The sequence below is a fragment of the Phalangium opilio genome, unplaced genomic scaffold (assembly GCF_054372755.1).
Source record: "Phalangium opilio isolate 3A_F unplaced genomic scaffold, DU_Popi_V2 ptg001388l_1, whole genome shotgun sequence".
Classification (NCBI taxonomy): domain Eukaryota; kingdom Metazoa; phylum Arthropoda; class Arachnida; order Opiliones; family Phalangiidae; genus Phalangium; species Phalangium opilio.
This window is the reverse complement of record NW_028324257.1, coordinates 474,468-546,556: the sequence shown is the minus strand read 5'-3', so window position 1 is coordinate 546,556 and position 72,089 is coordinate 474,468. Positions and strand designations below refer to the sequence as shown.

The 72,089-nt window shown below is 38.0% G+C and overlaps 2 protein-coding genes and 1 long non-coding RNA gene across 3 annotated transcripts; 2 read left to right on the top strand and 1 right to left on the bottom strand.

Annotated features, from left to right (window-relative positions):
- Nucleotides 1-38,607: 38,607 nt before the first annotated feature.
- On the bottom strand, nucleotides 38,608-39,097 carry LOC149583927 (uncharacterized). Its single transcript, XR_016380412.1, has 2 exons — nucleotides 39,062-39,097; nucleotides 38,608-39,008 (listed from the first exon to the last, which is right to left on the bottom strand). It is a non-coding gene; the product is annotated as an uncharacterized LOC149583927 (long non-coding RNA).
- A 6,338-nt stretch (nucleotides 39,098-45,435) lies between these two features.
- LOC149583926 (uncharacterized) lies at nucleotides 45,436-48,366 on the top strand. Its single transcript, XM_089863995.1, has 2 exons — nucleotides 45,436-47,216; nucleotides 47,298-48,366. Exons 1-2 carry the CDS (start codon nucleotides 45,436-45,438, stop codon nucleotides 48,364-48,366), a joined length of 2,850 nt encoding a protein of 949 aa, XP_089720121.1.
- Nucleotides 48,367-57,184: 8,818 nt separating this feature from the next.
- Nucleotides 57,185-58,477, top strand: LOC149583925 (uncharacterized protein F54H12.2-like). Its single transcript, XM_089863994.1, has one exon. It carries the CDS (start codon nucleotides 57,185-57,187, stop codon nucleotides 58,475-58,477), a length of 1,293 nt encoding a protein of 430 aa, XP_089720120.1.
- Nucleotides 58,478-72,089: the final 13,612 nt, after the last annotated feature.

Genomic DNA, 72,089 nt, shown 5'->3' with positions numbered 1-72,089 from the left:
TAATAGGAGTTAAAGGGATAAGAAAATGTTTTTATGAAATATATTTGTAACTTCAAACGGGTCATCCATTTTTTAGATAACTGGAAAACTAAATGGTTTTGAATCAAAAAGAAGAGAATAAGGAAGGAAAAGTTAGTTTATTTTTTCAAAAGATAACAAAATGGTTGGGAAATCATTTCCTATGTTCAAGGGGTAATGAAATGACTGGTAAACCTTTTCTTCAGTTAAAGGGATAATATTTATTAAAATGGATTAATTAGAACGAACATTCATTTATTAAAATGGATCAAAAAGAATGGAATAATGATGGGAAAGTTAATTGAATTTTTTAAAAAATAACAACATGGCTGGGAAAATGAGTCTTCAATTCAAGGGATAAAGAAATAACTGGAAAACGTTTTCTTAAGTTCAAGGGATAAAGAAATCACTGGGAAACATTTTCTTAAGTTCAAGGGAGAAAATTTATTAAAATGGATTAATTAGAACGGTCCTTTAATTTATTAAATAGATGAATATTGATGAAAAAAATTATTTGGTTCAAGAGATAACCATTTTTAAGTCAAGGAATAACGTAATTGCGGGTCAAAAGTGTCTTAAGTTTAAGATATTACAAAATGGCTGGGAAACCATTTCTCCCGTTCAAAGCATAAACAAATGATTGGGGTAACCATTTATTATTTTAAAGGAAATGAAAATTTTCTAAAATGGATTAATAAGAATGGAATATTAGTCCATTAAAATGAATTAAAAAGAATGCAATAATTTTGGATGAAATTAATTTATTTGGTTAAATGCTTAAATATTAATAAATGTTTTGACAAAAAATTCAATGAAAATTAATATGGTGATGATGCTACAAAAAATATAAGAATAAATATATTAATTATTTTCTTGAAACTCAAGAAAAGAATTGAGAATGCAAAAATATTTAAAACTTAGGCTTTCAAGATATTAATGAAAAAAACCCAATAGTAACTTCTTTTCCCCGTGCCCCAATATAATAAAAGTGTTAACTTTTTTAAATGTGGTTTAATACTTACAAAATATTTACAGTGAGGTTTCCATATTGTTGGTTGGGATGGTGGTGGTTGTGGTTGTGGTGGTGCTTGGGGTGGTGGTGGTAGTGGTAGTGGTAGTTGTGGTGGTGGTGGTGGTGGTGGTTGCATTGACCAGCAACGGGTCGTCTATCATGTAACCGTATATAAGACAACTATATATATGCTTGAGCCTTTAACACCTTTGGCTGGTTTGTGTGCGATATATTTTTTTATAATTCATTTTGGTCTTACATGCAGAGTTTCTCAGTCCTACAATTTCAGTTTAATATCCCATTTTCTTTAGATACTTTTATACCATAGAATATCTTTCTACCCCATTGCCAATATTAGAACAAAGTTACGCTATGAAAGCCATGGCGATAAAGGGCTCTAACTAAGATTGCTTGCATTAGGGCTACCTAGGGATAGCAGGGATCTTCACTGTCTTTTTTAAATTCACTAGGGAGCTTTCAGATGGGATAGTAGTACGTCACACCCACCCAAGTCTTCTGGGAGCCATATTGGGTGGTCTCGGCTTCATTCCTGCTTTAAACCCACCAATATGGCGGGGTAAATTATGTCTCGAGACACAGCTCCAACTGAAAGCTCTCTATAACCCTTTATTAAATTTAAAACTCTTCCCTAAATGAAAACAATTTTGCAGAAAATCAAACGTGTCTATACCACCAGATGGAGACAAAATAGTGGTGAGAATAGTTCCGTTCCTAGGACACACTGCTTACTGCGCTGATAGCGAAGAGTGTCAAAGTCATTTGCGTGCTTTCGCTGAACTGGCTCCTCACTATTCGGGAATTAGAACTATTCTGAATAATATTTATCACATCAAAGCGTTACTCAACGCGTTAACTAAAATCTCAACTGAAATTGAAAGTGATGATTACGAGTCTGTGACGAATGTCATGGCGGAATTAAGGAAAACCCTTGCTACACGTGGGAAAAATTTAAATAAGGAACAAAACGATGCTCCTGAAGGAAGCGTTAACGCTCCTCGGCCGAGTCTCGATGAAAGTGAAATCTTGAGTCTTTACGAGAATCTATTCGCTCGGGCAATGCTAAACACCAACGAGTTTCACGACACGCCCCGCGACTGCTGTTTAAGATTATTGAAACAATCTGATTTAAGAGCAGTAGAAAAATTGGTAAACAGTGCTGTTTTTGAGAATGAGGCCTATCTGATTTTAAGAGCTGGCTGGATAATGAATAATTCCGACACAAGAGAAGCAGACATGGTTTAAGATTATTGAAACAATCTGATTTAAGAGCAGTAGAAAAATTGGTAAACAGTGCTGTTTTTGAACACGAGGCCTATCTGATTTTAAGAGCTGGCTGGATAATGAATAATTCCGACACAAGAGAAGCAGACATGGTTCTATGTCGTTATTGCGCTACGGATTGGGAAAGGGTAAAGTTCCCATCAGAAGTTTTCTGAACAACTTGGCGGTTGACAATCCTCCACCAGATGTCACCAATTTAAACATGTTTGAAAAAGTTTTAATTCAGCTTTCAGGCACGAAAACCAATTCCAACATGCAGTTTGGCACAGTTAAAGCTTTAAAGGGAAGAGTAATTTATCTTCCAATTTGCGTGGAGAAAAATTTGAAGATGATTCCCAAGACATTGCCCAAAAATCACGAACTGCATATCTTGGTGAATGGCGTTCCCACAGCGGACAAAAATGTTAGACAACAGGTTGTTTGCCTCGAAAAAGTGTTGAAAGCATTCAGTGTGCTAAAAAGATAAACCCTTTTTACAAAGACATTGATATGTCGACAATGAATGAGGAATATATTTGTGGCACGCAAGAAATTGATGGAAATGGAAATTCTTTGACTCCCGAAGAATTACTGAGCCTAACAGATCCACTTGCGTTAATTAATGATGAATCTGATGCGTTGACACGCGCTTCCGCTGCGCTACAAACAGAAAGGCCAGCGGATAGTAGTCACGACGTCCAAGGTGACCAAAACGCTTCGAACATACAGGAGCAGGATGAAAATCAGTCTAGGCTTGCACCAGGCAACGCCTACAAAATTTTAACACTTAGGATCTTATCCATTGCTAATTCAAAATTATAATTTTCTGAATCAAAAATTTTATCATTATTGGCGGTGCTACGCCATTCTTCTTTTTTATCACTAATCCACATACCATTTTTGTTCATATTTTTATTTACCAATTCCACCCATATTATTCATCAACCTCCCCATCCGTTACCGATCCGTGGTTTCCAAATACTAACCATTACCATTTCCAATTAAGAAACGTTATTGCAGTTCCAACCATTACCGAAATGAACAATAGCTCAAAACCATTTCCCTACCATAGTGTTCGAAAGAATATATAACCCTTGACCGTCTTGGTTTGGCCCAAAATTTCCACTGCAATACGGGTTCTTCATCCGGAATTTTAGTACACATTAGTAGGCTGAACAACTGTAGAAAAATTTGACTTGACTGAGGGACTCTTGTTCGCCCGTCGCCAAGTAGCATGAGTCACTTCCCAAAGTATCTATTCCGAGAATTTGGCGCAAAAACTTACAATGGACCGATTGACAGCTATAATAGCGGTGAATCTTGTGTGCTAAAGTAATAGGAGGATGAGCTAGAAGACGGTACTGTGAGCTTAGCTAGCTAGTAACTAGGCGACAACAAGCTAAGTGAGATGAGTAGTAGTGGCCCCTATGCCTTATATCGTCTAATAGAGTCAAAGGCAGATAGCTGCCATTACTCAGTTGCAAAACCCTTATAATTTCTTTTCAGAATTTTAGGATCTTCCATAGAAAATAGATTTTATCCTTTTACCAACTAAAATGTGTATCAATTTAACCTATTCCATTCCATATTGGTTTTTTACGTCCATTCCCGATCCGAATATGTGATATTAATAGGAAAACCATCCATTCCCACGGTTTTCAATGGTTACCGTGCATGGTATATGGAAATTTACCGTTTCTAGTTTCTTGGGTTGAAATGTTTTCCAGGTTGAAAAAATAAAGCGAGATTTAAGCGTGAGTAGGTGTCTTTGTCAAAAAGTACTTGCGTTAGTGGCCTTGGTTGAGAAGTGTTTCATGTTTAGCAGAATACAGTCAGATACAAATGTACTCCGTTTAGTGCAGCGCCCGGAACCTTTTACTTTATTTTTCCCAAAAACATGAAGTAGTTACGCCTAATGTGACTATTTTGAAAGGAAAATAGAAAAGCACGCGTCATTTTTCTCGCACCAAACTTGAAAGACCTTAATGTACGTTTTCATTCACGTTGTCTGTCAATACTTAGTTCTGTACCGGAAAATAAATACCTCGGTAATGAAATTGCGGTTGGTTCTTCATGCATTGTAACAGATGTATATAATACTTCTCTTCGAGAGAAGTGTACCACAAAGCGTCTGTACCGGAAAATAAATACCTCGGTAATGAAATTGCGGTTGGTTCTTCATGTATTGTAAAAGATGTATATAATACTTCTCTTCGAGAGAAGTGTACCACAAAGCGTCGTAAGTGTAACATGATTCTTCTCAATATCAGAATATTTGGAGCAAGGTTACCAAACCTAATCACGTACGCGATATAAAGTTCACTCATCAATATTCTATTAGGGCTTAACTATTTGAAAAGCCACGCTTGTGGATTTTTGTCCTGCGTCAAGACGAGGCTTCTGAGGTGATTGCTAAGGACTTAGTGTTCGCTTATGGAATGCACTGGATCCATTATTAATAAGTCAAACCTCATTTAAAACATTTAAAATTATTTAAAACATATTTACAAAAGGCTGCATAAATTTTAATAACATAACTCAGCGGACTTGTACATCGCGTACTGCATGAAGCTATTTAACTTTAACCGTATTGAATTACTTAACACTAGTGAATTGAACTAAAAGGACTCTTATGACAACCAGATGCATAGCTGATGAGAATAGCCACGTGACTAAAGCTTTATTATTATTGTTGTGGCACCGATATTTACAAGTAAACCTAAGTGTGTTTAAATACTTGTCAGTTTCTGAAAGTAGAGCTACACACCGCGTCTGTAACGTTCGTCCTACGCATAGACTTCCGTTGACACTCTTTGGATCTCTTGTGTTAATCAAATTCTAAGACTGAAGGTTTAAAATGATATTGAGAGGCTGAATCTAGGTAAAACAAGTTGGGAAAACCAAAATATTACCTCTCCGTGTCGAGAAGATTATATAACCTTAAGTTTCCAATGAAAACGTCGACCTTTTTGCCCTCATCCTTTCCCGCGCTTTACGCTTCCGCATTTCATCCTTACTCTCAACATTATCTTCCTCCATTTTACATACAAAAATCAAATACTCACAAAAAGAAGCGGCAAAAACCTGCTGGCTCTTTTCAACCACTTAATTTGACTTAATTTCCAATTTCCAACAACAATAATACACCGGTAGTTTAATTGACAACCTACTAGCATCGAAATTCTCATTAAGAATGGCTCCCGCGGATAAAAAAGGGCAATTTTCAACTAGGTGGGCGTTATCTCATTAGATTTGAAAAATATCATTTGTCTTTTTTACCAATGCCTAGCCGTTTGGATTTTTTTAAAGCAATCTTAGCACCAAAAAATATTTTTTGATACAAAATAAATGTTTTATATTCTTATTAAGAATAAAACAAGAGGATAAAAAAGATCTGTCCTCTCGTAATTGTTTAAACTTTTATCATGATTACTCTATACAACAGTAACAAGGAGTATAAACCCATTAGTGGAAGCAGTATTTTTTTTCCGAAACAATCTCGCTTATGTTTATCCTGTCTAGACTTCGCTAAAAACGTATTACTCCTACGTAAAATATTAATGGACAGGCAAGGATTCATACCATTAAAGAAGGAGCGCAATATTGTTGCAGTATGTTGTGGGTATAAGTCGCGGACTTTAATAATAATTCCGAGTTTTAACTTAAATAAATATCACATTTATTGATCGTCAGTTCTTTACATCAAGATACACACTTTATTCCCGTGAAATCCACGACTCGACTCCCCGATAATCTTCCCCCCTTCGTCAAAAGTAAACATCCCCTTATCTAATCTCTTATCACATTATATCACATGACTTGGGGGCAGGGGGCAGAGGGCGTTCGACTGAACTTCATAAAATACATAATGGCTTAAAAATACTATTTACATATTAAGATCTAAAAACCACTGTAACAATCCCGGCCATCCTTCCAATTCGAATGTCCTCATTCGGACTTAAAATTAACACCTCAATTCAAATAGTACTTAAAATTACCCAAAAAAAGTTAAGGCTTAAGATCACTATAACAACAAAAACAGTCTATACCCTAGCTAGTAAGACGGAAAACACACTGGGTTACCATATCGTGCTATTGGCTTAGGAATGCGGCGAGGGCGGCTAACGGAGTGTACTTGGTCCGGTATAGTGATTATGGTGGTTTCAGGGCCCGTTACTACGGCGTTCGGATCGTAAATGATAGTATCGTCCGAGCTACTAGCGCTATCACTGTCCTCGTCTGTCCATTCACCATTTTCTAAATCTTCATCGTCTTCGTAATTGTGATTTCGAAACGGCTTTACGTGGTCGGCATGCACGGTAAGAATATGGTGACGTTTACTTGTGCGCATATACGGTGGATCTTCTACCTTATAACTGACCGGACCTGTTCTTTTCGCTACCTGGTACGGGCCACGGTATCTTGGAAGCAGCTTAGAGGTTCTCCCCTTTTTCCGTGCAAAATTTCGTACTAACACCAGATCTCCAATGTCATGTGATTGTGCTCCTCGCCGTCCTTTGTCATATCTGGTTTTTTGTTTTATTTGACTCTCCCGAATTCGTTTATGTGCCGCTTCTCTGTCTCTCCGAACCTGTTGGATTCGTACTTCTTCATCTATAGGGGTGACTTCGGGGGGAACAATGTTTGCTTTGCCTGGGAGTACTGGGATCCTCCCATAAAGCAGTTCGAATGGTGTACGCTTCGTGGTTGCTTGGGCCGAAGAATTACTCGCGAAGACGGACGATTGGAGGTGTTCGTCCCAGTCCGTGTGTTCAGGATTTACGTAATTGTAAAGGATTTTGGCCATGGTCTGATTGGCCCGCTCTACCAACCCGTTCGTCTGAGGCCGATAACTGGAACTCGCGGCCGACTTTATTCCCCATTTGGTAAGTTCTTGCTCAGTCTCCCTAGAGAGAAAAGCGGTCCCACGGTCGCTAATAAGTAGCCGGGGGCTCCCGTGTCGCAGGACAATTTGATTCCTTATAAAGTCGGTAACGTGGACAGATTCGGTACTTGGAACTGCTCGGGCTTCTATCCACTTGGTCAGATAGTCTACAGCGATGAGAATATATTTATTTCCGTGAGAGGACTTCAAGAACGGACCGCAGTGGTCAATACCGACCACCTCAAAAGGCTCAGAAGGTGGTGGGATCGGGTGCAGTAGAGCGTCTGACTGTCCAGGTGGTATCTTCCGAAACTGACAAGGGGCGCATGACTCTACATAACGACGTACCATCTTCCTTAATTTAGGCCACCAATACCTTTCTTGTACTTTTGCTAATGTTTTGTCAAATCCCATGTGTCCACCTGTTTCGGAATCGTGAGCTAATTCTAGAATTGTCCGCCGCAATGATGGTGGCACAACCAATAGCTTCTTTCTACCGCTAGCATGCGGATTGTCCCGAAAAAGAACTCCATTTTTCAATGTGTATTCAGCTATTCGTGCCTCTCCGATCGTGGTCCGTTCCAAATCTTGCAACTTGACCATTAGGACCTTCAATTTTGGGAGGCTCTGCTGTGCCAGTGCTAACTCTTCAAGAGGAATAGGTTCAAAATGTACGGCACATGTCGGTATTTCGTCAGCTAAACTCCCGGGATCATATGGGCAAACTGGGGCCCTAGATAGAGCATCGGCGTTTTGATGGCTCTTTCCGCTTCTATGGATAGGTGTGTAGAGGTACTCTTCTAAGCAGATAGCCCAGCGAGCGAACTTAGAACTGTTATTCTTTTTCTTTTGTAACCAGAGAAGAGCGCTATTGTCAGTCACCACATCGAAAGGTCGACCGTGGAGATAGGGACGGAAATAATCGACGGCAGAGACAACGGCCATCACTTCCAATTCACTCGAATGTAGTTTTTCTTCTGCTTCGCTCAACCTCCTGCTATAATAGGCTATTACCCGCTCGCGCCCGTTCTTGTCATATTGGACAAGAACGGCTCCAAGCCCGTGCCCTGACGCATCTGTATGTAATGCAGTCTTGTCATTTTCGACGAAATGACCCAGTATCGGCGCGTTTTGTAGGGCATCTTTTAGGTCCTGAAAGGCTAATTGTTGCGCCACACCCCAGCACCAAATGCTACCTTTCTTTAGCAAGTTCGTAAGCGCGTGAGAACGTTCTCCGTAGTTCCGAATAAACTTGCGGTAGTACGAAGTAAGCCCCAAAAATCCCCGAACTTCGCGTATAGTCTGGGGCGTTGGGAAATCCCTGACAGCTCTAAGATTGTTCTCATTTGCCCTGACTCCGTTTTCGCTGACAATGTGTCCTAGGTAGTTAATTTGTTGTGATGCGAAGACGCATTTCGACGGCTGAAGCGTTAGCCCTGCAGTGGTAATAGCGTTAAGAACCTGTCGTAGATGGTCCAGGTGCTCAGACAATGTTTTTGAAAATACGATTATGTCATCTAAATATACCAGAGCCATGGTCCACTTTGACCGACCGAGGACCCGGTCCATAAGTCTCTGAAAACTCGCTGGTGCGTTACATAAGCCGAATGGTAGTCTTGTGAATTCGTACAAGCCTTGATAGGTAGCAAAGGCAGTCTTTTCCATGTCCTCCCTCGCCACACCCATCTCCCAATAGCCACTACGTAAATCCAATGAACTGAAGTACTTATTCCCACTCAATTGGTCTAAAGTATCATCAATACGGGGTAACGGGTAAACGTCTTTTTTTGTTACATTATTTAGAAGTCTATAATCTATACAAAAACGCCAAGTCTTATTCTTTTTTTTAACTAAAACGACAGGGCTAGACCATGGACTAAACGATTCTCTTATTACTCCCGCATCGAGCATTTCTTTAATTTGGTCAGAGATAATTTGTTTCTCTGCTGGTGAAACTCTACGGGGGTATTGTTTGATGGGACGATGGTTCCCAGTGTCTATCGTATGTTCTGCCATAGTGGTTTTTCCTAACTCTTTACTGTCAAACGCGAAAGACTTCCTATATTCACTCAAAAGGAGACGGACTTCCCGTCGCTGTTCCTCAGTTAAGTTTGCGCCTAGCTCTAGGTCCCTAATTTCTGTCAAAATTTCTACATTATTAACCATATTTGGTTCCCTATTTCCCATCTCTTCCCCTTCCAATTGGACGGAACAACAACGAAAAGGCTCGTCCTCCTTCTGAGATGTGTTCGATAATTCACTCGCGCTACAAATTTTTTCTCCCTTCTTAAAGGAAATCATTTCATTACTTGGGTTTAGAATAAATATTTGGGTCATTCCTTGTTTCATCTTTACAATACTAGCGGGGACACTGAAAATTTTACGCGGGTTGCTACTATTGTGAACATGTACTAACATATCTCTACATAAAAACTTAAGAGTCATTACACTGAATGCACGCGTTAACAAAAGTACCAGACCGAGAGGGAACAGTCACTGTCTCGACGGCCATTACATAAAATTTCTGTTCTTTTACCTCGATTGTAATACAAGTTTCCTCCGGAAGGATAGACTCACTGGACTGTCCGTTGTCTTGAATTCTCGGTTCCTCTGACGACGATTGAGACACGCCAATGGTAGCAGTAACGGGATGGAGGTATCGAAGCTTTTTGTTGCGATCCATGGACACTAAATGGAACCGCCCTTCGTCAAAAACGATCCCCGCTTCCAGGGCAGTAAACCAATCAACCCCTAGTACCAAGGGTAGGATGGAATTGGATACTACAAAACATTCTACCCGAACTGTGTCAAAACCGTCAACCGTCACCGCCACGTTTATAACTCCTTTTGGAGTTGCGATCCGTTTATCGAAACCGATAACCGGGGGTTCTTCCCACGGCTTTATATCTCCTATCAAGTTATTGCTAACCACTAAAGATTCGTCTATGACGGACTTTCGCGCTCCAGTATCCAATAGGACTCGAGTTACACCGATTTTTCCGACCAACGCGTTCACAACCGGTACTACGGCACGTTTCAAAGTTTGCGGGGGATCAGGAGTAATATTTAACAGCTCAGACACCCCCGTTATTGAGCTGCTCTCGCGTTTCCCGACCCGTTAGCGGAAATGTCGTTGCGCACTCTAGAGACACGGCTATCATTACGAGGGTCCGTACAGTCGCGTGCTAGATGACCATATTTACCACAACTGTAGCATCCGGATCCTCGAGGAAACGAACTTTGCCGATAATTCCTGGAGTATTGGTAACCGCCGCGCGAATGTCTAGGCTCAGGTCTTTCTTGCCGTTCTTCCATCCTCCCAAGTGCAGTTTCTAGCTTAGCTATCTTCTCCGACAACGCTCTATACTTGGGGTCTTCATCCTGGGTAGCTTTTGTGAGATGGGAACTGGTATTGTTCTGACGGTTCGTGGTCGACAATTCTTGGGAGTAATCAATGGGTGCCGCCGTATGATACTGCTGAGTGTGGGCACCAAGATACGGACTCGGAACAGCGTGAAACCCGTATGCGGTAGAAGCGTGGGGCGTATATGTGATCGACGCCTGACCGGGTAGCGACGCGAACTGAACCGGCACGGACGCGATTGGGGTTGGAGGAGCTAGAAAGCCGACCTGATGGAAATGGTCGGATTTTTGCAAGGCTTTCGCTTGCGTTAGTATGTCGCCCGCAGTTGCCAATGTCATCGAGCTAATTACGGCCGCGTGATTTCTATTGGCAATGCCCGTTAGTAGATGTGTCCGCGTTTCGGCGTCTGTTGGCGAAAGACAACTTCTTTTGCACAAATCGAGTTTGTTGAAAAAATATGACTCGAAGTTTTCATTCGGCTGTTGAGTACGGGCTCTCATTTGAAGTTTCCATTCTTCCTTCGAAAAACGATCTGGAAATGCTGCCAGGAAAGTCGTTTTCCACTCATCAAAATCCGCCGCGCTCTCACCGATTACTCTATGCCAATTGTAGGCTGTGCTATTGGGGAACAGGTAGCCAGGTGCGGAACTTAGTTTGATCGCGGCGCTCCATTTCAATTGTACTGCCATCCTCTCGAACTGAATTAGCCATTCTTCGGCCGATTCACCGTAATTTCCTGAGAAATATCCAATCTGCAAACCAGGGTTCGACTGACATGCCATTTCTATTGTTTTGCTCTTTTGAATGTCCAAGTAGTAGATAGGTATAGTCCACGCGCTTTATGTTCTTTAACAGACGTAGCAAAGCATCTGTGAAGCACCCCACTTCTGACACCAAAAATGTTGCAGTATGTTGTGGGTATAAGTCGCGGACTTTAATAATAATTCCGAGTTTTAACTTAAATAAATATCACATTTATTGATCGTCAGTTCTTTACATCAAGATACACACTTTATTCCCGTGAAATCCACGACTCGACTCCCCGATAATCTTCCCCCCTTCGTCAAAAGTAAACATCCCCTTATCTAATCTCTTATCACATTATATCACATGACTTTGGGGCAGGGGGCAGAGGGCGTTCGACTGAACTTCATAAAATACATAAAGCTTAAAAATACTATTTACATATTAAGATCTAAAAACCACTGTAACAATATTATCCATATTTTCATTTCATATACAGAGAAAAGAAAATATTATGTTTCTGAGAGGAGCTTCCCATTTTTGTTGTTGTTTTGAAAAATATATCGCAATGCACGGGCCTTGATAGATATAGGAGGCAATGAATGAAATATATCACAATGCACGCGCCTTGATAGATATAGGAGGCAATGAATGAAATATATCACAATGCACGGGCCTTGATAGATATAGGAGGCAATGAAGGAAATATATCGCATGCACGGGCCTTGGTAGATATAGGAGGCAATGATAATCTCTCTCTTTGCACGAGAGGTTTATCTTTAATATTTAAATAAATATAATTATTTTTAATTATTTTAATCTTCAATAATTAACATTAATAATAGTTTATACCTATTATCATCTCAAACTTTGCTAGTATTGACGTTTAAAGTGAAGGGTACCCCTCTTGCCCGCTTTCTTCAAATTTTGGGGTGTTTATACGATTCGTTTCCATTATAATAGTAAGGAAAAAGCGCAATTGCGAAAACCTTTGGTGGCGATCCCACCTTAGGGAGGCTAGACGTTTCTCGTAACCCTAGCTGATCGCCGCGTATATCCTAAAACCAAACGATGATAATGGAGTAGAAGCCAATGATACAGATTGGTGTCTGTGTGGAATGGACGGAAGACCAGTGGATGGTGGTGTTAGAAGCCAGTGTAAGTGCAGACTGGTGTCAATGTGGGATTGACAAAGAACAGAAGATGGTGTGATTGGAAGCCAGTATGTACAGACTGGTGTCCAAGTCGAATGGACGAAGACCAGAAGATGGTGGTGATTAGAAGCCAGTAAGAACAGACTGGTGTCCGTGTGGGATGGACAAAGACCAGAAGATGGTGATGTGAGAACTCAAGTAGAGGAGCCATTTCCGTAACTGTGAAAGCAGTTCGGAAATGGCGAACACGTTTGTTCCGATACGCAAACTGCGAACGCGGTCACGTGGGTGTAACAACGGACAGACAGACAGACAGACACACACACAGACAGACACGGCCGTTACAGAACCTCTCCTGGACTACGTCACACGGAGAGGTAAAAATCCAAAGAAATAAAATCTAGCCCTGAAAAGTCCATGGTAAAAAATCCAAAGAAATAAAATCCAGAAACTAAAAAAGTTAGGGAAAAAAATCCAAATTTTTTATTGTTCCATACTATTTTATCGAAACCTAATATTATTAGTCAAAAATGTCTTTATTAGAATCAAGACTTAGAAAAGTATCGATAAGACTGAGGTTATCACTTGACTTAAGGTTCAGATATTAATTTTTCTTTTTAATTGAAACTTAAAGGCATGCTTAAGAAAAAAACAACGTTCCATTACCGTTTTACGTTGAAACAACTTATTTTACAGGTAATCAATTTCAAAAATTTACTTATCTCGGGTTTTCGGGCACAATTCCATTCCCCCAAAACATTTTATCATTACATTAATTACTTTTGAGAGAGTACGTGTATGACTTTGAGTTTTAAAAGGTTCCCCCATTTGTGCCCAACATGCTTCGCAGTGGAACAGTTGAAAACAATGGCGGAAAATTAAGTAGGGACAGTTGGATTTTTACTCGTGGTTATGCAAAATGATGTAATGTCTAGTGTACTTCAGTTAACAGTCATACTGTTCATTCTCATAGCTCAGGACATGATTAATGCTACTCAACTATTTCTCTCTCTAGTTTCAAACAATGTTTAGAGACTATTCAGTGCCGCTTGTCGCACATGATGATATTTCAACTACAGTTTACCTCAATTCTCCGTGGTCGTACTATTAGCGGGTTAAGCACTAATTTGTTCTGCACTGGACATGTCTCGAAAGGGTGCTTGTTGCAACTTTTTAAAGCAGCAGTTGCCAATGTGTGGGTAATTTCTCACATCGTGGGAAATTTAGGTTTGATGTTAGGCTCTGTGGGGAAAAAGTAATATTTTTCCGAAATCGATCAAATGTCGGAATTTTCCTGTTAAAGGGTTAATAGTGCAGACTGTGCAATTGAAATTAGTGGATTTTCGAAAATTTTGTCCGGTTTAATAATTTCAAGCGACATTTTGAAATAAATTCGGTGATTTTAAGTTTGCCACTGAAAAAGAAAGAACGCATATTTTGAGAATTTTTAAGCTTTATAGCATTTTGGAGCATTTGTACATATTGTCAAAGCCATGCGGAGTGATATTCCATATTAAGCTTAGTAGGATAAAATAGTCCAGATAAATATGACTGTAAAAAAAGGGGGTGCGGGAAATGAGTGAAATTTTAAAATGGAAGAGGGAAAATCCACTTTCTAACATTGGCAACACTGATTTGAAAGATTTGGTCATGGCTAAACAGACCGCTCATTCAGTTTTCTTTTGTTTTAAAGTTTATTTTGACACGTTATCTCTCAAAAGTAATTAATGTAATGATAAAATGTTTTGGGGGAATGGAATTGTGCCCGAAAACCCGAAATAAGTAAATTTTTGAAATTGATTACCTGTAAAATAAGTTGTTTCAACGTAAAACGGTAATGGAACGGTTTTTTTTCTTAAGCATGCCTTTAAGTTTCAATTAATAAGAAAAATTAATATCTGAACCTTAAGTCAAGTGATAACCTCAGTCTTATCGATACTTTTTTAAGTCTTGATTCTAATCAAGACATTTTTGACTAATATCTGCAACTTCAGTCTTAATTGTTTATTAATTTATTTTAATGTTGAAACCGGGGTTGATTTTAGCCATTATTTCATCGCGTATTCCCTCATACCATAGAATCGGCATTATTAATTAATTCCCGATGGGGGTTGACCAGAAATATACCAGATGTTCCCACGCAGATCATTCTTAAAGACTGTTTTAATGCCATTGTTCCAACAACATTTAAATACAGATATTGCTCTTAACTTTCACGTTCAACATAAATGACTTTAAAGTATGTCTTTCTCTGGCAGTTGGTGAAATAGGCAAATTGTGGTAAACGCGACTATAAATAAACTAACTACCAATAATTTGGGAAAGGTAGCAATATTTTGGTAGAAAAACATCCAATTTAGTATTATCGTTCTAAATGGGGCAATTTGATAATAATTTGAAAGCAATAATCGGCGCAAATTTAGTGCAACATCGCTCCTTTGGTACTGTTAGAGATTTTCTCCTCTGTGTATTTTTGAAAAAGCTGGCATAAGCTGCTTTAAGGTCCGCCCTCGTGTTGACTTCTAGTTGGTTTCTGACTTTGGTATTGAAAAATTGTAGGGTAGAATATTAGGCACCGTGTTAGGGCAGGCAATGGAACTGTTTAGCTTTACCATTAAGCATTGGAAATAACTATTTATTTATACTTATGAAATGAATCGTGAAATTACGTGTTGTCAGCTATTTAGGTCTTGAGTACAGTAATTTAATAACTATAAAAATTATGGTCAATAATTTTATTCAAGAAAAGAGTTCTTTAATGAATAATTATAACATTATCTGGAATTTTGAAGTTATATAATTTCTCGTGAATCATTAAAGAATTAAATAACATTATGAATATTTAGTTTTTTGAGCATTTTTAAAGCTTTAAACACGTATGATGATGTTCTGTTAATCCACAAAAGATTTATTTTATGTACACATTTGGTTTGGTATAGCTGCATTTATTTACAGCCTTTAATTTGGGCTTAAATTACCATGGTTGATTTGTTATTATAAATTGTACTATAAAAATTTTTTTTAGTAATATTTTTGGTTTTCCATGTTTAAGCTAATAGTTGCGTATTTTATAAGGTTTTATTCGTAGCTTCCGAAGGAAAATTTAATTTTTGTCTCCAGAATGGTTTTTAAAACAATTAGAGATTTGTTCTCGTAAAATTTTCAATTCAGTGGTAAATGTAAGTTTCACTATGGAATCATTGAAGAGATTAATGAAATTTTCAAAGACAATCATACGTGATGGATGGACTTAAAAGTCCAACATTAATGTTGAATGCCTATAATAATTTTGATAATCTCTCAAGTGAAAGATTCTATTTTTAAAAAGTGTTTATTTACATTTAATCCTAGGACTCACAAATTGGGAATTAATAATAGCCTAGTTGTCAGGAAAACAGTAATTTTTTTGTCTCCTATAATGGGGGGAGGGGTGTCTTTGTTAAGATGCTTTTTAAAAGCGTACTGATATATTGATGTAAAATATGAGTTGTTCAGATGCCCTTTAATTGTTAGTGATAATTCTAATTCATTTCACAAACATTTTTCGTATTCATTATTATTGCATGATAGCGTTAGTGGTTAATGAGTGAGTGTCATTAATTGACATCTTTAATTACCGATTTCATCGAGGTTCTTTTGTTTGTCAAACCTTCATTGCGATGGTTTTAATTAGGAAGTTTCAATGCAAATTGAATTGCGAAGATTTTGATTGCGAAGCTTTAACGCAAATTGAATTGCGATGGTTTTAATTATGAAGTTTCAATGCAAATTGAATTGTGATGGTTTGAATTACGAAGTTTCAATGCAAATTGAATTGATAGTCCACGGTGATGAAAGATTAACGAGTGAAGTAATTGAGATTTAATCGGGTGGTGAAGGAGGGGGATTTGGGGTGTTTCACCACCCTCGGACACGGGGTAGTCAGTAGGGTAGGCATTCTGACAAGTCCCTTATTCCCTCAAAACTTTGTCGCCCAGAAGCTAGGCTTACAGAAGTGAGCTAAACTTCCGACAGTACATATACAGCCGTTATTAGGCAACCTTTGCTTGAAGAAGTTATTTTGCGAATCCTTTTACGAGCTTCTATTTTGTTTGTGGACCAATTGCCAAGTCGTAAAGGAGTTATGTAGCGAAGTTGAAGCATTGGGATATATTTTTTTGGAATTGGTATAGTTGAAGCCAACACAAAGGTTGTTTCTTTGTACAGGTTGTTTCTTTGTACATCTTTGTTGTTCTTAATCCAAAGTCACTTTCACTCTTTGAACGTGCCAATCCAAAGCGTCTGAATATCAGTAGAGAAATTGAATATGGATATTTCTTGATATGTCGTCTCTGGTCGTATGTCTTGTTGGTTTTTTTTTTCCAAAATGATAGTTCGGGAAGTTCTATTGGTCATCGTATTTTTCAACTGTACATTTTAAGTATTTTATATTACTCGTGTTGGCTATGATGAAATATCTTTCTGTTGGCGCATGTTGATACGATAGGAAATTACTGATTTGTCGAAAGAATGTTGTACTTGGTTATATTAGTTGTGTAAATGGCGGGGGGCGGGTTGAAGTAAAACTTTACCATTTACTTGCTATTATATGTTCATTTAAATATAAAATTTTAGGCTATGTATTTAAAATTTTGCACGCAACTATTAGCTTAAACTTTTAAAGAACACTGCTGTTTTATAATCATTATTTTGTGCATGGTTTACCAAAAAGACAATGAAATGGTTATTAAACTTTAAATGTATTTTAAAAATTTTCCAGAAAATTTTTGCAAATTCTACCCCGGTTGATTTATAGGAAACGTCACCTGTCACGCAGATAGATAACCGTAGCTGTTTAGAAACACTAAGAGAATATGCAAAACTTCCTGGAATATTTTGATTGAAAAGAATAGTTTACTTATTTTTTTTATGGGGGCAATGTCTATATTTTTTTGGTGACGACAATAGTGAAAAGTTCTATTACACTTTAAAATCAATTTCTACACAAAGTGTAGTGTTAGTTAATCAGACAATTAAATTAGTTCATATATTTCTTAGCCAAAATACTATTACTGGTATATTATACAAAAACTATACAAGGAAAAGGATATAATAAAATATATTATTGAAATATAAAATTTAAGCTATTTGGGTGTTCTGGTTGTAATTACTTAAAATTAGTTTAGATTTTTTAACTTTTTAAAATGAGTAATGTATAAATTTAAAGAGTGTCTTAACGTTAAAAAATGTAGAGCGTTGGTAATGAAGTTGTGAAACTGATATTTAGTGAACCCTTTGAAAAAATAAATTGGAATTGATATTGGTTTAAAATTTGGATACTGGTGTCTAAATTTCAGTTCAACAAGTCTGTTCAGTTTTAAGTAGCCTTTTTACGAGCTTATTTAGAAATTAAATTTCATTGCAACGCTTTACTAACAGGGGTTACGCTTTTAGTTTTTTTACCTCTTGGAAATTCTATAATTAAAGCAAGATTCGTGGTTTTTTTTCTCTCGTAGCAATAGCTAGGCCCTACAACCCTCCCTCCGCTCCCTTTTAACAGATATTGCCAAGACAACTCCGAAATGAACCTTGAACCAACGTAAAACCTTAAACTTTCTTGAGGGCCGATAATTTTACATAGTCATGAACTACTCTAAGGTAATACGAAACTATTCGTACATCTCTGGCAGGATGTATCGTAAAGATATCCAATATAACGGTTCACACAGAACACTTTGGAATCACAAAGATATCCAATATAACGGTTCACACAGAACACTTTGGAATCACAAAGATATCCAATTAAGTGGTTCACACAGAACACTTTGGAATCACAAAGATATCCAAGAGAGTGATACTCACAGAACACTTTGGAATCACAAAGATATCCAATTAAGTGGTTCACACAGAACACTTTGGAATCACAAAGATATCCAAGAGAGTGATACTCACAGAACACTTTGGAATCACAAAGATATCCAAGAGAGTGATACTCACAGAACACTTTGGAATCACAAAGATATCCGATAGAGTGGTTCACAAAGAACACTTAAGATTCAAAATAAATGGGTACACGCTTCACACCCAGAACTGTGAATCCAAAGTACACTCAGATTTAGATGATGTACTATAAAACTTGAAAAAAAATTACGTTTTAATTTCGAGGCGAACGATAATCTTTCTTAAAAAAAGTAACATTTTTATCTTTTCTTCTGTATAACACTGGCCCAACAACCCTCCCTCCGCTCCCTTTTCACAGCTATTGCCAAGACAACTCCGAAATGAACCTTGAACCAACGTAAACCTTAAACTTTCTCGAGGGCCGATAATTTTACCTAGTCATGAATTAATCTTAAGGTAATATGAAACTATTCATATTACTCTATTCATATATCTCTGTCAGGACGTGAAACCATCTGATACGTAACATTAATTTTAGGGTTTACTACGGGTTCATTTTTTTAGGAATCCGGGCGCTTAACATTCCCTTTAAAATGTCTATACTCTTTTCAAAAGCAGAACAGTGACGTCAGTCAAGTTACTGACGAATCTCTCCCTTTTTCTAATCATAGTATCGCTGACCTCGTACCAGCCGTTGTCTTTTCTCACAAAGTTCACATAATATCCCTCGGCTAACGATTCACCTTTATGAATAATCACCCCTTTAGTTTTGAAAAGCATCTTGTTCATTGTGACTTTTTGATTTTCGAAACTCGATATTTTGGTCGAAATCTTAATTGGTCGACCATCTTTGTAATCGCCACGTAGAAGACACAGAAATATGTACTATCCGCTGGATATCAATACATCACGCTCTTGTATTGTAGGATTATCACAAAATACGCATCGCATTTCTGTTAATCTCATCCTTTTTTCTAAAGATTTCCAATCAATTTTATCTCGATTTTCTAGTGGAAGATTGAAAATGTTGCTTTGAACAATGTTTTCCGAATTTTGTTCAACTTGACATTTGGGGCATTTGGTAACGTTTCGAGACTTTGACCAAAAAAGATCTTTTAGAGCCTTAGAGTAATCGGCTTCCATTTCTTGGCTTAGTGTCGTCAAGAGCACCATCAAAAATTCACTGGCGTCTTGTTGCTCATTTAGCGAAAAGTGATTACCAACAGCTATTCTCAGTTCCAACCCTTTACGGCTAAAACTGCCTTGAGAACTCTCGATGTCGTTTATTGCGTTACTGAGGCAGCGTAAAACTGGTTTTTCTACGAATGATCCGTTGTAAGATTTGACCAATTCTCTTAACTCGGGCACTAATAACAGTAGTTGCAAAACGCTATTTGAATAGCATGTTACTTGATCATCGTTATTTAAACCTTTCACGGGAAAACTATCCAAACTCAATAGAGGCAGATCTGGCCTATATTTTTTGCGAAGCCTGTTATATTCCACAATGGCTCGTCCATCCGCCTTAATTTTAGTCGGATCGAACTGTAATAGATGGAGTCACTCTTGATAAAGCAACGTACGCCATGCCGGTTCCGAATAAATTCGGACCTAAATCCATAATGGCGCATTTTAAACTCATGCCTTGGCTTTTGTGTATCGTAATAGCGTACGCAAGGATGACGGGAAACTGGGACCGCTTAATGTAAATTTTTGCCATGAGCAAAAATTTAACGCTAATTTTCTCAACTAAAAAATCGGAGATATCGTCGTCGTTATTCGGTTAGCGATCTACTCTGAGAAAAATACCAGTAACGTTTCCTTGTTCGTCCTTCTTGAATCCAGTTACGAAACCCATCGTACCATTTACAACGCCTTTTTCAAAACTGATATTCCTTCTGACCATTATTCGGCAGCCAACGCAAAGAAGTAACTTGCTCTCCAAACCGCCCGTTTTGGACGGTTCGTTTTGTAGCCTTTGCAGCCTCCCGAGAATGTTTTTATTCATTTTTTTGTCACAGTCTGCCATTCTATCTTGACAAGGAATGCTTTCAACTTTCTCGCCGCTTTTTCGCAGCATTTCAAAGTTGAATTTTTCGCACATGGCTAATTTAGGCATCAAACAAACTGGTTGAAACCCTTCATTGGACAGCTTAATGAAAAGCTCCATAGCCACCTCGATGTTTTTTCCTCCCTCAACCAATCTAGATTGTAAGGTTGCAACATCAGCTTCGGAAATATTGCCAATTCTAACTCTGCTAAGAATGTCGCCGTAACTTTGGTCGATGGCTTGTCTAACATTTTGCGTTAGTTCATCGTATTTAAAAAACTTACAAAGATCACTTCCTCCGATGCAATTGAATCTGAGTCTGGCTTCTTCGGAAGTGATTTTGATAAACGCGGGATTTCCTTGAACCGGAGGCAATTGGAAAAAGTCTCCCAAAACAAGGATAAATACAACTCCACCAAATGGTTGGTTCATTTCCCAAAATTCGTTCAGTCTCAAGTGAACGTGAGTCAGTAACACCGACGAGACAATAGAAATTTCATCAATAATTAACAGTTTTAAATTTCCCAAAGTTTCTTTCATAATGCTCATATTGTCAGAACTCAGGGAATGGCATTCGGCGATACGCCCATGATCTACTGGCAACATTAGTAATCTGTGTAATGTTACGCCATTAACATTCAATGCTGCCAAACCCGTTGGCGCGGCAATTGCCACGCTAGCAGGATTTTCAAAGCGTCGCCTTACGGCGTTGGCGAGAGTGTCTATAAGAAACGATTTTCCAGTGCCACCAGGTCCCGACACAAAAAGGCACTTGTTTCCAGATTTTTCTCCCTCTTGGGAGAAGTGATCCATGATGTGATCATAAATTCTCCTTTGATCCGAGTTTAGTAACGCCACATTGTCAACAACAGTCTCGAAATTCATTTCCATGGCAGTTTCCACATCAGCCATCGCATGTTCGGTTTCGATAACGATTTCCTTCCCTTGCAGTGCATTTTCATCGTCGTCACTTTCAATCTCCGACACTATGGTTTCTGGCTCTTGCGCCTTTTTAGAAGCCTTCCGTTTCTTTTGAACTTCTTTGGAAACCGAGAGTTTCTCGTGATATTCTCTCATGTCTTTCAACACTGAAAGCGAGTTTTCGAAAGCATCCGCGAAGGTTTCAAACTCGCCCAATAGCTCATTTTCGTCACGCCACGGTTTGAAGAGGATCAGTAGAGCGTGACAATACTTTTCTTTCTCCTCTATCGGGTCGTGAATGTAGTGCTCTACTATGTAGGGCTTAATTCTCTTTCTCATGAAACCCAGATTGTTTTTCAACTCGATTACATTCGCATTTTTCTCGACACCATCAGAGTGCTTCGCATAATCGTAAAACCGTCCAAATTCCCGCAAACTAAGATTTTCTAAGCTGTCGGGACGATTTGGATACTTGTCGTCGCCGAACCCTTTTAGGCAAGTGTCCTTGCTTTCGGGGTCAGTTTCCCTCAAACGTTCGAGTTCCTTGCAACCTTTCAAAATTCTCGATCGGTTTTCTTTCAAGTTAGTGTTTATAAATTTAGTGCTGTCGGATTTGTTGTAAAGATCTTGGCCCAACATAAGATCCATAGCTTCGTATATGCCTACTGACTTAGAAGTCGGTGATTTCAATCTATAGGCAAATAATCTTTTGGACAAACTTTCGTGCCCTAACTCGGCAAAAGTTTGGTCCATGTCAGCCCGGTCTCCCTTTGTTACGTACGCCGTGACATAGTTTGCCACTATTTCCGATTTGTCAGTGACAAATTGCAAATCCATGTTGGCTTTGGAAGCCAAAAGTAGCGGGGGATTGTAATCATTGATTAAAACTTCGTGCTGTTTTCTCGGCAAGTCGTACAGTCGTTTCTGCACCTTTTTCATTTTACGGTGACGAGTAACTGATCTAACGGAATTCATAGTGGCAACGTTTGTTACGTTTCGAGGGAAACCGTAACGACACACTTTCAATCCCTTTTTAGAATTTTTCACCTTCTTATAACAACTGGAGGTGCATTTGTGTGTTTGGAATTTTTTTACCAGCCGGTGCAGTTCCGGACTTACCGATGCGCTTGGCATCAAACACGTGACGCGTTTTTGCACGTAATCCAAAATAGTTTCGGTCGAAGAAGTTCCGATCTTTGGAGCGTCCTTGGCCCACAATAGCATGTGGTAGTGAGGTAAACCTCGTGATTGGTATTCAACCCGCCAAAAATGATGTTCTATCATGCCAAGAACTGGATTTTGTTTACACAAAACAAAGTTGTTTAGAAGCGTACGAACTTTGTTGTGAAAGTGCAAATTGACGCTAAGTGGGTCGAAATTCAACAATTCAGCCACCGTCATCGATTCTACTCCTGGAACGTCTGAATTAATTTTTCTCAAGTGATCGTGCAGTTCCAAATCATCGTATTCGGCCGGATTAAAAGTCAAGAGCCACGTGGGAGGACCAAATTCCCGAATCATCGCTAAAACGTTTCTAAGAACTTTATACCAGTAGTCCTTCGTTCCTCGAATATGGCCCAAGAAAGTGGCTAAATTACTCTCAAGTTCTTTATCGCCAGATTCAACGCGACTGAGCAAGTTTTCAACCCCAATTGCCATGGGTTTTTTAACACGAAGAACGTAGTTCAAACTGCTAGAGATCGCCTTCATTTCGCATTCTTGATAAGAATGAAACATGTAGGCGTAATCTCTTCTGAAAATTGCACTTTTGTTCAAAAGACGAGATAAACGATACTCTGTTTCAGTTAATTTCCCAAATGGTCTATCATCGTGCTTGCCGTAGCGACCCTTGGGGAACAAATGAACGAAGCTCAAGTACTCCAAGTTTTTGTCCCAAGTATTAATCGGCGCGGCATCGACGCGCTTCATTTGGTAAGCGGCCAATAAATCTTTCGGTGGTTGGACGTTCACCGGATGAATAGAGTAGTGATCGTATAGATCATTGGCTCCTCCCTCAGAAAGTTTTCGCAACAAAGCCTCGGGCTGTGTTAAAATTTTGTAGACGTTGCCTGGTGCAAGGCTAGACTTATTTTCATCCTGCTCCTGCATGTTAGAAGCGTTTTGGTTACCTTCACCGTCGTGAGGACTATCCGGTGGTCCTTCTGTTGGAAGCGCAGCGGAAGCGCGTGTCACCGCATCAGATCCATCGTTAATCAACGCAAGTGGATCTGTTACGCTCAGTAATTCATGTGGAGTCAATGAATTTTCATTCCCATCAATTTCTTGCGTTCCACAAATATATTCCTCGTTCATTGCCGAAATACCAATGTCTTTATACAAAGGATTAATATTTTTCAGCACAGTGAACGCTTTCAACACTTTTTCGAGGCAAACAACCTGTTGCCAAACCTTTTTTTCCGCAGTGGGAACGCCATTAACCAAGATATGCAGTTCGTGATTTTTGGGCAATGTCTTGGGAATCATCTTCAAATTACTCTCCACGGGTATTGGAAGATAAATTTCTCTTCCCTTTAACGCTTTAACCGTACCAAACTGCATGTTGGAATTGGTTTTAGTACCTAACCGCACCACAGTGTGGAAGGGCTTCACAAGCTGAATTAAAACTTTCTCAAACATGTTTAAATCAGTGACATCTGTCGGAGGATTGTCAACCAACAAGTTGTTCAGGAAGCATCTGATGGGAACTTTTCCCTTTCGTAAATCCGTAGAGCAGTAACGACATAGAAGCTTGTCTGCCTCTCTTGTTTCTGAATTGTTTATTATCCAGCCAGCTCTTAAAATCAGATAGGCCTCGTTATCGAAAACAGCACTGTCTACCATTTTTTCTATTGATCTCAAATCCGATTTTTTGTACAATCTTAAGCAGCAGTCACAGGGAGTGTCATGAAATTCTTTATTATTTACCGCCGCTCGAACGAATTGACTTTCGTAAAGGCTCAAGATTTCACCTTCATCGAGACTCGGTCTTGGAGCGTTTTCGCTCCCTGTGGACGCGTTGTTTTGGTCGTTATTTAAATTTTTTCCTCGTGAGGCAAGGATTTTTCTCAATTCCCCCATGATTTTGGTGAGAGAATCGTAATCACCACTTTCAATTTCATTCGACATCTTTGTTAACGCGTTAAGCAACGCCTTCACGTGATAAATATTATTCAAAATATTTCTAATTGCCGAATAATGAGGAGCCAGTTCAGCAAAAGAACGTAAATAGCTTTGGCAATCTTCACTATCAGCGCAATAAGCCGTGTGTCCCAGGAAAGGAACTATTCTCACCACGATCTCAGCACCATCTGGTGTTATAGACACGTTGGATTTAGAGCAAAAATTTATTTCTAAAATCGCAAAGGTCCAAACCCGACTCAAAAATTTGAGTCACTGATTTTTCATTCGCATTTGCAACCGTGTTTATGAAAGTTAGCACTTTCGCAATGGCTCGAACTCGAACATTACAAATATCACTGCACTCCCAATAAACGGTTTTGGGTTTAGTTTCAATAAGACCACTTTCATTGATCACGAAATTTCTTTTCGGATTCTTCTCCTCAGTTTCAACAATGTTGAAAAGATTCGTAACCACTCCTGAATTATTTACTTGAAAGACTCTCTCAACATCATCAGGTTTGTTGTTATTTTTAATGTCAACGAAATTGCCCATATCGTCAACGAACAATTCTTTATTGCCATTGATAACGCGGTCTCTCAGCACTTTACGTACATGACCATCAGCATCCAATTGGATAACTTTGGCATAGCGTAATTCGTGGTCATTTTTCAATATTTTTCCATTATTTCCAATTGGGTAATAGGTGGTTTCATGGAAATAGGCTTCTTTGAGACTACTGTGAAGCCTTTTACCACCCACAACATCCGTTAAATTGTCTTGATTAACAGACCCAATTTCTTGGACTTTCTCGGCAATATCTTTAAATTCACTAATAGTCCTTGTAAGATGGTAATTATATGCCGAATATAAATGCCTTTTCAAATGCAAAATTCTACCCGCTAACAATTGGCATTTTAGGTTTCGAGAGAGTAACTTTGAATTCAACTCTCTAGTCAAGCTGTCCAAAGATTTTGTCGCAGACAATCTTTCAGTGAGCCTTGTCACTAAAAATCGTTTGAAACTTTCAGCTATGAATTTCTTGTTTCTCGTCTTAAAAATTCCTTTATTTAGTTTTTTGTCGCGAAACCTTTTTTACCCACTGGAAAATGTTTCTTACTAGTCTTTTTGTTTTTTGTCAAACCACTAGTGGCGCCACCTGGTGGCATAGATCTCTTATTTTTCTTTGCTCTCTCAACCGGAGATTTGTGGGTTGCATACCTTTTTGAATTTCTTTTCTGATAATACTCCTTGCTTTTCAAATAGTATTTCATATCCACGAGTTGTTTAGCTTGCTTTTCTTTCAAAGCTTTACTCTGTTTTAACCAACGTTGTTGGTTTTTTTGTCTCTTAGCTGTTTCTCGAGAAACCATTGTAAATAATATTGAAACCAATTAAATGGGTCACACAAGAGACTTTGGTATCGTAATGATCCAATTAAGTTGTTCTCACAGAAGACTTTGGTATCGTAAAGATATCCAATATAGTGGTTCACACAGAACACTTTGAAATCACAAAAATATTCAATAGATTGATTCACGCAGAACACTTTGGTATCACAAAGATATTCAAAAGAGTGGTTCACGCAGAACACTTTGGAATCACAAAGATATTCAAAAGAGTGGTTCACGCAGAACACTTTGGAATCACAAAGATATTCAAAAGAGTGGTTCACGCAGAACACTTTGGAATCACAAAGATATTAGATAGAATGGTTCACGCAGAACACTTTAAAATCACAAAGATATCCTATTCACACAGAACACTTTGTATCTGCAAAAGATACGAAATAATTGGAAACACGATTCACACGCAGAACTGCGAATCCAAAGTACATCCAGATTTATTTGATATACAAAAATAAATAAAAATCACGTCTTAATATTGTAATACTCTGAATGAAATATACATAAAAATATGTTAAATAATACAAAAAATGAGAAATACTCGAACGATATGAAAAAATACCTTTATGAAAATGAAAGTTATTAGTACAGTTTATGTACAAAAAAAGGATAACAAAAAACTAATAATACTTTATCTACCACAGAAGGCCAAGGCCTGTAAAGTGAGAAGCCTAAATAAAAGCCTAAATACGGCTTAAAAGTTTAATCAAGATTGTTAAAACTTCCTTGAAGATTACCTTTAACCAACGCAAAGTCCTTGACTGGACAAGAAACATACGGACGAAAATAAGGGTTAAATCAGAAGTAAATAGGGTTCTTCTGGTCAAATTTTATAAGTGAAACGTGACCATGAATCCACGAGGTGAATTCTGGCCCAATCTTGCCTCGCGGTAATTTTTCTGCAATGTTTGGCTCACCTCGGTTCATTCAGTCCTACGGTCCTTGACTAGGATTTGGTTACGAATGGTAAAAATCTGAACTGAACTACTTCTCTAAAGAACCTCTATTGACTATCGACCAGGGTTGGAAATAAGACAGGTTTACAAGTCCAAAACCAGTTTATTAATTGCTCGGACCAGTTTATTTATTCCAAAATCTGTGGTCAGTGGTCCCAGGGACCACTTTATTAATTATCGTTTTTGGAAAAAATAGACGGTGGGACCAGTTTATAAATTCGGGGTTACTTATTAGAATTTTTCTAGCTCAACATATTTTCTACCAAATCTACTCCTAGGTAGTTAGTACTCCTTGGCTACAACTTCCCTACAAAAGTTTTGTAGTCTATTGACTATTGATCTTGTCTAGCGTCTATACTCTAGAATGAGTCTCTTGTAGTCGACAGTCTAGACCATAGCCAGTACTAGTTGTCAGTAGTCGTATTAGGCAGTAGTGTATGGTCGTATTACCTAGGAGGATGGAACTCGGTATTACAGGATTTTGATCTGCCTAGCGAGAGAAGATATTGCCACCGAAATTATGTAAAATCAGTAGAAAAATATTTTCTTCTGGTAAAATGCAATAAGGAATAAGAATAGTTCAGAAAAGGATTAAGAACTTTAAATATCATTAGACATGTTGATTTGATACGCTACTTTTTCCTACAGTAAATAATTCAAAATCAATTAGAATTTTCAGCTTCTTTACTTTTGTGTCTTTACGTGCTTTTTATTCTCACCATTTTAGAAATTTAATTTATAGTGGGACCGGTAAAATAACAATTAATGCAAGGGTCACTGGTCCTAAGGACCAGTTTAATAATTCCAACATGAGGGGTCGCTGGTCCCGAGGACCACTAACAAAATTCACCTTATTTCCAACCCTGCTATCGACACTGTAGGGTTTTCAAAATGGCCTCTTTAACGGAGTACGATTTGTTTATCAATAACAATAATAGCGCAATTTTAAGAATAAAGTATTTAAAATGTTGACAAGTTTAAGATATCATTGTCTGGATTTTATAAATACGCGTATTACAACGAAGGAGATCGAAAACGATGTCTAATGGAAGGTCAGGAGAATATTTTATAAATAAATAAAAAGTGCAAGCACGTCATATTATGCAGCATACAAAGTAGAGACGACCGAGGCTTAACAATCCTGGAGAGCTATGGTTTAAACTTGGATTAAATACAACTACGTAGTTGTATTTAATCCAAGGTTTAAAAAACAAAGTTATTTTCAGGGGCTCAGCCTCATAAAAATAATCTCTCAATTGAAAGGTGAAGATGAATAATAATAATAATGGCCGCACTAAGCATGTGGCTTGTTTACAGGTGGGTGCCTTTACAATGAGTAAAGAGGTGCAGCGCATATACTATAGGGACTGGGCAGTTCTACGTCATGCAACGTCAGGCTACCTTCCACTAGTGTTAAAAAAACATACCAGGAGGAGGGGCTTATGTAGCTTTCATTTTGTTAAACAAACATACCATAATGGCGCTGGGAGCGGAGTTAAGCCCGAATTGCCAAGTCCCTATTGCCGTTAACCTCTGCAACTTCTGATGGAAAGGAGAATTCACTATTGCGTCTTCTTGTGCTGCAGGATTAAGCAGAAAATGTAAACACTGCTTAGCTGTTTTACTACTTAAAAATAATGGTGTAGAATCTCTTGAGGATGTAACTAAAATCATTAATTAATCACCTATAAGGACTTTGTTCATTTAATTCTTAATATTTGTTTACTATTCTCATGTTAAAACCATTCCGTCCGTACCTCAAAAGCCTAAGGCTTGCTTGTACGTTTCTAGTCCAAATAAATAAATAAATAAACTGATTTGGGATAAACTAATATTGAATAGTAAAAAACTCATACTATTTCAAGAGTTTTGCCATTTTAAAGAAGTCAAGCCTGTGCATAAGCAACCAACAGAGAAACATTTAGTCAGAGCTTCATGTTCTGCTATGGCTCTTCATAACAAAGATAGGCCGCATTGCTAACCTTCAGCTGGCCACTATAAACTGAAAAGCTTTTAAAAAGTTATATTTTTAGGGGCACCAAAATACTCAATTAGGAAATGACACGACATCAGTAAAGCTACTTTGTTATTGGAAATAGTGTCCCACTAAATGAGCCACCATTTCAGTCCCTAAGTTAATTGAACCAAAGGAGATTCCATATTTAAAAACGGGAGGAGAAAAATAAGAAATTAATTTTTTAAGAAAAAACAAAGGTTATTAATGGACGGATTCAGTTGGGGATAGCACTTTAAAATTTGGAACAATGTCACATGGTCACTTACGAAAACATACTAGTCACTGTGGTAAAAAAGACATTTTTTTTTTGGAATTGGTTAAAATGTTTTTTCTACATAAATTAATGTGATAAAATTGTAAAACTGAGTCAATTAAATTTTTTTAAAAACCAAATATCCATTTTATTAAAATCTAACTTCATCTAATTTACATTGGTGATGACATATTTACAATACCAGCTGCAATTAAAAACAAAGGGTTAATGAAATACGTCATCTCCAAATCCAGGTTTTCATTAAAGATTGAAGAAAGTTTTTATCTTTCTATCGCTCTCTCTGCGTGCACCCTTGCTTTTGCTATTTTCAAGTTTTTGAGTGATTTCGTTCTGCAAACTGTTTAGATTTTTTTCAGAAATGGTGGAATAAAAGTTTCAATTCCTTTTTCTAAACATTTTCTCTATTTTGAATCCTTTATCTACCATGCATGCGTCAAGATAGGGTGTTAACTTGTCTAATACTTTACTGTGCAAATTAATAAATTTGCCAGATGCTCTTCCTCCATAAGTTCTACTCAAAAATGTAATCAAACCAGCAGGAGATACGCCGACCAAAATTTTAACCATATGGTTACCCTTTTTATGAGACAAGATTTTACATTTAAGGCATTTAGGTTATTCTATTGTAATTTTGATACATTCCAATAGCACCACAATTTTTTCAAAGCCTTTAAAACATTTCGGCATGCAATTAATGATTTCTTCCCTAGAGGACCATTTGATTGCGCATTTAAAAACATCAGCAACAATAAATACTGTTTGTTTAAAGTATTTGCGGCAACTGGTATCAGACATATTAAACACAGTAGAAAGAACATCGTACGTCAAGTTTAGTTTAATTTTCATTAAGACAAGAAGAGAAAGTCCTTTTATTGGGATGTGAACTTTAAAATTTATTAACATCGTCAAAGATTCCACAAGGGCGTAAAATAATTTGAAATTGGAAATACCGGTCATACAGTTTAAATCCTTCTCAGTTTTAACTGAATTCATAATACTAAAGGACTCAGAAAAGTAAGTGTTTAGTTGCACTGAAACATCTTTTTTCTCTTGATGTCAGCTCACAGACCTCAGTTTCGGAAGAATTCAAACCAAATTCATAATTTGCTTGCTTGTCAGTGCATACTGGGGCATCTTCTATTTCTCTTTCTGAATTCGACCGGCTATAAGTTGAAGGTTCTGAATCAGTTTTTAAGTTTCTTTGTCGATTATCAGTCGGTTGCTTCCTTCCCTTAACTTTCTTTCTGTTAACTTCGGAAATAATTTTGTCGTGGGTCAATATAAGCAAGCATTGTGAAGGGCAAGTTCCAAGCTTTAGTTTCCTTTTCCTTGTCGGCATATCTGAAGTAACAATCACATTAAATCCCGGTCTTCAATTCATAATACTTAAAAAAAAAGAACTTACCGGGGGAAAAAATTAATCAGTATTCTTGAAATGCAAACTGCATACAACTATGTGATTTGAAACATATTTTCGAATTTTAAGGACGCGTTTCCATTATTTACGAAACTTCATTTCTTTTGGAAAACTATGCATACTTAAACCTGGGAAATTTAGTTTTAATCTGGAATTACACTGTGGGACACAGCAATACCTTTTGCTAGTAACTAAGCCTTGCGAAATGTACAGCCTCGCCTTCCTCCATCTTTACTCCAAATACTCCGTTAGAGCAGTTTCCAAAACTACCGCTAAATGGCGCGTCACTCTTTGGCGATAGCCAATAGCGTCTCTTTGGTTATAGCCAATAGGAAAACCTCATTTTATCCCCAATTTTTCAAACAAAACTGTTACATCAAAAGTAAGATCTGATATGCAATAATTTAATAAGTCATAATTTTCCATTTGTTTTTAAACTTCGGCGTAAAATTAGATTTTTCAACACTTAATTTAGTTGCCGAGATTAAAAACGAATGAAAAATAATGATATTTTTTATTGTTTTAATCAACTAATTTGTCGTCTATTGTTTGGGCTTAGCAAAATGAACGTAACGGATTGTAAAGTTACTGTTTTCAACAGTTTTGGGGACAGTGGACGTGGTGGGAGAGGAGGTGGGAGAGGAGGTGGGAGAGGGGGTAAGAGACCCAGAGGAAAAAAAATATGTTACAACTGCCGAAAAGAAGGGCATTTTGCCAGAACTTGCCCAAAAAAACTAGGTATGGTATTATTTTAATAAATTTATCTGTGGTTCCTGACGTTTTTAGGCGCTACTACTACTGTTATTGTTTTATTTATATAAGCATAGTTGAAATATACTGGGGTTTAGGAAAGTAATCTAGGGTCATGTTAATAGACGATATTTAAATTTGAATCGCGCGCGCTCAGAGCAGCTCCAGTGCAGACACAGTGCAGAGCAGCCGCTAGGGTGCAGTCAAGGTATTGTCGGTCCCCAGCAAAACGTACGAGAAGAGTGTTAAATTTAAAAATTAAATCTAAACTTATGATAGGGTTTAAGAAATAAATTGTAAATGCCTACTGTTTGTTGCGTTCCCTTGTGTACCCAGCGAGGGTATAAAAAGGTTTTGGCAGATGGATCAGCAACAAAACTAAATAAATAAACCCAACCGAGGCTTAGACCGGCAAGATCGCGATAACACGGGCACGTTAAACTGATAAAATTAGAAATCATTATGTTAAAAATTGAATACCTGTAGCGAAAACTCATGATTTAATATGCAATAATACCGCAAAAACAGAAATCGAACCCCTAAACTAATTTGTATAATTTATAATTAATCTCAAAGTTTAATATACTGCCATAGACTTTACATTAGCTCCACTTTTTTTGACTGCACCCCTCCCCGACAGAGTACGCTAAGTTCTCAATGCAGCTCGCGCGCCAATTTTAAATATTGTCTATTGAGTTATATTTTTTAAAAAGTAGACGAAAAAAAGCCTGAGGGTGCAGAAAAAAAACTGAGGAAAAAATGGAGGTAACCTCCGGCCAGGAGCAACCCTCCACCGAGGTGAACCCTCCGTCCCGAAAAATTAAAATAGTGAAAATGTTTTTGATGTAAATTTAATTTTTTTACTTGAATACAATTTCAGTTTTATTTCAAGAAAAATGATGTTGAGATTATGTTTTTCGTAGGTTCAAAAACTAACTTTGGTTTCCTGGATATTTTTTTTTAATTGGTTTTTTTCTTCATGTTTTTTTTTTAAATTGTTTTTTTGTTCATGTTTTTTCCTTGTTTTAAACTTCTTTAAAAATAAAAGAAATTAGAAAACATTACTTGGATTTTATTGAATTTGAAACTCTAAAATCCGCTTTCATATTTACCTCCACTAATTTCAGAGCCTTTAGGTTTTAGGTAGAATTCATAAACGTCGGACGCAACGCAATTTAGTACAGGCAAAGGCAGGGCGTCGTGCGCAAAAGGAGGAAAGTTTGCGCACGACGCCCTGCCTTTGCCTGTACTAAATTGCGTTGCGTTCGACGTTTATGAATTCCACCTTTTGTCTACTTGAGAAGGCTAAGTTTGCGCTCGACGCCCTGCCTTCGCCTGTACTAAATTGCGTTACGTACGACATTTATGAATTCCACCTTTAATAGCACAAAAACAGCAACAATGAACTCTGTGTTACATATTTTACATAAACCAAAATTAATATCATTTAAATAAACAAATTAGCCTAAAAAAACGCAAAAAAAACAACAACATATATAACCGTAAGATTGGAATCATTTTTTGGTAGGCACGACGCCCTGCCTTTGCCTGTACTAAATTGCGTTGCGTTCGACGTTTAACTCTGTGTTACATATTTTACACAAACCAAAATTAATATCTTTTAAATAAACAAATTAGCCTAAAAAAACGCCAAAAAAAACAACAACATATATAACCGTAAGTTTTGAATCATTTTTTGGTAACGTACACTTGCGTCTAAGAAACATATTTAATTTTCCCAATAATTTCAGAAACTTTGACTTCTTTGAGAAGGCTTAGTTGCAAAACCACTGAACAGTATTTTACATATTTTACATAAACCAAAAGTAATATCATTTAATTAAACATCGTGTTATAATCGACTTTAAAAAACTAGGCCTCAAAATTGCGAGAGCTACGTTGGTATGTCAAAATTAAGAAAACATGTTAGAGATTGAATGAACAGCAATGGGTTTACCTTTAATGTATAATTTGATATTAAATAAGGCGAATGTTAAATGTTATTATATGAAAGAATCTGTACAGTTCGGTTTGTCATAATTTCAATTGAAAAGTTATGTCCAACGTTTAGTCAGTGGAGCGGAGCTGGAGGTTTCAACATTAAGGTGTAAAATTTACCTCTACAATGTGTCCCAGCTGTCACAAATAACACTGTAGTAATTGATTGATCTACAAGTAAGATTAATAATTAACTTGTTTATAATTTATTTGAACGTACCGGTAATCGTAATGCCTGGGCAGCCTGGCTTTTGAAATTACCGAAATTGATGTTTCCTTACTTGCCTATATCGCTATTTTGACCGAGGCTTAGCGAAATTGCTTAATAATAAAATATTCTGGTTGTTTTAAAGTTTTAAATTTATTATAGTAAATTCCAATGATGTTTTTGTTACGAAAACAATAAAAATCAGACCTAATTAGCCTCCATTTTCATTCCAATTAAAAAAACTTTGGTTTTAAGCGCTTAAAGGCGCGGGTGATCTAACGCCATGTTTTTCTTGCTTAAGTCCCCCTAACGGTGTGAATCACGTCGAAAACGCCGTAAGTCCTGGTAAGTCCAACATAAAAAAATTAGGGCTAAAATGGGTGTCTCTATCAGTGGTAATACGCCGTAACTTCAGTACCCAAAACAACGTAAGTCGAAGTATGGGTTTATAATGATTAAAACCAATACTTAAACTTAATTGATGTTTATGAAACTTGAAAAGTAGGTACATTGAAGTGTTATCTTTCATTTAAGATGGTTCCCAAACGTAACGAGTGAATAGTTTTCCTTATATGCCTTCGGAGAAAATGTTCTTTTTAATAAAATTCCCATGTTATGTCTATGGAAAAATATAGTATCTTTCGCCAAATGTCGGATTAATTTTATGGATTCTAAAACCACCCTTAGCAACTTCATTGTTTATAGAATTAACTATTAGATGGATCTCTTTGAAATTTTAACCACAAAATTAGGGCCCAAATTTTAGTTCACTTGCAAAATTTCAAAGCAGCAAACACAATACGAAAAAGGTTACGGCCAATAAAAAAACCCTCCTTAAGCATTAGAGGCAGTATCAAGTCTTATCTAAGAGAGCGACCGCTCTCCTAGAATACGAAATCGCTTTTAAAAAAATGGGAATGTCTCGCGTTCCACTAACATATTCTTCACACAGTAGTTTCAGCTTTGCTTGTAAATCCGAATATTTTCGTTTCTTCTTCGGTGGTAAATTCCCCAACACACGTTGGGCCAACTTGGTTCCGTCGGAGGAGAGTTCTAATCGCATCTTCTCTATAAGGGTCCAAATGACGGGATGTTTCTGGCAAGCTAAATTTGAAAATCGATGGTTCCAACCCTCGCATTCGTTGTTAGTCCTGTCGGCGTCATTTAAAGTGGTTTCGTGGACGTTCCAAAGGTTTGGTGGAAACATTGGTTTAATTTTTCGAAGTTTAAAAGTCGCATCAGAGTCTTTATTACCTATTCTTCGAAACGATCCATTGACATAAGTAGAATGAAAATACGTGAGAAGATCGGTTGCTTCTTCTGGCATAACAGACTTTAGGTAATCCATGCCCTTTGAGACGTCCAAAACTGGTAAAAATGCAAGAGCATCAAGCTAACCAACGAAATGGCTAAATTCCTCGTCACGTCTGTAGGTCGTTTCTAGCCCGAGTGATTTGTATTAAATGGTAGAAGCAGCCGCGAACCTCAATATCTTCGCCTAGAACAGATTTTGCCGCTTGTATAACTGCTATTTTAAAATCTACGTTTATGAAGATTGGATTAGGGCATAAGTCTTTCGCAGCACATTCGTCGAGAAGGGTGACAAACAATTCTTTATAAGTTCGTTCTGATTTACTTTCCAGCAAACAGTAAACCACTGTTGTAAAAACTTTGTTCACTTGAACTCGAATAATATACATTTGTAAAAACTGCTTCGGAGCCAAGAAAAATTTCCGTCCATAAACCATGCAGAAGCACTACAACGATTGCGAAGACCGTCATCCGTGGCAAAAATTAAGATTCGTTCATCCGCATCTTGACCATTATCGCTTAACAAAAATCTTTCACGTTTCGGCTCCCCGGTAGTGCACCAGATACCTTCGATCTTGAAGTCTTTGATAGAGCTTGGATTATTTGGATGGTTTGATGTTCTTTGGTTTCTGATGTTCCTTTCAACAGTGTATTCAGGTGGCATTACGGCTTTTGTTTCATCATCCAGTTGTGAGACGGATAACTCCGACGGTTTTATACGAGATGCCTTTGCTTTTTCTTTCACCTTTCCTAAGCATTTGGCAACCTCCACAGCTTTCTTATCCGATGGGTGATTGTGACAGTGAATTACTTTGTGTTCCTTGACGTTCAACGTAGTCTTCCTATCGTCTTGCACTTCAAGGAACTGGCTTTAGCACAACGCCAACGTATTTGGGAGCGCAATCGAACCTGAAGAACGTACATATTCCCTTCAAAACAAATTTTATCCTTGCCCTTGTTTGATTTAATAATCTCCATGACAAACTGACAATTAGAACATCGAATAGCTTGCTATTTAATGGAAATTTCATTTGAGATTTATTTGGCGTGGTTTTTTTTACCAATGGATTTTTTTCCGCTGGATTTTTTTTTAGATTTTTTTTCCGTGGATTTCTTTGTTTTGGCTTTTTTACCGGATACCGAGAGGCTATCTCGTTCAAATCATTTTTGATACCAAACACAAACGTTATTTCATTAATGTCTTGGTGTCATTTATCATTAAAACCCCAGGGAATCAAGCTAAGAGTAATGAAAGTCGTAAAATTATAACCCTTTCGTTGTGAAGCACGAGTTACGTCGCAAACACCAGTAACGACTGATGTCATCTTGAAGCATATTTTTAAATATTAAACAAAGCCAGATCCTATATTGGGACGGAATTAAATTTAAACCTCTCATAGATATTAATAAAAAATGTCTTCGTGGACAAAGACTTGAAAAAGTAAATGATAAGAAAACAAAATGGAATGACCGAAGTAACAGATATTAAACTTTTTCTTTAAAGACATGATAATAAAACATCAATTATTTGAAAAAAAATACTTATCTTCGTTTTTTTCACCAAAATTACATTTGCCCAAAAATTTTGTATCATTAAATTTTCCATTCTTTTCAAAATGGTTCGTGTCAAAGATTTACTATATAACAGAAGCATGCGACATCGTTTATATTTACAGCTAGATTTCCAGTGTAGACCATGATAGAAACAGTTCCTCGTTAGTGATATTTAAAAGGATTGCAGCTTTTAATTTGAACTACAATGCGTTTTAATACTGGAAACTAAGCCCAATAGTGAAATAAATTCGCAGCCCACCATTTGTCGGTGTCCATTTTCGTGTTTCGTGTTATACGTTTGCTCTACAATGTGTTCCTCATAGCGAGTTGAAGTCATACCAAACTAATTCAATCACAACTTTTAAAACAGTTCTCACGCACTCAATAATATACCAAAGGTTTTTTGTTAATAATGTCTTTTATCCAGATTTTAATGATACATTTATAAAACATTTTAAATCATCGACCCAAAAAATGGGACCCAAATTGAATCGTGGTCGTATAAATGCAGGCGCAAAACCAAAGCACCCTAAAGCGACGTTTAAAATGTCAATCATGATGAAAGATAAAATTTCTTTCTTCGGTTGAATTTAGTCCTTTTAAACAACGTTTTGCCTTATAGTTCGAAAAGAGAAACCTTTAAAAATAACCCATATCCATACTCGGATATTTATTCTAATGCTTTTCATTCGAAAACTGTTAATACCACAAACGATATATAGAATGAATAATCTGTCTTTCGAAAACAATGCAAATGTAATTTTGGTGAAAAAAACGAAGATAAGTATTTTTTTTCAAATAATTGATGTTTTATAATCATGTCTTTAAAGAACAAGTTTAATATCTGTTACTTCGGTCATTCCATTTTGTTTTCTTATCATTTACTTTTTCAAGTCTTTGTCCACGAAGACATTTTTTATTAATATCTGTTCCTTCAGTCTTCATTATAATTAAGATTGTTAAGAAACTGTGGCATTTTTAAAATCTGCACTAAGCACAAACATTAATATAGGGGAGCGTAAGCATAAGGGACCTAATATTGCTAGTTAGTTACTAATGCTTTCAGGAACCAGTTAATCAGTTATCACCAATGAGATTAATTTATCACTGAAAACATCAAATTTTCATAATAAAATTATTTTGGCCTTTCCTTATCCCCTGGCTTTGAGCATTAAAATATTTAAAATAACACTGAGGATTAACTAGAATCATTTCTACTGATATTTCAAATTCAGAAGAATCAGAGTCATCGTTTTGAGTCTTTCAGATGACTGGCTTGGACTTATGTTGCTGGTATTTGGTTTTCGTTGTAGCAGTGTAACCAGGGATAAGGGAATTGAGATGGATTGCAAATGATGATGGGCGACCTACGGCACCGTATCTCTCCCAATGTACCTCGCGCACGCCCCTACCCTTCGGTAGGCGATTGCTAAGTGCTGCCGCGTAGCGCCATTTTATTTGTATGAGAGCTAGCTTCTAATTTTAAGATAGAGGGGGCGCCCTTTACAATTTCATCCAGTACGAGTGTACGACCCTACCTAACCGCTGAGGATGCTGGGAGGACTACGGTGCCGTAGGTGGGGGAACACAGGCAACGCTATAGGTATGGGGGTTTCCAATACAAGGTGTAACCAAAGAGAATATAGGGCAGGAGTGGAAAGAGGGGAAAATCTTGTTGCTCTTTTCTACCGCGCATCTTCAATGCGCAGTACCGAGGCATTTCCGTTTGAGACATTTAACGGTATCGTAGGTGGCACGACTGAGCCGGAAACTCCCTCGTACCACTAGTATAATTTCGGGGCAACAATGTAATTTAATCTTGTGGAGCGGGGGATCTTCAACTCCTCCCCTATATTCTCTTTGGTGTAACTGAGACAAAGATTCTTCCTGCAAGCATAGCCCACTCGATCCGCGCTCATGGACGCAAGCTGCTCGCGCTATATAATAATATTTGACCACGTCGTCTGCTAAACTTAGGAATTGGACAATTAAACTTTTAGAGTTAATGTCTGGACTCTGGTTACCCTTGCATTTTCTTAGTGGTTCCGTGGTTTTATTTTTAAACTGGTCATTTACCCTGTATCATTATTGTGTAAGAGACAGCCTGGCAGCCCCGTATTTGTTTACCCTGCCCATAGCCCACTAGATCACGCGTAACACTACGCAAGATGCAGAGCAGCGTCCGTGAGCATGGATCGAGTGGGCTATGCCCTGCCTGGCCAAGTCAGCTGACTTAGGTGAAATATTTATTACTTCTATGCGACTTAATTCTAGACATTCTTGAACGAATCATCTTGTGAAAATTTTATAAGCCAGGCTTCTGGCGCTGGGTTTTTTCTGAGCCAAATTTGCTTTTTAAATTTAAAAAAAATTAATTTCAACCGTTTTTCCTCTCTTCAGAAATTACTAATGACAGTGTGTTACATATTTATCCAAAATTTTTATTAATTAATTAACACACTGTACATCCCTTTAATTTGTAATTTCGCGCTTGGAAGAGGCTGAATTAAAAATATTGATTTGATGACAGAAATTAGTGATAGTGTGATTGAATCTATCATTTATTTTGCCAGCAAAAAACGTATCTTCGTAGCGGTAACCCTTGTCTAGAAACCAGGGAATGAACCCTTCTGCGTAGTTTGAATTAATCTACTTTACACATCAAAAATGTATCTAATTTAAACAAAAACCTTTATTCTAAATTATAGCGGTTATAAATAGTAATTAAAAACGTAACTGTTACCTAATAAAAATGATTGCAAGAGCCGGGATAAAAAACTTGTTTGTCAGCAGGGTTTAGTAATCGTGTGATTTAATCTATCAATTATTTTACCACTAATTTAAACAAACAAAATGATCTGCGCAGTGGTTACCGTTGACCGCATGTACCAGATATAATCTCTGTAGCGTTTATCGTTGGTAATCTGGCCATTGTTTATTGTTTTCTTAGGTAACGTTAGAATGAGCGCAAAATAATTAATAATTCAATTGTTACCTAGTACCAAGAGCCTATAGTTTAAAAAGAGTCTGCCTCTCTGCGGTTAGCGCGCGCCATGAAAACTAACAACATCTCCCTTAGTGCCTACCCCCCCCCCTTGAGCTGAGGGCCATAGCACATTGAAAAATGCGTTATTCGGCCGCGAAAAGTAGTTCTGCTAGTATACTTAGATTTTTGGTCTTTGAAAGTTATGGTATTTGGAAAGCCAAAATTTAAAAAATTTTGCTAAGCCTCGGTATTCCACGGGTATTCCAAGCGAAAATTGCTTATGGTTCGTGGCCGTTGTGAAAGTAGGTGTGCGCGGCGCGCACTCATAACAAGCGCGTCGCTTACGCGAAGCCTGGCCTTTTCATAGGGATGGGTACCGGCTAAGGGCTTGCTCAAGTTCAGGCCGTTGTGAAAAGAAGGTGTGCCGGCGCGGATTTTTCAGCTGTCGCAAAGGATTACTTTACCGGGAAAGGAGAGAGTTTTTCGCCGGAGTGATAGGAGTTTTGCCGGCTTGTGAAAAAGTAGACAGGTGTGCTGGGAGTGTATGAGATAGGGGTGCTAGTATAGGAAGAGGTTGTGAAAGAAAAGACAGGTGTGATGGGATAGTACAAGAACGACTTGAAGCGTAAAATAAGCGAGAAATATTAGTTTTTGGTTCCTTTACTTTGAAAAATGAGTTTGAACGATTTAAATTTGGCGTTTGAGAGTGGCTGGATTACCCCATGGGTCTCAGTGAAATGAGCGCGCTACTTGGCGTTAGATTCTCGAAGCTGAAAAGGTGTGCCTTTTCCTAAGCCTTGGCACGCCGCCTTGAGTCGACGGAGTCGACGGGGAAACGAGTCCCTCCCGTACCGGTTGTGAAAAGAAGGTGTGCCGGCGCGGCCGCGGATTTCCAGCTACCGCAGCCTACCGCAAAACTTACGCTAAGCTTCGGCCTTTCTAGGAATATGATGTTTTTTTAGGATTTTAGTAAAATAAATTCGTTCCTTCATGTTTTTGTTGATTTCATTAAAATAAGTGTGTACCGGCTGTGTTAGTTGACTTAGGCAAACAAAGCTAAGCCTAGGATTCGAAACTAAGCGCTTCATCCTACAGCCGCTTCCAAAGACCCAAATAATAAAGCAGACGATTTTTCTTGGGATTGACAAAGATTCTACAGGCGTCGCTGATGTCGAGGTACTACTTTTCCAAAAAAATCAATATCTGTTTCCCCTTATTTGATTAACTAGCTTATATAGGGGGTAAGGGGGTAGATAGCGAAGATGCTAGTTATCAAGAAACCTATGGTAGAAGGTACGAAAAAGCGTTTGAGACAGACTCTTTTTAAACTATAGGCTCTTGCTAGTACAAATGATTGGAAGGACCTGAATTAAAAATATTGGTTGATTTGGTGACAGGGTTTAGTGATAGTGTGATTGAATCTATCATTTATTTTACCAGTAAAAAACGTATCTTCGTAGCAATAACCGTTGCCTGACGGCACCAGTCGAGAAACCAGGGAACGAACCCTTGTGCGTAGTTTGCATTGATCTACTTTAAACAACAAAAATTGATTTAATTTAAACAAATTACCTAATTAGCGGCTATCGTTGGCCAATGGCACCAGGTGAAACACCTTAAAACGAACGCAACACGGCCAATTGGTCTCTAGTCTACAATAGTACAATAAGCCTGTCTTGAACTTTTGACCGAGGCTTAGTGAAATCAGTGAATTTAAAAATTATCGGCTAAATCTTAACTTTAAATTCTTTTGTATTATATTATAATGAAGTTTAACTTACGAGAATAAAATAAAATTGGGACTAATTAACCCCTTCTTTTAGATGAAAAGTGAAAAAATTCGCCTTAAGCTCGCTCATAAACGGAGCGGACGACGCATTTAGTAAACAAAAAACTTCGCTCTATTAGCGGTAAAACAGCGTAAGTCCAACAGTACGTTTCTCTATGATTTTAGCTAGGATTATACCAACTAGAATAAAAGGTCGTAAGTTCAAGTATGTGCTTAAAAGTACAAAAAGTAATACTTAATATTAATTGTTTTCAATAAAACTTCGAAAGGCACCAGAAAAATGTTCAACCTTTCATTTAAAACCATTTTCAGACCTATCTAATAAATAGTCTTCAAAAAATGGTCGAGACCATTTGGCTATCACAGCAAACATTTCCCATGTTATTCCTATGGGAAAATTTCCCTTTTTTTGCCAAAATGTCTGAATTTTTTTATGGAAATGAAAACCACCCTTAGCAACTTTATTTTCTATAACAAAAACTAATGGAGGGATCTCTTTGAAATTTTAACCACATATTAAGGGTCCGAATGTTAGTTCAGTGGAATGTTTTCAAAGCAGTAACCATGATAGGAAAAAAGTTACATCGAATCAAAAAACCACCCTTATACATTAAACGCAGTATGAGGTCTTATCTAAGAGAGCAACCGCTCTCTCAGAATACTATAGTAATGGTAACGTTGCTATACATTGTCTCTGAGAGACTACTTTCAGAAATAAAGCTTCCATGAATGGTTATGGATATGAGCCAATATGAACAAATATGTTATCTTTATCAGTTGCCAATATTATACGCGAATTGAAATATTAAGCGCTAATGTTGTATACTAACAATGCCAATAAAATATCCACTAAGGTTTTCTATATACTATGTTATTGTTTGTAAGTAACGTAGTCATTATTATTATTCCGCTATATATATTAATAACATATTCATCTCAATATATATAATTTCAGAAAATGTATAACGGAGTCCGAGCCCTACTTCCACCATAGGGTTTGCTCACGTAAGTTATAAGTCCAGCTGGGGACACACCAACTAGAAGTTTTATGGTATGCTTTCCCTTGTAATGAGAGTAGGTCAAAATTCTACATTTTAGACACCTTGGCCTCTCAATTGGTGTTTCAGTACAATCAAGCACAATAACAACATTTTTGAACTATTGAAAACATTGAGGCATGTTTTCTACTATTTCTTCTTTATCCGGGAAAACAATTGCAATTTGCAAAACGTCGGCTAAGATATTACGAAAATATCTGCAACAGCTAGTTTCAGAAATTCTGAGCATTGTTGACAAAACACTGTACGAAAGATTGAGTTTTATCTTCATTAGAACGAGCAGCATAATACCATCCACTGGTATTAATGTTTGAAAATTTAATATCAATTTTGTTGATTCCACAATTGCAAAAAATGTTTCAAAAGTAGCCACTCCGGATAAACGATTAATATAAATATTTTTTATGGAATTTAAAATACTGTAGCTTTCCAGTGTGTAAGTGTTAACTTGAACCTTTGCGTCTTTCTTTTCCGGATTGCGATTTGATTCCAGAACTTCCGTTTCTTCTAACATTTCTTCATGGGTTTCTAACAGAAAGGTTTCTCTTTTATTCTCTGTTAAATCAGTAACATCAGTTCCAGCTTTTGCTGTCAAATTCCTAGCTTCAACTCTCTTGGCTCTTTCTGCCCTTCTTTTCAAATGATTCTCGGTAAATTGTTTTTGGTGGGATGTTGTGGGTAAATTTTGAGATGGAACAACTCCGAGTTTCAATCTACGTGTCTTAGCTGGGACATCTAATATAAACAAGTTATAAATTAAGTATCTGCTAGGCTTAGTTAATATAGAAGGAAATCTATAAATACCTGGCAAGAAATAATCATTGCGAATAAAATGCAGGCTATAAACAATCATGGAATAGGAAATTGGCTTTCCAATTTTCAAAATGTTCTTCCAAGAGTTTCTAAGTTTCGGTTTTTTGGGGATTAACGCAAACTTGACCCAGGAATGCACTTCTTAAGCAACGAATTGCACTGAAGTACGCAGCAAAATTTTTTTACTAATTTTCGGCATAATTAACTCAAATGGTTTAATTATATTCAACAGTTCTACTATCATTAACAGCTAACAATCTTTATAGCCCAAGGCCCAAAATCAACAACCCCATTTTCGACAGTTCCCTTCATTACCGCGTGGAGGCGGGTCATGCAGTGGCGATTGCGAATACCCACAACCTTTAAGTGTAATATTTGGGGTTGTTTTTAAAGGAATTATCAACAAACATTAGTTGTATGAAGTAGAAAATTCGTTAAGCCTTTGGTTTTGAACTCAGGAAATTTTGCACGCTTTAACAATAGTAATGTCACGTGATTATTGAACACTCAAGGAAGACACCGATGTAAAAGTTTAGTCTACAACCTTCGCCTACATTTTTAAAATAATAATCATTTAGGTGAAGATACAACGAACTGAAATTGAAACAGCTTGCGTTTTCAAAGATCGTAACTAAAAATTGGGTGTTTTTACGACTACTGAAAATGACTTACTGCAGAAAGAGCCATCGGGTTTTACAGTTCTTATTTTTAGATTTTATTTTTATTATATAAGGCGTAATTGTAGGCAGCCACAATCTTGGAGCCAAAGTTTATTAAAGAAGTCTGGCGCTGCAAGGCTCTTTACGTGGAATCAATAAAACCTTTATTTAGCTAGAGGTAAAGTAAAACCATCCGGCTATTGCCAGATCTTTTCTGATATTTATCGTGAATTTTAGAAATAAAAACGAAGTAATTGAATATCGCTACACTGAATCTCCGGGAAAAGAAACACTTTGTTAAACTTAAAAAAATCGCGATAATATTTTAAAGTCAGATTATCCTCGACAACTGAAATCTTTATGGGTTCAAAATATATTCGACAATGCAGTTTGGAAACTTATTTGTTGAAAGCTTAGACGTATCCTGCACAAATTGAAGCTTTAAGTTTAAAAGCGTCTTCTAGAGATTATATTTATTTGTTATTTTTTGGGATTTTTCTACATAGTTTAAGCCCAAAATTGTATTATATTAGAGCATTTTTAGTCCTATATTTTTCTATTAAAACACATTTTTTCTCCTATAAAATCCTATAATTCCGGAAAAAAATTCCTATTTTTCCTATAAGGAATTTAAATTTAAGAGTGGGCTCCCTGCCTAAAGAATCTGGGTCTTGTTCCGAGGGACACTATCACTGATAGTTGTATGTTTGTTCCTTTTATTAATAAAGTTGTTTTATTACATAATGAGTTGTCGAGGTAAAAGTGTTTAACGTTTTGAGTAACCGACAAACTCAACATTTAGGATTAACTAAGACAAAATTACCTTAATATTTGGAGGTATTGCCAAAACATTTTGCCCCGAAAGGCGCTCTTCAAGCCAATCAAAAATATTTAGAACTATATCTTTTCTTATTCTAAATAATTTTTTATACCTATAATCGTCAAGTTCAAAAGCTTGAAGCCTATCTCTTAAAATTCTTTGACGCGTTAAATCACGTCAAGGCAATTCATGGGCAAGTATAGCTAATCTTAAAACTTCACGTCGAACTATATACACCATTTTAAAAACAAAAGAGACAAGAAAAAATGTTCGGTAGAAACTATAACGAAAGAAAATGGATATCGTTAGCCTACCGAACATTTTCCATCATTTCTAACGACAATACTCCCTACCGAACGCCTCAGAATCTCAACTTTGCTCTCTAACGAATATTTTGGGCACTAACGAATATTTTTATTCGATAGAGGTCCTACCGAACGTCTCAGAATAGGGCCCCTGGTCTTCTTCCCGTTTTGTCGATTATCATCCCCAGATACTTAATTGAAGGCTTGAACAAAGAGCATTTCTCCAGGCGCAATCGGAAACCAAAACTTTGAATCCGTGAAAGAACATGCCGCAAATGATATCTATGATCCTCGACGTTCTTGCTTGCCACAATGATGTCATCCAAATAACCCGCAGCAAAGGTGTTGTGTTTTCGTATCCCCTTAACCTAGATGTCGCTAGCGTTCCCATTCTCGGATATAAGTCTAGACGAGATATTATCTCTCCTTTGTTTATAGAGTCACGCGATATACGCGCCCTACACCGGAACGGGGAAAACACTACGCTCGTCTTAAGATTAGTATTTCTTGTAACGTATTAGCCTCTCAGCACAATTAAACTTTATGTCATTAATTAACTGACTAGTTATTTTAATAGCTCATTATAGTTAGATTATTTAGGCCCCAACTAATACTCAGACGCAATATACAATAAACTGGCGACGGAGATATTTTTTACCGAACCCTCCCTGTTTCGCTGTCTACAAAATGGCGGCTTCTTCGCTCTCGTCCGTCGAACCATTCGACGCTTCTTCTTGTGATTGGCCAACCTACATCGAACGCATCGAACTGTATTTTGTTGCCCACGATGTCCCTGCTGCAAAACAGGTAGCCACGTTTTTAACCATGTTAGGCCCGAAGACTTATTCGTTAGTGCGCAACCTTACCGCTCCCGCGGCTCCTTCTACGAAGACTTTCGCAGAACTTAAAACTATTTTGGGTGATCATTTGTGCCCTAAGCCTTTGCTCGTCGCCGAACGTTTTAGATTTCACCGCTGTCGTCAGTCCGCGTCTCAACCTGTGTCCGCCTTTGTTGCGGAAATTAAACACTTGTCCGTCCGTTGCGATTTCGGAGCCACTTTAGACGATACTCTCCGCGACCAATTTATATCTGGTCTGGCAAATGACGCGATTTTGAAAAGCCTTCTCTCAGAAAGCTCTTTGACTTTTCAACAAGCGGTCGATATTGCGGTATCAATGGAAACGGCGGCACGTGAGACTCGTGAATTGCACGGTTCAATTACCACTTCAGTTGCCAACCCGGTACATGCTATTCGCTCTGGTCCGACCCGCACTCCTTTTCGTCTGGCTCGCGCTACCTCAAGTTTCTCGCGACCCCCGCGCTCTTCAGTTTCTGGTTCAGCGCCACGTAATGATTCGCAAACGGGTCGTCCCGCGTGTTTTCGCTGTGGTAGCTCTGACCACACGGACACCTCTTGCCGATTTAAAAGGTCCAAATGCAACCGATGCCATCGTCATGGCCATATTGCTCGCGTCTGCGACGTTCGTTCTAAGCACCAACGCTCCACACCTTCCCGTAAAACTCCCGTACATTCGCTGGACTCTGAGCCCAAAACCACTGGTTCCGAATCGGATGACGATAATTCCTTCCAAAGCTCTCTCTATGAACTTCGTTCTTTAGCAATTGGGGAGGACTCGCCGATCATGGTTGATCTAGTAATAAACGACAAACCGCTATCTATGGAATTGGATACAGGCGCTTCGGTTTCCGTCATCTCTAAACAGGTCTATGACAGATTTTTTGGACATATTCCTTTAGACTTTACTCGCAAGAGACTATCAACCTACACCAAGGAATCAGTACGACCCGCAGGGGTCATGTCCGTCAAGGTTCGCTACGGCTCCCAGGAGACTCGGGAATTGCTTTACGTGTTGGAAGGGGACGGAACTCCACTTTTTGGACGGAGCTCGCTGGGAAAAATAACTCTCAATTGGAAAGAATTACTAGGTACTAGAGGAAAAGTCGCAACTCTGTCCCCTACGGACTACAAGACCCAACTAAACAAAATATTAGAAAAGCACAAGAATGTGTTCGGTCCTGAAATTGGGAAACTACAGTCTTTCAAAGCGCATCTACATCTTCGCGAGGGCGTTAAACCCATCTTTTGTAAGGCCCGTACGGTAGCTTACGCTCTTCGACCGAAAGTAGAACAAGAATTAGAACGCCTTGAACGTGAAAACATACTCACACCAGTCGATTTCAGCGATTGGGCTACGCCAGTAGTTCCTATTGTAAAACCAAATGGCACTATTCGCCTATGTGGCGACTACAAAGTCACTGTCAACAAGTCTTTGCAAGTGGAACAGCACCCGATGCCTCGCATTGAGGAAATGTTCGAACAACTATCACGAGGATCAAGGTACACAGAAATCGACCTAAGTGAAGCTTTTATGCAAGTGCAAGTAGACGAAGAAACTAGCAAACTCCTAACGATAAACACCTCAAAGGGACTCTACCGAGTTAATCGGTTAGCTTATGGCATTGCTTCATCGCCAGCCATATTTCAAAAGGTGTTAGAACAAGTTCTCTCTGGACTGAAATAAACAAGTAACTTCCAAGATAACATCCTAGTAACTGGCGAAACCGACGAAGCCCATCTAGATAATTTGGATAAAGTACTTACTCGTCTGGCAGAATTCGGTTTGAAAGCAAGAAAGGAGAAATGTCAATTCTTTGTGGACTCCTTAGTAGGTCTAGGACACATAATTGACGCTACAGGTCTACATCCTTCGCCTAAGAAGATAAACGCTATCAAGAACGCACCCCCTCCAATAAATGTATCTCAACTACGTACCTTTATTGGACTCGTAAATTACTATGGAAAGTTCATCCAAAATCTTGGTCTAAAATTGTATCCATTACACCGCCTACTGCATAAAGACACTCCGTGGATCTGGTCAAAAGAATGTCAAAAGTCGTTTGACGATATCAAGTCTGACTTGTCTTCCGACCACGTATTGGTTAATTACAACCCGGCATGGCCATTACTTTTGTCCTGCGATACCTCACCTTACGGAGTAGGTGCACTGTTGGCCCACATTTTGCCAAATGGAGATGAACGACCCATAGCTTACGCCTCTAGAACTATGACTAAGACGGAACAAAATTACGCTCAAGTAGAAAAGGAGGCTCTATCTATTATTTTTGGAATAAAGAAGTTTCATTCCTACCTTTATGGACAACATTTCACTCTATTTACGGATCAGCGCCCTTTGACGAAGATTTTTTGGCATCACACAGGTCTTCCGGTTTTGGCCGCTTCTCCTATTCAACGATGGGCAGTTATGCTCGCGGCGCATAATTACACAATCAAGTACAAACCGGGGAACTCTCATGCCAACGCTGACGCACTGTCGCGTCTTCCTCTTGCCGTCACGGTCACAGACAAAGACGATGGGGCCGAATTGATCCAAATCAATCAACTCAGTTGTTTGCCTGTAACTAGTCGGGTTATAGCATCCGCTACCCGCACAGATCCCCTGCTGTCCAAGGTCATGGACTATACCCTTCGAGGTTGGCCCCGTAAGTTGGACATGGAGGAGGATGAGGATCTCAAGTTTTACCATGCACGAAAAGAAGACTTGACTGTTACACAAACTGCCTCATGCGCGGAATGAGGGTGGTTATCCCGCATAAATGTCGTCCACAGGTCTTGGAAGAACTTCACCGCAACCATCAAGGAATTGTTAATATGAAAGGAATCGCCCGCAGCTTTGTCTATTGGAAAGGAATAGATAAGGACCTAGAACAAAAGGTTAAATCTTGCAATGAATGCCAGTCACTCAGCAAGAACCCAGTCAAGGGTCTTTTACACCCATGGATTCATGCCGACCGTCCTCTCCAACGCCTCCATATAGACTATGCGGGACCATTTCGAAATCACATGTTCTTTGTTGCAGTTGACGCTTATTCAAAATGGCCAGAGGTCTATATATCCTAAACCTCTACATCGGAACAGACCATTGAATCCCTCACTAACATTTTCTCACGCTTTGGACTAGCTGAGACGATCTTAAGCGATAATGGAACATGCTTTAGTAGCTCTGAATTTGAAAAGTTCACCTCCACTAACGGAATAAGACACGTCTTTTCGGCCCCGTTTCATCCATCTACAAATGGACAGGCCGAAAGATTCGTACAAACGTTGAAATGGAATCTCAAACATACATCAACAGCTCCTTCTATTCAACAACAACTAGATGACTTCCTACTTACGTACAGAAATACCCCTCACTCTACAACAGGAGAAACTCCAGCAAATATGTTTCTCAAACGATCCCCGAAAACAAGACTAAGTCTAATCAAACCGGACATTAACACCACTGTAAGAATTAAACAAACATCTCAAGTTTTAAGAAGAAACACAGTGAACAACAAAACCTACGAAGTTATAGACACAGTCTTTGCACGAGACTATTGTACCGTAAAACCTAGTTGGACACCAGCTACGGTTATAAAACGTACAGGACCAGTTTCTTATAGAATTCAAACTCCTGACCAAATGATTTGGAAACGACACCAGGACCAGCTAATTGAACGCCAAGAAAGTCCTGAACCAAATTCTAGTCAAATACTTGTCAGCCCAAGAGCTCAAACAACCAACGTGACAATCTCCCCAACACCAGTTCCTACTCCGGACAATTCTAACGTTCCGGACCAACCAACCCGTAAAACGGGTACTCCTAAAGTTCCTACCCCTAAACCTATGACACAAACACCCGGACTAGAGATTACTAAAGAAATCTGATCTCATCAATTAATGACGAATTAAAAGTTCGTAATTCGCAGTATTAAAACTAAAAAAAAATATTATTTTATATATTTGTACCGTAAAGTAACGGGTGATAAATTTTTGTTACTAAGAAAAAAAAATATTTACAAGTTATTGTTCTCTTAAAAATGTAAACATTGTATTATCATAACTTGTATAACTGGTATTTTCAATTTAATTTGGGAGGAGTGTTGTGTTTTCGTATCCCCTTAACCTATTTGTCGCTAGCGTTCCCATTCTCGGATATAAGTCTAGACGAGATATTATCTCTCCTTTGTTTATAGAGTCACGCGATTTACGCGCCCTACACCGGAACGGGGAAAACACTACGCTCGTCTTAAGATTAGTATTTCTTGTAACGTATTAGCCTCTCAGCACAATTAAACTTTATGTCATTAATTAACTGACTAGTTATTTTATTAGCTCATTATAGTTAGATTATTTAGGCTCCAACTAATACTCAGACGCAATATACAATAAAAGGGTAGCCCGGCGAGCATGTTGTCCATAATCTTTTTTAAGATAGCTGGAGCTGTCTTAATTCCAAAGGATAATCTTTGAAACTGGAACATTTCGCGGAGGGTAGAGATTCCGCATAGACCATTCGACGGATCGCCCAGCTCGACTTGGAGATACGCATCCTATAGGTCGAGTTGAGAAAATACTTGACCGCCATTGAGAGTGGAGAAAATTTCTTCTGGTAATGGGAGTGGATGATGGTTTGGTCGAAGAGCTTCGTTCAACCCCGTGGAGTAGTCAACGCAGAGTCGTGTCTTCCCATTCGCCTTCCGTATTACCAGAATAGGCGCTGCCCATTCGGTGTGATCGACAGGTGTAATAACGCCCAGAGCAAGTAATCGGTCTATTTCGGCATCTACCACCTCCCGTGTAGCGTATGGGACTGGCCTGTCCCGACAAAAAACAGGCACTGCCCCCTCAATGACCTCTAGACTGGCTTTTACTGTCGTACAGCGGCCTAAGTCATCTGCGAAGACATCCGGGAAGTCGTTCCGCAGGGACGTGAGGTCATCTTCCTGCCGCTGTAGCATGCAAGGGTTCAGATACTGGAACGGTCGTCGTAGTTGATCAAGGAGCCCGAACACGTCCAGTGTTCCTACAGCTAGAAGTTTTAAGGCCCCGTTCTTGGCCAGAAAGAACGACTCTTTGGCTTTGATGGGACCAAGTTGGATCGTCGCCAAACCCTTTCCAAGGAAGGAAGCAGTAGTTCCATCAAAGAGAAGGCCAACATCCTCGCAGGGTTGCAGTGACGGTCTTCCTATAGCTTCGTAAGTCGTTTCATCAATGATTTTAGCTTCTGCACCGCTATCCATAAGGAATTCGACAGGCACTCCATTGACTAAGATTTTCCCCGTGATTAGTCTTGACCCCTGAACGGAGTTGAGGCGTAACGTCGGAACAGCGAGGCAATTGACCCGTCTGCGGGACCTCCTGGGGAATTGTTTATATAACCGCCACTTCTCGCATTGACTTTCCAAGTGGCCCCCCTTGGCGCACTTGTGACAGACGTTATGTGTATAGGGGCAGTCCCGGATCCAATTCAATTCCCCGCATCGGTGGTGGTCTGAAAGATCCACTTCCGCTTGCGGAGCTGGTCGGTGAGCCGGACCTTGGAACGCGAGACCGCGCACGGCTTCGGGATGGCTTCCCCTTTGGACTAAATTAAGTCGGGCCGTGCGGTTTTGAAACACGGTCTGCTCAGATTTGGTGGCTACCACAGTTAGGATATCCTCGATAACTGATTCTAGCGCCACGGAGGCTTCTGTGTTTAAGCGTTGCAGAATCCGTGTTCGGATAGTTTCGTCCTCAGGTCGAGATAACCGAGAGAGAGCAATCAGAATCCCAAACTGCTCTTCCGTGAGGTCGCCGAAATTAAACCGTTTAGATTAACTATTTAGATTGGATTCATAACACTAAAACTGTTTTATAACCATTTAAATATCATTTAGATTTTGACGGTCTTAAGGTTTTTTGCTTTGGCTCATACCAATTAGCAATAGGGCAAGACCTTTTTCTCGCTGTGAGCCACTCAACTGTAAGCCGGTGTGTCACAGCTGTGAGCAACGCTATTGTTGATATTTTAGCGCAGGAATATATAAGATTTCCAGTCACCGATGATGAAATTAAGAGAGATAAAATTGGGTATCTATTATATTTTAATTTCAAATAAGTACTTTTGTTAGTTAATAGTTTTGTTTCAAAAGATTTAGCAAAATAGCCCAATTTCCAGGCGTGATTGGACTTATTGATGGCGCGCAGATTGCCATTGTTGCACCATCGATCAACGATGAGCATTTTCGAGAGTACCTTTACGTAAACCGTAAAGGGTTTCACTCTCTAAATGTTCAAATTATAAATATGATACCTTACCAATATATCATGTGTGTTTAAGTTCATTAAACTGTATGACCGAATTTTAAAAATATGTTTGCGACCATAAAATGCGTATCATAAATTGCAACGCAAAACTTCCTGGGTCAGCTCATGATTCGCACGTTTTACGCATGTCCAAACTGTCAAATCATCTCGAAAGACAATACTTTAATGGAAGAAAGGATTGTTGGCTCCTTGGTATGAAAATAATGTTCAACACAACTGCGTCGTTTTCCATTTTAATTTTAACTATAATTTCATAGGGGAAAGAGGTTACGCTCTAAAACCGTGGCTACTAACTCCAATAACACACACAGCAAGAAGCTCCCCAGAAGGAAGCTACGATAATGCTCTTATGAAAACACGTCAAAAAGTAGAATGCGCAATAGGGGTTTTGAAGCAAGTAAATAGTTGCTTGCTCTTGCATTGTACGCATCACTGCCAACCAACAATTGCTGCCTAAATATTTTACGCTTCTGTACTCTGCATAACATGCGACGTGATCAAGGCCATAGGGAATCGGACGACGAGTTCTCGGAAACAGACACAGAAACGTCTGACGATGATGACACGGAAGAAGAGGCGTATGATGCCAGACGGAGGATGAGAAGAAGGCTTAGATTACGAAGAAGGGAAGTTAGAATTGAGAGGAGAGCTATGGTATTTGATGTTCCTGAGTATGTGCCCAGGCAAAACGACAATTGGCTCCGTGGTGGACAATTAGTACGAGAACATCTAGTTCGGCGCTTCCGTTAATATACATGTTACCTAAGGCTAAACGGAGAGTTTTACAGTGATGGTATCACGAAAGATCCATGATTAAAGAATGAAAATGATAAAACTATAGTGCTTGTAACTAAAAAAAAAATAAAATTTTTATGCAAATTTTTTGTCAAATTTATCTTGTTTTTATTTTTAAAAATTTACAAAAAAAGTTTTGGTGAAAGACTTATTGGCGAAAGACTTATTTCGGGTATTTAAAATAGAATTATAGTTATTTATTTCGAAGAAACTGAAGCCCAACTTGCGCAAAAGCTTCCACATGTTTTGAAATGTCAACGAAAGCTGAAGCTATCTTTTCAATTGAGTTTGCTTTTTGGTGTTCAATTTCATTGCGTTCTTCCAAGGCAGTTTTAATGTCTTTTAAAATGCTGCTTTTTTCTTTACTAATTTCATTTTTTCCTTCTTTAATTTCTTTTATAAATTTCTTAAATAATGTTCTGTAATTTCCGTCCTAATGTTCCTTTCTACAAAATTCATAAATTATCAATAATTTCAGGGTCGGATTAAAGGGGGAAGAGCGGGCACTGGCCCCCGGGCGCAAGGCCTGTTGGGGGCGCATTGAGTTAAACTATTCCCCCTTAGCGACACCTACTGTTCCTTTTTTCCGACTTAAGGGGGCGCACACTATCACGGCCCCGGGTGCAAAAATGCTTAATCCGGCCCTGAATAATTTTAAGATTTACTCAATGAAACAAATTTCTTCGCTTTCTCTTTTTTATAGTTGAACTAGCGCAATTTGGCTTTCTTGCGTTGAAACATTGCCTATAAGAATATAACGATAGTAATCCCTGTCTCATGATAATCGACGATCTAATGACCGAAAACAAAAGACAGATCGGTTCCCTATTATTAAAAGTACCCATCACAGAAATCTGAGCGTGATTTTCATCACGCAAAACTTATTTCACCAATCTAAAGACTCTCGAGATATTTCTCTTAAGCAACACTTGACTACAATTGCTAGACAAATGTTCCCTGAAAACTGGCGTTTCGTGGTCGACGCGTATCGAGACGCTACGAGTAGCCCTTTCGGCTATCTACAACTTGATATGAATCAGCGATGTCCGGAGAACCATCGCGTTAGAACCGGGATCTTCCCTCACGAGTCGAGCGCCGTGTACGTCCCCAGGGTATAAATTAGAAAGCCTCGCTCACGATCCGGCATTCTTCAAGAATGACTTACGCTGTTCGCTTGCAAAGAGATTTGCTCTCTGTCTTAGCTAAATCAAAACGTGGTCAGAGGCGAGTTTTACTGAAAGTGCTAAGAAATCATTAATCGACGATATATCAGAGTGTGTACATAATACATTACAAGGAAAAGTAAAATTAAACCCGTCTAAAAAAGCTCGGTTAGCCAAACATTCGGGGAAACTAAGGAAGATTGCCAGTAAAAAACTATCCTGGAAACGTAAACGAGCCATTCTAGTTCAAGACGGTTGTGGATTTTTCTCGTTCCTCTTCCCCCTCGTTTCTACGATTATCAGCGCGATAGCCGGAAATAATTCATAATTATGCAGTACGCCCAGAAAATGTTACTCGTCCCTAGCGAGACCCTCAAAGATGATCCCTTCCCCCACCCCCAAAAACAGGTGGTAAGAGGTTTAGACGGTGAGATGAATTCTATTCTAGTTCGATAGGATTTGGATGATAGTTCAAAATGGCGTCTATACGAGCAGACTTTACATCGGTACACTAATCTACATACTATAGCCAAGCAACCAAAACAGATATTGCTAGAGAGCAGCCCTAGATCGGGTTCAAACGTAACTTGGATGGATGATATTCCTCTTAAGTATATAGCCCTTGTTCAGAAGATAGTGGATCAGATTGAAAATATCCCCGGACCGCTTAGGTGGTTAGCTAACGGACAAGTAGTTGTTAATAATTCTGTAGTCCCAGGATCGGATATTAGGGATATTGTTTTAGAATTTGTCAGACCTACATCGTACTCTAACACTAAACCGAGAGGATTTTACGCCGTATCGAACTTGTTAGCTCAGCATGCACCACTGGAACTCCGACCACCAAATCGAAAATCACCGACATTAAAGTCTAGGTTACGCACCACAAATAAACCGTTATCTGCTATCTCCAAGCCTCCAACTAAGAAAAAGACTACAGCGAAAAATATTAAAAAGTCTGGACTGACAGGGATCCCATGGCTCTCCTACAAAATGTCCCCGAAATCCTAGAAGGAATTTATTTTAACCCATCTCACGAAGCTAGTTTTGGAGGGGTAGAAAAGTTACACTTAGCAGCTAAACCCTCGGGGGTCTCGAGACAACAAGAGGTAGATTGGTTAAAGGGTAGGGATTCTTATACCTTACAAAAAAGGGTTTTTAGAAAGTTTAAACGTAACAAGGTTATGGTTCACAATATAGGCGAGCAATACCAGGCGGATTTAAATGATATGCGAGCCTTAGCTAAATATAACGACGGGTATAATTATATTTTAACGGTGATTGATTGTTTCAGCAGAAAGGCGTGGGCAATACCTATGAAAACAAAAACTGGCGTGGAGATGGTATCCGCATTCAAGTCGATATTTAAGGATACACTAGCATCAATGTTACAAACGGATAAAGAGACAGAGTTTAAGAATAAGCTTTTTCAGGCCTATTTAAAAGACAAAGGGGTGGCATTTTTCACTACCGAGAATGACGATATAAAGGCTTGTCTAGTAGAACGCTTTAATCAAACTTCAAAGGGGCGTATGTACAGGTACTTTACCCATAATAATACCAAGAGAAATGTGAATGTATTATCGGGTTTGGTTCAGGCATATAATAATTCCTTCCACTCAACCTTAAAATTGCCCCCTCCGAGGTTACGGAAACTAACGCACATCAAGTTTTTGACACTATCTAGGGAAAATACTTTAAACAGAAAGTCGCGGGTATTAATACGTTAGATTTGAAAGTCGGGGACAATGTTAGAATTTCTCGAAACAAGATGGTTTTCGAGAAAGGGTATGAACATAACTTTACCATGGAAGTTTTTAAGATTACGGAAAAGATAGATAGATTCCCTCCTGTATTCAGACTGGAAGAATTGGATGAACATCCTATAAAAGGCGTGTTTTATGCTAAGGAGCTCCAGTCGATAGATAAACCCGTAATGTACAGGATCGAGAAGGTTTTACGTAGACGTACTCGAAACAAACGAAAGGAGATTTTTGTAAAGTGGTTGGGTTACTTTGAGTCTATGTCAAGTTGGATTTACGCTCAAGATGCAGTCTCCCTTCTACCTAACGCTTCCTAGCAACGCTAGTATGCAAATTTACGAAAATACCACAGCCTGCTACTCTACCAAACTATCAAAATGTATACAATTGGAGGGGAAACATTGGGAGGTTGCCCTAGTTGAGATAATATATCCAGTATCCTTTCATAATGTTAAGGAAGGCGAAGGTTACATGGAGTTAGCGGTTACTGAAATATCTCCTAAAAAGCCGACGGTTCATCCTCAAGCTACCGTTCCTAGTTCCAGAGCGGTTTTTAAGAATGGTGGCGTAGTGAATCATGTTGATACCGTAAAAAAAACCCACCCCCATAGGGAATATATTCACCATACCCGGCGGTTATAATATCAGTTTACCCGTGCTATTGAAACAGCTGTACCGCAGCCTAGAGTCGTGGGAATACGCATCTCGTTTTTCTTTTATCAGCGACCCCCTCACCAATCACGTGGTTGTATTTGTAAGACGAAACGCGTCGATAACCTTTTCCCCGGTCCTTGGCTATAATGAGGATCTTCTGCCCCTTAGTTGCCCTCCCGATCAATCCGAGATAAATTTAAGGAGCGACGTACCCGCCAGATTAAATTACTTCATACCGGATCAGCTATTTGTCTATTCCGATATAGTAAGCAATGAACTGGTAGGCGATATGATAGCGTCATTACTTCGTATTGTCGGTGTTGAAGATAAACCCCATGGCTCTATAGTCACTAAAACGTTCGATTCACCTCACTATGTTAAAGTTGCTAAACGTTATTTCGAGACGTTAGAAATAGATATAAGGACGAGTTTTGGTCAACCGACGGCATTCGAGTTCGGACAGACAACCTGTAAACTACATTTTAGACCATGCCCAAACCAGACGTCTTAGGTCATCGTTGCGAGTACCGGTCGTATTACCTTGACCAAGTGGGTGCAGGGGTTTCAAGCGTTTTTTCAGGTAGACCACACCAAAAAGGTCACGGGGTAGGGGGCATGCTCAAGGGCTTGTTTAGATGGGCTAGACCGTTATTAGTTAAGGGCGCTAAATATCTAGGCGTTAAAGCCGCTACGATGGGGTATAAAATATTAGGTGATGTAGCCGAAGGACTGAATATAAAATCGGCTGCCAAGCGTCGATTTAACGAGACTATGGACAATATCGTCAACCCTCAGAAAGGGTCGGGCGTTATAAAGAGGCTCAAGCTGAAAAGACTATCAGTTACTCTGAAGGGAGGAAAGAAGAAACCACGCGACATTTTCTCACGATAAAATGCTCTCCGTTCAAGCTCTGAAGACTGAACTCTATATTTTTGCTCCAACACCTACCCAGAAAAGTATAGAACACGGACAATGGACCTGGTATAAACCCCTATCGGCACTCAATGACAGCTCTACCGTCGAATACCACATCCCCGGGAACGGGGATCATTACATGGATTTAGCGCAATCGATGCATTACACCAGACTAAGTGCGACCAAAGATGATGGTGGTATTCTACCGGACGACGCTGTGGTAGCTCTCGTAAATAACGCAGCTCACTCTTTATGGCGAACTTGTGAAATCTATTTTGGCTCCACCCTCGTAACACCAGCGGCAAACAACTACTCATATCGTGCCTACATCGAATCGCTCCTAAACTTTGGCCCAGCTGCTAAAAGCACTCATTTGTCCTGTGCTGGATGGGTTAAAGACGAGGCTGGAAAGATGGACGATCTAACTGGTAGTGGTTTTCTCGTTAGAAAGAAAGCCATCGAAAAATCTGTGGATATCGAATTTTATTGTCCCGTATTTTGCGACATATTTAATATACCAGAATATCTGGTGAATGCCGTTGATGTTAAAATGAGCTTCTTGAGAAACAAAGACGAATTTGTGCTGATGTTTAAAGAGACCGCGACCCTCGCTGGTTGTAAAATAATGCATAAAGTAGATGGTATAAATGTACGCAAGGTTAAACTGGCACCTAAAATATTATTTGCGCATGAAGCTGCTCTCGCTAGAGGCGCTGCTCAGTATAACTTTACGCGAACAGAGATTAAAACTAAAACTTTGTCAGCGTACACGCAGAGTCAGAGTTTCGACAATATATATCTAGGTGCCCTCCCTACTCGCGTCATAATCGGACTAGTTTCCAACAAGGCGTTCAAGGGTAGCTACACCCATAACCCCTTTAACTTTAAAAATTACAATTTAAATCATTTAGCTTTGTATGTGGATAACGGCCAGATACCTTCTAAAGCGTTAGCTCCGAATTTTACTAAAAGCTTGTTTATGAGAGAGTACCACACGTTGTTTTCAGGGTGTAATATTCATTATAAGGACGACGGTAACGATATATCCCCCTTCGAGTACGCTAATGGGTACACCTTATATCCCTTCGATTTAACCCCTGATATTTCGGCTAGTGATTCAAACTTTTGGAATATTGTTAAACAAGGTCAATTACGCTTAGATCTGGGCTTTGCAACCGCTTTACCCGAAGCTGTTGTTTGTATCGTTTACGCCGAGTTTCAAAGCTTGATTCAAGTTGATAAAAATAGAAACGTGATTGTCGATTATTAATGTCTGCAACAAATACAGTAAATTTAAATTACACTCTATCAAAACCCCGAGTGTTTTAGGAGTTTTTGCTTCGGATAGGCTACCTCATAAGGTTTCCAAATATCCAATGTCTCTAATCATAAACTTTGACCAGCACCATAGAAGGGGGTCGCACTTGGTTTCCATCTATATAGACGCCCTACGTGTCGGTTACTATTTCGATAGCTTTGGCATGTCGCCATATTTTATACCTAGTATAAGATTGTTTTTATTGGAACATTGTAAGAAATGGTCGTGTGGGAGGAGACAACTACAAAAACTCGATAGTAAAGTTTGTGGACAATACAGCGCCTAGTATGTTATACATAGAAGTGGGAGGAAAAGTACAAAAAGCTTTTTGGGTAGGTTTTCCCGGAGCCAATGCCAAAATGATCTAAAGATCGCGAAGCTCTTCAATAATCATATAATAAGACTGAATAGGAGTATGAATCTGATCTAAAAGTGTATTATATTTAAGGAAATGTTTTTCAAAATGAAGTTTATTTTTTCAAATGTCATCTTCATCTGTCAACTCTAAAGCTTTACATTTTGTATTGAATGTGTCAATGAAATGGCGTCATGTAGGATGACAAACCATAATATGATAAAGGAGTTAATGTACAAAACGTTTCAATAAAATTCTGATTTTTTAAAATTTGTTTTCATTTATTCCATTGCTTCACATTTTTTATTAAAAGTTTCAATGAAATAATGACCATAAGCCAATGTTCGGATACCGTCAGCGAGTATGTATTTTTTGTTGTCGCAAGGTGATAAGGCTTTCTTTGTTTGTCTAACTGTATAGAGATTGTGCTTATCGCTGAGAATTCTTTTCATAACGCAAGTAGTCTTTTTTTCACCGAATAAACATTCGCGATAATCAGAATGGGTAATGGAACGCTTCACAACACGGCGACATATCCCCTTTGCCGTTTTCTTCTCCCCAACTTCGGATAATATTGAATAGAGCTTCGGTCTCAACCCCACGAATTCTAACTGAAACGATATTAATATAATTCGCAAAGTTAAGAAATTATCCCGTCAAAAATAACCGTTGATGATCGCTCCATTCATCTCATCCTTCATTTTCCCTAGAACTTTTTTATTTTTATCGCTGAAAAGTGGGTGTGATTTGGGGTATCCCGAGAAATCAAACCAATCACTATGTTTCTGGATGTCGCTGTACACGTCTTCCGTTCTTATGTCGTACATAAGACTATCTAAAATCTGGAAATTATCTTGTTTAGTTTGAAATTGTTTGCATTTTGTTAACTCACCAGTGTCGGTAAACTGTAATATTGCCTTATTGCCGTATTGTTCTTTGATATAGTCATAGTGGAATCTGTAGAAGAATAATTTTGAGAGATCCAACATGGAGAAACCAGTGTAGATGGGACGATTCAGGGTTAGAGATTTTTTGGTCATCTGAATGCCGACCAGTTCATTATGGTACATAATAAATTTTTCAAATGTCGGGGATGAAGCTTTTTTGGTCGCTATTTCAGCTGTTTGAACCATGGTAAAATTAATGCGATTTCGCATATTCTCCATAGTCTTCCCGAAAACACTATGAGAATAAATGTTAGTTGAGGTTTTACAGAAAACACGCCGATTTATACCTGTTATTCATTAATTAAAAAAAATCTTTTTCGAAGTCGTTGGTAGCGTTTTTCCTTTTCTCCGTATTGAAGTCAATGTAGGAACTTAGCCAAGGTCCCTGACCAAACGATAATATTCTATGCACCGCGGTTAATTTCAGTCCCTTGGAAACGTAATATTTTAGGTTCCTATAATGCACCACATAGTTTTGTTTAGTCTCCAGGGTTGGCACGAGCATCGGTAAAGTATCTTTTATAGGGAGTCCATTCTTTGCCATGAGTAGTTTGTAGCATGGGGAAAACATGTCAGACGTTATTTTCTTCGTCTCGGGCGCGAGCGGGAAGCAGTTATGGGAACGATGTAGTTTTTTTGGGGTATTCCAAGTTAACCTCTAGAATAAACCCGTGTGTGGAGTCGTCGGTCAAATTCAAAATATGCTTCTTGGTGTAACCGAGAAGATCATCTGTGTCCACCCATTTGAAGTTGTTCATTGGCAAATAGTCCCTCATAACAGTACCTAATTAAAAGTTTAGTTTTCATCTAGTAAATTTATAGGTGGATTAGTTACCATATAAATTATTCAAATCCAAATAAATAATATAGTTGCTCGGTTTGGAGGGATCGAAGCTAGGAAGATACTTGTTATTGGCTTCAACGTATCTATTGCTAATTAGAAACACACCCCCTCGAATTCCGCGTTCTAAAGAAAAATAATTTAAAAAAACCATGTAACAAATAATGGCATTGAAATAAATACCAATAAATAGATGCATGTCTATATCCAAATTTACTTTCGTCATCAAAAGGGCAGCCTCCCAAGCTAATCCCGGACCCGTATAGGAATGCGCGGGATCTAGTCGGTAATAATTGAGACACATTGTTCTAAATTCCTCAAAAACGCACGCCAACTGTAATGTGTCAATTTGGACGTATGTATCGTGGAGATCGCCTAGAAATTCCATTTTGTGATAATTTGTAATACAAATATTAAATTTAGGTAGTGACCTATGTTTTTGATATCGAAATTTTTCCAGACATTTTGAGCGTGAAGGTAATTTTCATCGGAAATATGCTCGTCTGTTAAAATATTGTAAAAGGCCTCTTTGGGTGGCAGTTCAATTTCCTCGAATCGCGTCATCGAATCCATGTAGTCATAAGGGAAGGACAATTTCTTGAGAGTCAAATCAACTTGCTCAGTGTTGTAAAATGAGCTGAGGATACGAAATTTATCCACCCCGCCCATAGCTAGATTTTGCACCAGAGTGTCTAGAGACGCGCCCATAAATCTTAGCGAATCTATAAATTGTAATTTCCCGAGACCAAAGGCTATGTAGGTCTCAGTATTGTTTGGGATGACTGTTATATTTTCGTCCTTAAAAAGACCAATCTTCTGAAGGATCAGGTGGGAATCGTACCTAAATAGGGGGGAGGCATGTTATTTATGATTATGACTCCTCACCTATGTTATTTATCTGGATAAGTTATGCAAAACTGCAGGTATTTTCTTCCCAAGACGCATCTTTAGATTACAGCTGTTATGAGCACGTCCGCGATAACGGCTTAAAATTAATGGATATTAAATTCGATACAAAATTAGGTAGTTTATGAATTTAAACTCATCTGATAGATGACAGTGATCGTTTACGCCCCAGTCCGAGTCGGTTAATATTTTAGCACAAATATAACAGTGGGTCGGCTTCTTACTGGCTTCCAATTCATCCCGAGTTAGATTCATTGGAATGCTTTCCTCAAGGACTTGACTTATTATCTCTGCTTCTATCATTAAACTTTCTAGAAATATTTCGACGGCGTCTAACCCGCGATACGTAACGGGTGGCTTGGGATCCCCTAGTAAAAATTATTAGAATTCAAAAGAAACAGCGATAAGACCTTAGAAACGTACCATCCGGTCCAATCACCACGTAGCAAAAACCACAGGCAACGTGTTCCGAAAGCTTCGTGGTGGAGGAGAAAATTTCGTTGTTCGCGCAAGTTTGATAACGATTTTAAATGCTTTCAAAATCAGCGTAAATAATAAGGGACACTATAGGAAATAAATTAAATAAGTTAACAATTTTTATGGGAAATTGTACTAGCTCACCTTTTACATTAATCAAAACGCGTCTTGGATTTAACCAAGACCTAAAAAGTATCGATAAGAACAAGGTTAATCACTTGACTGAATGCGCAGATATTCAAACTTTTTTTTAATTAAAACTTACATGCTTAAGAAAGTATGTTCCATCACCCTATTCCATTGAATAAACTTACTTTACTGGTAGTAAATTTTTTCCCTCTCAATAATTTTAAAAATTTGCTTATCTCGGGTTTTCGAGCACAATTCCATTCCCCGAAAACATTTTATAACTACATTTATTATCACTTTTAAGAGAGTACGTGTATGACATTGTGTCGTTAATAGGTTGCTAACATATCCCCGTTCATGCCCTGAACGCTCCATAGTGAAAACTTTTGTTAATTTTAGTGCAAATTTCAATAATGGCAGCACATTCAATAGGGACGTTATGATTTTTACTCTTGGTTAAACTGAATTATGTAATAGGCCACTTCGACATGGAAAGACACGGGGGTAAAACTTTGCCTTCCATCTCGCTCGAGTCGATGGAAAGATCATAAATAGAGCTGAGACGGCGAGGGGTCAAACCCCCCCCGTATGTCCCGATACTGAGGATTGAAATCTCTTTTTCTACGTAGAAAGGGTCTATAGCAGCGGTACGACAGACAATGGTCAAACGGTTCTGCCATGGCGTTTCTATGGTTCGCAAGCAGTAGGGGCGTGCATGATATTCGTAATTTTTTGATTTACTTTGATGTAATTGTTAACTTTAAGCGTGGTCGTAGCCTGAAAATTATGACTTGGTTATTTTGCAAAATAGCCTGCGTTCACCGAGTCGCGTGATCTACGACGCTGTGGCTCGACTCTGCTACTTAGTCTGTATATCTTCAGGAACAAGGATAATGTATTAATGGTTTTTAAAGGAATATGGGATTTTTAAACTTGTCGCTGCGAATCTTCCTATAACAAGAAGGAATTTACTATAAGAAGGCCTAAAAAAGCGTCCGGTGCGCGCGTGCTAGTCGACAATCCCCCCTCATGGGTGGGGGGGAGGCTGGAAACCAAGGCGGGACTTTATATTTTATCTTATTTATGTTTTCCACCATCACCATCTATCTCTTTTTTCGTTTTCGTTAAGCCTTGGTTTGGTTTTTGGTACTCACGAAATCGTAAGTATAATACACTTGATTCGATTTAGAAACAATTATAGAACGAACGATTTTCACGTAGAGACACCTATTCAAAATCCATTAAGTTAGGTTCAAAACCTTTAACTAACTTGTTAATGGCAATTACAAACCATTCCCTAACCGTTTCAGCACCGCTGACAGCCTCCATTTTCTGTTTACTTTACTAGAGGTTTTTTTTCTCTATGCGGAATACGTCAATCGCGTCTGTATGACCTATCCCCACGGGAGCCAATAGGAAAGCGCGGAGCAATGACGGAAATGTAAGGGGTGGGGCTCACTTGTTCACTAACACCGGCGTAAGAGTAGAAGCGTAAAATCTAGTGACTTAGGCATTCTTATAGTAAATTAATTCTTGCCTATAGTAAATGTAGTATTTCTAGTAGCCCCAGAGACTTCTGGTAGCCCTTTGTATGCATTTGGTAGAATAGTTTTATAGAAATTGAAATGGTAGAAGATATTTATAAAATAAAATTTGTTCGAATATTTAAAATTCAATTTGGTGGAATTATTTCGTAGTTGTCCTATTTCAAGGCAAGGAATGCGCTCAAAAACAATTACTATTTGCTGACCTTAAAAAGTAATTCACACAGAATTCTCGAGCAGCTTAACGCGTAATTGAGTGGGCTATTGCCTTGGTGACAAGGTCAGCGAAAGACAAGGCATGAGAATGGCACAAGGCGTACTTCTATCAAGGGGGATATACAACTATACATCCTCCGTGTTCGTATCGGGCGCAGCAGAGACTAAAGCAGACTACCCTAAATCGTTTTGTCAAATTTTTCATTGTTACCGTTACGTGTAGTTACTAGTTATATGGTATTTTTTCACACGAAAACTCTTAAAAGTGATAATAAATGTAGTTATAAAATGTTTTCGGGGAATGGAATTGTGCTCGAAAAGCCGAGATAAGTAAATTTTTAAAATTATTGAGAGGGAAAAAATTTACTACCAGTAAAGTAAGTTTATTCAATGGAATAGGGTGATGGAACATACTTTCTTAAGCATGTAAGTTTTAATTAAAAAAAAGTTTGAATATCTGCGCATTCAGTCAAGTGATTAACCTTGTTCTTATCGATACTTTTTAGGTCTTGGTTAAATCCAAGACGCGTTTTGATTAATGTAAAAGGTGAGCTAGTACAATTTCCCATAAAAATTGTTAACTTATTTAATTTATTTCCTATAGTGTCCCTTATTATTTACGCTGATTTTGAAAGCATTTAAAATCGTTATCAAACTTGCGCGAACAACGAAATTTTCTCCTCCACCACGAAGCTTTCGGAACACGTTGCCTGTGGTTTTTGCTACGTGGTGATTGGACCGGATGGTACGTTTCTAAGGTCTTATCGCTGTTTCTTTTGAATTCTAATAATTTTTACTAGGGGATCCCAAGCCACCCGTTACGTATCGCGGGTTAGACGCCGTCGAAATATTTCTAGAAAGTTTAATGATAGAAGCAGAGATAATAAGTCAAGTCCTTGAGGAAAGCATTCCAATGAATCTAACTCGGGATCTGTTACTTCGGTCTTAATTTTTTATTAATTTTGCGTACATGTGGTGGTGAATTTATTTCAGTACTCATTCCCGCTAGCTGCACAAAAGGAAATAGTTTGTCATTCAATAGACTGAGAGCTAGTAGCTAAGGGGACGTCACATCAATTTTTTTAATCTTAATTTGAGCTGATGAAGTAAGATATACGAGGGTGTGATGTCATGACAAAGATTTTAGTTTGACTATTTCTGATGAACCCAGACCAGAATATACCAGTTGCTTTCAGGCTAATTTTGAACCCCATTTCCAATGTCATTGTGTCAACAAGATCTTATTCAGAATGGATATTTCTCTTAACCTTTACACGAGATTCAACATATAGAATACCATCTTTTGTGGTTAACTTTAACCTAATTTAAGAAAATAAATGGTAATTTTTTTGTTAAAAATGACATGATTAAATAAGACAACTAGCAATAATTTGGCAATATTTTGGGGAAAAAGAAACAATTTTGTAGTATTTTGGAAAAGATGGCAATTTCATAATAATTTTATATTCAATAACAGGAATACATTTATCCATTCAGTTTTAATGCAAAGGGCCCCTCCTTTGGCGTGTCTTAAAAAGAATTTCTCTTCCGTATAGTGTGGTAGTTTGGCATATTTTATTTTTAGCTCTGTCCTTAAGTACAATCTTAATTGGATTTAGCCATTGGGATAGATGATAAATGATTAGCCAGCGTAATAATATTATTTATTTTATATAATAGTTAAAATATAAATTGTAATTTTTAAAAGTTAGGGCTGTTCAATAATTACTTTGAAATCATTAAAACAATAAATTGCTTTAATAATTACTTTGAAATCATTAAAACAATAAATTGCTTTAAGAATATTTTGGTTAAAACTTTATTTTCAAAGTTTAAACACGCATGATTATTTTATTGGAATGTGCTAAAGATTTATTTTAAAAACACATTTATTTTGATAATTGCTACGTTTAAATATAGCACACGATTTGGAATTAAATTTCCCTGGTTGTTATTTATTTATGGTATTCATTATAATTATTTTCCAGTAAATAAAAAGTTTCTTTGTCACGTTCAAAGCTAATAGTTGCGTATTTTTTAAAGGGTTTCATTCGTAACTTTATAAGGAAAATTATTTTTGACACCAGAAAGGATTTTGAGAATAATTAGTGATTGCGTCCTAACTGGCAAAAAATAGACCTTAACAGGGAACAGCTATGAATAACTATAATTAATTTTAACTGAATCTAAAATGTAAGTTTCACTATGAATACAAGAGAGGGATTAAAAAATGTTCAAAGACAGTCATACGTGAAGGTTGGACTTAAAAAGTGTGAAACGTTCAACATAAACGTTAGAGCACCAATAATCATTTTGTTAATCTCTCAAGTGAATAATTCAATGACGAAAAAATATTTATACACATTTAATCCTAGGACTGTAAAATTGAGATTATATAATAGCCAGAAAAATAGTAAGCATGGGTTTTAATGTTAAATTTTTTTAGGTATAAAAAAGGGAAGGGGGAGTTTGTTAAAATACTGCTAATATACTTAAAGATGCTTTTTAAAAAGGGTAGTGATTTGTTGGTGTAGAATCTGCAGTTTAGCTCAGAGAGTTAATAAGGTGCCTTGTATTTCGTCGTAATAGGGTCAGAGTAACAAACCATTGCTGTTCTAAATTTTAATAACGTTGAAGCAACTTTTGTTCAAAAAAGTTTTTTTAGCGAATTCATAGCTGTTATGAACTTCTATTGTGATGATGAACTTGAAGGCAAGGCTTGCCAAGCCGTTACATAATTATGCAAGGAAACCAAATAATTGACACGTATTATTTGGCCTTGGTACAGCTTGACGTTCTATAGACACACACTCAAGCAATACGAAGGTTATTTCTTTAAATATTTTTGCTGTTCTTAATCCAAAGTCGCTCTCATTCTTTGAACACGCCAGTCTAAAGTGTCTGTTATTTCGGCATAGAAGTTGAATATTTATATTTGTTGATCTGTCTATCGAAGTCTTGTTGTGTGGTTTTTTTATAATGATGATGATCATCTTTTTTAGCTGTGTAGTTTTAACCTTTTATAATGGCTATGATGAATTATCTTTCTGTTGAAGCTTAGCAGCTGGCACGTGTTGATACAATACGCTTGTAGTTGTACGAAAATAGCCTTTAAATTGCTTGTTTCAAAGTTGAAAATATGCACTGCTTGTATCATTTATGTCGAAATAATTTTGTTCTTCGTTATATTAGTTATGTAAAGGGGCGGGGGTTGAAAGAAAACTTTACAATTTACTGGCAATTATATGTTCATTTAAATATAAGATTTTGAGGGTCTATTTTTAAAATTTTGTAACGCAACTCTTAGCTTTAAGTTTGGAAACAGTGCTGCTAGAACATGAGAATTATTGTTTTGCGCGTGGGTTACCAAAGGGACAATGAAAAGGTTATTAAATTTTGAAGAAAAAAAAGGTATTTCAGAAGCTTTGGTCCCATTGAACCGAATTCCCATTCGACAGAAGGGGGTTTTTTTTGGGGTCCCATTCGACCGAATGTAGCCAAAGGTGCGATTTTATTATAGTCCCATTGGACCGAAATTCTATTGAACTGGAAGAAGACATACTGTGTGGTTTTGCATTAAATATATTTTTAATTTCACAACTTATTATTGTTAAAATAAATGTGAGTTGAAAATGTATTACTGCACTTATTTTAACTACGTTTTAATTACGGCGAACCTCACCTACCCTAGCCTAACCTAACCTAACCTAACCTAACCTAACCTAACGTAACCTAACCTAACCTAACCTAACCCAACCCAACCTTGTTTGGAGGTAAAAATATTATTTATATGAGTATTAAAAGCCCGCCTCTTACCACGAACAATTTATTAGCAATAATAGAAATATTTTGGAAAAGATGTCAGATAATTAATTGGAGAATATTTTGGAAAAGGTGGCAGCTAATTAATAGGAGAATATTTTGGAAAAGGTGGCAGCTAATTAATAGGAAAATCTTTTGGAAAAGGTGGCAGCTAATTAATAGGAGAATATTTTAGAAAAGGTGGTAGCTAATTAAAAGGAGAATATTTTGGAAAATGTGGCAGCTAATTAGTAGGAGAATGTTTTGTAAAAGGTTGCAGCTAATTAATAGGAGAATATTTTGGAAAAGGTGGCAGCTAATTAATACGAGAATGTTTTGGAAAAGGTGGTAGCAAATTAAAAGGAGAATATTTTGGAAAAGGTGGTAGCTAGTTAAAAGGAGAATATTTTGGAAAATGTGGTAGCTAATTAGTAAGAGAATATTTTGGAAAATGTGGTAGCTAATTAGTAAGAGAATGTTTTGGAAAAGGTTGCAGCTAATTAATAGGAGAATATTTTGGAAAAGGTGGCAGCTAATTAATAGGAAAATCTTTTGGAAAAGGTGGCACCTTATTAATTGGAGAATGTTTTGGAAAAGGTGGTAGCTATTTAAAGGGAGAATATTTTGGAAAAAGGTGTCAACGAATTATTGGAACCAAACCAAACCTAACCAAACCTAAACTAACCTAAGCTAAGCTAAGCTAACCTAACCAAACCTAACCTATGCTAACCTAACCTAACCTAACCTAACCCACCCGAAACCAAAATATTAAAATTTTAATTTAAAATATAAAGACATTGATGGAACTACCATTAAGACTGTACTTCATTTTAAGCACAATTTGTTTATTAATTCTATATATCTCTTGCCTTGAAAGGAATGAAAGTGAGCGATTTAATTAGTTTATTAATTCTATATATCTCTTGCCTTGAAAGGAATGAAAGTGAGCGATTTAATTAGTATCACGAAACATTTACTTTTAATATTATTAACATACCTTTCGGAGATTCGAACCAACAACCTATCACTTCGCAGTCCAACATCGTATCCACTACACCACCGAATCGCTGACGGCTACAGTGTTTCAAGTTATATTCATGTATTTTTTAGGGGCATATTCGGATGATTGGGATTTCGGTCCATCGGGAATATAGCCATTGGGCTGGAAATGTAAAATCATTGCGGGATATTCGGTCGAATGGGATTTCGGTCCATTGGGAATTCGGTTGAAAGGAACGATACCTTTCAGAAGGCTTTGCACATTCTACCCCTGTTGGTTTTACTCAATGCCACCCGTCACTCAGACTACTCCAGCTGGTGAGAAACACATAGAGAATATGCAAAACTTCCTGGAATATTAATTGTAAAAAAATGGTTTAGTTATTTATATATATATATTGGTAAACGCAATTGGGGAAATAATTCTCAAACTTTATAAAAACAAATTCTCCAACAATAGTAGGATATTAGTTAGTGGGTCAAATTAATTAATTCATATGGCCATTAAATAGTTTAAAAATGACTTTTTGTAAGTGGTATTAGATTGGGTCGGGTACACATTATTGATAAGTTATACAAAGGAAAGGTTATATTAATAAATAATATTGAAACACAAAATCTTCGCTACAGGGGGTTGAAATTAAAACAATATAATATTAGATTAAATTAATTTATTTTATAAAATTTCGTGGATTGTTTTGGAACGGTTTGAAATTGTTAATGGCAAAAAATTTATAAGCGTCTTAATGTAAAAAAAAATATAGCGCGCTTAAAAGAGAAAATATGGTAGTTGCGAAACTGATATTTAGAGAACTCTTCGAATATATTAATTTTAATCAGTATTTATTTAATGTTTGGTTACGAGTGTCTAAATCTCAGTTCAAAAAATCTGTTCAATGTTAACTAATAATATGAGTTTGTCTCAATAGTATCACCAGCTTATTAAAGAATTATATTTAATTACATAGCATTACCAACAGGGGCTACGTTTTAAACTTGTTTTTACATAAAATACCATTGGGGCTAGACTAATACAGAGTATTAAAAACGGCCTTCACTAGAAAATTTAAAAATTAATGCAAGAATCATCGTCTTTTTTCATAACAATAGCATGGCCCTAAAATCCTCCCTCCTCTCCCATTCACGGTTGTTATAGTCTGGGCAACATCAAAATTAATCTCTAACCATTAAACCATTAACCTTAAACATGCTCGAGAGCCAACAATCTTACCCAAGCATAAATTACTTTAAAGGGAATATGAAACTATTAGTATATCTTCGACAGATATGATGCTCCTCTCTGGTACGAATATTGAAATTTTAGGCTTTACTCGGGGTAAATTTAATATGGACTTCAGGCACGTTAGTTTCCCTTTAAAGTGTTTAGACTCTTTCCAAGAGCAAAACAGTGACGTCAGTCAAGCTACTGACGAATCTCTCCTTTTTTCGGATCATTGCATCGCTGACCTCGTACCAGCCGTTGTCTTTTCTCACAAAGTTCACATAATGTCCCTCGGCCAACGATTGACCTTTATGAATAATCACCCCTTTAGTTTTAAAGAGAATCTTGCTCAAAGTGGCATTTTGATTTTCAAAATTTGATATTTTAGTCGAAATCTTAATTGGTCGACCATCTCTGTAATCGCCCCGTAGAAGGCAAAGAAAAACGTACTTTCCGCTGGATGTCAATACATCACGCTCTTTTATTGTTGGATTATTACAATAAAGGCACCGCATCTCTGTTAATCTCATCCTTTTTTCTAGAGATTTCCAATCAATTTTATCTCGGTTTTCTAGTGGAAGATTGAAAATGTTGCTTTCAACAATATTCTCCGAATTTTGTTCAACTTGACATTTGGGGCATTTGGTAACGTTTCGCGAATTTGACCAAAAAAGATCTTTTAGAGCCTTAGAGTAATCGGCTTCCATTTCTTGGCTTAGTGTCGTCAAGAGGACCATCAAAAATTCACTGGCGTCTTATTGGTCGTTTTGCGTAAAATGATTTCCAACAGCCATTCTCAGTTCCAACCCTTTACGACTGAAACTTCCTTGAGAACTCTCGATGTCGTTTATCGTGTTATGAAGGCACCGTAAAACTGGTTTTTGAACGAACGATCCATTGTAAGACTTAACCAATTCTCTTAATTCCGGCACTAATAAGAGCAATTGCAAAACGCTATTAGAATAGCATGTTACCAGAAGAAAATAGGGGAAGTGGGTAGCCGTAGCCTTGAGCCATACAAGTCGTCCAGTGATTCTCACTTACAATGGTCGATTCCCCTACCACCCTTAAAATTTGAATCTGGCCAATCGGCGCGAATCATAAAATAGTACCAGATTTCATTGCGAACGCCACCATGTAGCGAACTGTGGAACTAACTTGTGTAGTCTGCTTATATTTCTGCTGTGCTTCAGTTTGAGTTAGGGTTACGTCAGGCAACGGGTTAATGCGGAAATTGGTTTAATTAAGGACGAAAATTGGTTTAATTAAGGACGAAAATTCGGTTATTTAATAAAATGAATGTCGTTAAGAGTACGCAGTGTGATTTAACGTACAAGGAAACTACCGATAATAAAACTCAGGCTGTGTTGAAAGGAAAAGTAAGATCTACCCAAACCAATCCCAATGTTAAAAATCAAACTACAACAACTTGGATACAACTTTATTACTTTGAACTCTTCCCTATCACAGTTTAAAACTTCGGACAAGTTAATTTTTTCCCTGGAACTTAGAAATACCATTGTATTTAAAAATAAAGACATTTTAAAATAAGTTATGAATTTAGTACTTACCACTCGATTCCAGCCTCTGCCATTCTGCCTGAGTGCCTCACTGCCTCTAGCAGACGCCTCTAGTCAGTTGGAAGGCGTAGGACCGTACTGTCCACAGAATCACGTCACTCGTGTGTTAATGCGCGTAAAAATCCTATCTCTCTTCACCCCCACGGGGAGGGAAATGGCGCGAAAAATCCGTAAACGGGACGCCTCGCGAAGTTGCCCAAGCTACCCACTTCCCCTATTTTCTTCTGATGTTACTTGATCATCGTTATTTAAAACTTTCACGGGAAAACTATCCAAACTCTGTAGGTCCTTCCTTTTCTTCTTTGGCATTTCCTGCGCCGTTTCGTCACATCTCTCTTCCTCGCCTTCTAAAAGGCGTTTAGATAGTGTAGGCGCACTTCTTTTCCCATCTCTACTTTCTTTCGACTCCGTTATTTCCAAAAGAGGCAGATCTGGCCTATATTTTTTCCGAAGCTTGTTATACTCCATAATGGCTCGTCCATCCGCCTTAATTTTAGTCGGATCGAGGTTTAATAGATGAAGTCCGGCTAAGGACGTCACTCCCGAT

Bases quoted from the DNA above. Each gene is read 5' to 3' on its own strand.
- LOC149583926 (XM_089863995.1), top strand. From the start codon at position 45,436: ATGGCGGCTTCTTCGCTCTCGTCCGTCGAACCATTCGACGCTTCTTCT. The intron at 47,217-47,297 runs GTTAGCTTATGG...GAAATAAACAAG, and splicing joins GGACTCTACCGAGTTAATCG to TAACTTCCAAGATAACATCC.
- LOC149583925 (XM_089863994.1), top strand. From the start codon at position 57,185: ATGCTCTCCGTTCAAGCTCTGAAGACTGAACTCTATATTTTTGCTCCA.